The following is a 72,089-nucleotide window of genomic DNA, read 5'->3' on the forward strand; positions in this document are numbered from 1 at the left end:
TCTACTCCGTCCATTGTATGTGTCCCACAAAATTAGAGGTCCAAACCAAGTTTTCAGGTGGGTCCAAGCTTCTTGTGGACCCCAGCAATCATTTTTCCAAGTTTTAACGGAAAATACTAGCATTCTTAATGCCACGGCTCGCCAGATGATTGGATTGGTCTCATTTTTCGGCTCAACACCTAAGATGATGCAAGGGTTGGGATGGACGGTTTAGATCATGCATAAACATCAGGTGGGGCCTACTTGAACTCCAATCCCCAACCCATTAAGGGTAGCTTGCTAGTACATCCATATCAGTTCACACTTCAGGTTAGCTACTTGCAGCTACGTGTAGCGTCTAGAGACGCTGGACAACGTGGATGCTCATAGACATCATGGTGGTTCCCACGTGGACGTGGCCCACCATGTTGGTACACACACACACACACATATATATATATATATATATGTTCTTGGATGGCCCACACCATCACCATTCATGTGGTGGTATGCCAAACCACATGGAATCAAATGCTGGGGTCCACATGCAGTTTGGATCCACCTAAAACTCGATTTGGACCCTTAAATTGGTGGGACACACACAATGAATGGGTTGGATTTGTGAACTACATCACGGTGGACACCAGGACTATGTAACCATACCAAAAGTTTGGTTGACAAATAAACATTGCAGTGGCTCTGTCCACGTGACCTCTCAACAGGATGGATGAAAAATGAATGTTACAGTGGGCCCTTGCTCACGTGACCCTATCAACAAGTTGGGTGGCAGATAAACATTACGGTGGGCCCCAGGTTGGATAGAAAATAAACATTTTAGTGGGCCCTAGGTCCTTGTGACCTCATCAGCAGGTTGGGTGGAAAATAAACATTATGGTGGGCCCCACTTATGTATTAAGTCCACACCTTTCATCAGTGTGGACCTCCACCATGAAGTATATGATTTATCTATGCCTCCCATCCCTATGGGACCTACCGTGATGCATGAGTTTCATCCAAATTGTCCAACCATTTTGGAGATTATTTTAAGGCCATGTGTTGAGGCCCATCTTAGTGTAATTGTGGGCCATCCATTAAGGCCCACTTTGATTTGTGTAAGGCCATTTATTGAGGCCCATCTTAATGTATTTGTAGCCGCCCACTAAGGCCCACTTGAGATATATGAGTCCATGGTTTGAGGCCCATTTGATGTATTGAAGGCCCATGGGTCGAGGCCCAATGGGTTGTACATGAGGTCCATTGCAACGTGATGCTACCATGGTTCATATGTTGACTATTGTAGTGGGCTACGCCTTGGGAGAATGATGGTTTGACGTCTACATTAAATGGATAATGTTGGTTAAATGTTCGTATTATAACTCTCCCTAAGGCCCACTGATAGGCCCATACTTGTAGTAAGTAGGCCATCTAAGCCCATCTCCTTCATACACAGAGCCCATCTCTTTATACATGTTTAATATAGATCATACGCATCATATGTATGCCTGATATGAGGAGTGACCGATCATAACATATGCCTTCAGGCGGACTGTTTATGGGCTCCCTGATAGGCGGAGTTGCCCCATATAAGTGCATGGTACACGCAGGACTGTTGCATGACTGGTAGTGTGACTCATGCATTTGCATTTGTGTGATTATAGTTACTATATGCCCTAGCGACATCAGGACCATAGCCTCCACAGACACATCATGGATGACAGGATTAGATATTGAAAATATTTGGTTCTAGCATATGGCCGCCATAAATGTCCCTGGGTGAAAATTCTTAAACCCGATAGTACCAGAGGATGACTCCAACGTTGAGACCGAGTGGATACACGAGCGCGCGAGGGCCGTAACCAGGAGCCGTGTCTCCCACTATGTCGTGGTCTGTTGAAAAGGGGTGTGACCTTACCCGCTTGAGTGAGGGGTAATTTCTAGGTTGAGTTTGACCACTTGAGGAATCGGTCCGCTATCGACGAGCCGGCCCCGAGAGGCGGCGAATAGTGAGGTCTCTTCCACTCTCTCGGTTATGCATTCGGATAGGGGCGAAGTTGGTGTAGAGTGTACTTGACCCTGATGATTCCTATTGAGAACCGCACTTATTTGATGCTCTAGTGAGGAGCGTATTGATATGTGGATGAGGATTTACATGCTTGACTTGCATTCGCATCGCATGGCCTTGATATGGCCGATCACATTCATGTTTTGCACCGTATGGCCTTAGACCGTATTCTAGCTCGTACCGTTTCGTATGTCTTTGCGGTCCTCCCGGTTGAATTCGACGACTCGCATATCGTGAGCAGCGTCTGCGCGATCTTGAGCGATCTTGTCGGTCTGAGTCGGCTCGACCCGAGACTTATATCATTGCAACAGCGCCGTTGCCGCGGTTCTGATGCCGCGTATTACGCGCCGAACCGGTACCCAGGCCAGGAGATGTGGGCCAGCGTTCAGTTTAAGGAAAAATGTCGTGCATTGCAATCCTTGGAAAATTCATCACATCAATCACTTCAATTGTCAAAGTACACCCATTAATCTATCCCATCCCTAAGTACAAAAGCAACCCTTAAAAGTCAACTTTATCCCTTACCCAAGTACACCCTTACATCCCTCTCTCCCATCACCCCTCTCTCCCTCTCATTTCCTCTCTCTATTTTCAAACAACACCCCATGGAGCACCCAAAGTCCATGGCTCCATGAGAGGAGCTAGTGTGGCCCACCTTTCTAACTCTCATCTCCACCCTCTGAAATCAATCTCGACCGTTGAATCGCACCCTTTGGATCTCTAGGATGCATTGATAGAGGAAGAAAGTCCAAGAAGAAGGCCGATTGGTGGGTGCTTCTCTCTCTCTCTCCCTCTCTTTTTCATTTGTTTTGTGTGTGAAGATGTGATTGTGTGGCCCATCTAATGGGTTGTGAGATGTCCAAACCGTTCATCAAATGGACCTTACTTTGATGTGTATATTACCCACATTATCCAACCATTTGGGTGGCCCACCTGGACAGCATGTCTGTGGGTGAGGCCCACCTTAAATGTATGTTTTTGAGCAATCGGACGCTGGACGCTGCAACTGTGTAGTGTGAACTGACAGTGGGTGTATTAACGTCCAAAAGTTTAAAAAAAAGAAAAAAAAAAAGAGGGCTTTGGGTGGACCGCTCATGCAAGCCCCACCTTGACATATGTTTCTAATCCAAGCCATCCATTATGTTCCCCAGCTCATTTTAGGTGTTGAGCCGAAACATGGAGCCAATTTCACTTTCTGGCAGGCCATAGCATGGAAAACGATGGTTTTCACCGTTAAAATATAGTCTAAGGTTTTTGTACTCCAAAATATATCGAATACTGGGCTTGTTTAGCTTGTCTTGAGCCGTAGCGACCAATGGTTGGGTCAGATTCCCCTGATGCGGGCCCCACATATGAAAAACCTCAGAAAAATACATTTTCAATAAAATAAAATAAAACAGGATGCAAGGGGCAGCCTTTGCTGCTGGCAGGCCTCAGGACACGCACGCACAGGCGTCCTGCGCTGGACGTGAACGAGCAGGGACGTGGGTCCTTGCTGTGGGCCCCACCATGATGTCTGTCGTATCATTAACACCGTGCATTTGGGTGGGCCCTTAGGGCAATGGACCACCCCGAAAATCAGCTTTATACGTGGTTCATGTGGCCCACATCATTGGAAATAGCGGGACTGAACGTCAGCCATTGAAACCCTGTTTGGGTATTATGGAAGTTTTGGATTAATATGAAATTTGTTTCTCCTTTTCATCCAGGCCCGTCTGATCTTATTAACAGGTTGGATTGCAAATAGACACTACGGTGGGCCCCACGTGAAACCCACCATGGGTTATATGTTTTATACACACCGTCCACAGCTGTGGACGGTGGAGCCTAAACTGATGTATGTGTTTTATTTACACCATCCAGCAGCTACTGGACGGTGGGGCCCCACCTTGGCCTAGGTGTTTTATCTGCACCGTCCACCCTTGGACGGTGGGACCACCCCACGTGTGGGGTTGATGTGTGTGTGCGCGCGCGCGCGCGTGTGTGTATATATATTAGTCTATATATTATATATAGATTTTTGTAATATATTATATAATATATACATGATGGGGGGCCTTCATGGGACCCACCATAATGCATGTGTTGTATCTAAGCTGTCCATCCATTTTGAAAGCTCATTTCATGGCGTGAGCTAAAGAATGAGTTAGATCCATAGCACATGTGGACCCCGCCCTTGATGCATGTGTTGCATCCAAACCGTCCAACCATTTAGCAAGCTTGTCTTCACAGGCTTGAGACTAAAAATAAGTCAGATCTAAAGTTCAAATGGACCCCACCATTTAAGGTAGTAGACAATGACGTCCATCGTTCAAAATTTCTAAGGGCCATGGGAGTTTCCTATTAAGCTGATATTTGTTCCAGTTCATCTATCATTACGTTAAATTTAAGAACATTGGATAGGAAGCCTTAGGAACTTAAATGGTGGAAATCATTATCACCACTTTTATTGGGGTGTAGCCCATTGACATACATAGGGCCCATTGGTGTGGCCATTTGATGTATGTATGACCATGTGAGGAGGCCCACTTTAATGTATTTTGTGGTCCATTCAAGGTGCCCAACTTGACGCATGCACTCCATATTCACATCGTCCAGCAGCTACTGGACGGTGGAGCCTTCCTTACTATATGTTATTATATGTGTTGAATAAGCATACCGTCCATATGCAGTGTGGGCCAGTATGATGTATTCATTTATCCTCACCGCCCAATTTCTGGCCGTGGGATGTGGAACCCGTGTGACATATGTATTTCGTTCCATGCAGTCCATCTGTGTGAGGCTCACCTTGATGCATCCGTTGTACATATGGATCCCACGTGATATATATGTTTTTATATCCATACTGTCCAACTATTTAGATGGGATGCATTATGATGTATTTTTATCCACGCCATCCAGGGCAAGTACTCCCATTATGATATATATCAGGGCCCATGAGTTGAGGCCCATTGAGATGTATTCAAAGCCCATTTGGTAAGGCCCATTGTAATGTATTTGGAACCCATGAGCAGAGCCCACCTCATATGTTCCACCCTAACCGTCCAGGTCATATAGGGCTAGCCTTGATGTATGTTTTATTCACGCCGTCCGTGGGATGTGTGACCCACTAGATGTATGCATTCTATAGCCACACTAACCATCTGGTGGGACCCATCTGCTGCATGTGCCGAGTCTACCTATTGTGCATTTGTGCGGCCCATTGATGTAACCCACTTGATGTGCATGAGCCCCATTAGTTTGGCCTATTGATGCAAGGCCCGTTATGATATGTTAAAGGCCTATGGTTGAGGGCCATTAGGATGTGTTTATGGCCCATTTGGTAAGGCCCATAGAGATGTATTTTCGGCCCATGGGCCGAGGCCCATTGCGACGTATTTCCGGCCCGTATGTCGTGTCCCATTATGACATATTTCCAGCCCAGTTATCGAGGCCTGACTTGATGTGTATAAGGCCCATTAGTGCTGCTCATTGATGCGGCCCTCTTGTTGGATTGACGCCCATTGATACGGCCCAATGATGCGACCCACCGTGATGTGCATATTAGGCTAATGGTGCGGCCCAATGTGTCGACCCACCGTGATGTGTAGGCCCACGTGCTGCATGTGTAAGGGCCACCTGTGAGGCCTATGATTAAGGCCCAATGCGATGCATGTGTAGCCGCTACGTTGCGTATGAATTCCTTATGTAGGCCACTCCCTGGAAGCAATTTGCTTAGATGTCTACATTGATGGGCAATGATGGTTAGATGTCCTCATTGTAACCTTCCCTTAGGCCTTGTTAGGCCCATTCTCTTCGTGGGATAACCTAAATAAGTGGGCCCCATTCGTCATAGACAGATGGCTCCGTGCTATCGGATTGATATAACCACGGCCGAGAGCCGATCTTTACATTATTGTTGATTAGTTGTCCATCTATGGACCCCACCTTGTTTATACATGTTGATTATTGGTACCAATTATCGAGGCTGATCCCGAGTGTCGATTTCGAGTATTAAGGCCGAATATTGAGGTCGATTGTTGAGGCCCAATGGGATATATATGCGGCCCATGTTTAAGGACCGTTGTGATGTGCATTCAGGCCATGTTTAAGGCCTAATATGATGTATATGAGGCCTATGCGATGAGGCCCATTGGGATGCATTTGAGGACCAGGCTATGGAGCCCATTATGATGTATGTTAGGCCCATGAGAAAGGCCCATTGTGGTGTATTCATGGACCATGATGCATGGCCATTCGATGTATTCGAGATCCATGTGTAGGGCCCACATGTCATGTATTTGAGGCCCATGAGCAGGGCCCGCCTGTTGTGTATATGTGTCCCTTGAGTAATGCCCAATGTGTTGTAAATCGGGCCTTTGTGTGAGACCGTGAGCCCATTATATGTTTGGCTCTATGTGGGCCATTCCTTGGGGGCAATGTTGGTTAAATATCCACATTGTCGAGGTTGATTGTCGATGCCGGTTGTTGATACCAGTTATGAGTATGTGACAGCATAACATCATGATACATGCCCATACGCATCATCTGCATGTTTGTTATGAGATGTGGTTGATCATTGCATATGTCATTGAGCATGTTGTTATGAGACTCCCTGATAGGTGGAGGTTATCTCACATGTGCACGCGGTATGTGCAGGATTGATGCATGACTGGATCGTATGACTCATGCATCTCACATTATGATTACTGTATGCCCTAGCGACATCAGGACCGTAGCCTCTACAGGCATATCGTGGATGGCCAAATAGGACATCAAAAATATTTGGTTCTAGCATATGGACGCCATAGATGTCCCTGGGTGAAAATTCCTAAACCTCCGTAGCTAGGAGACGCCCAACGTCGAGATCGAGTGGATACATGAGCGCCGAGTGCCGAATACCAGGAGGTCGCGTCTCCCACTATGTCGTGGTCGGTTGGGAGGGGGTGTGGCCTTACCCCCCCGAGGGTAGGGGGCAATACTAGGCTGAGTTTAACCAGCTCGTGAATGGGTCCGCTATCGACGTGCCGGATAGGTATTGATAGACTATTGGCCAGGTGGATAGTGAGGTTTCTTACGCTAACTTGGACTGTGCGGCTAGGAGAGCGGCAGTGCCATTTGGAGTGTATTAAACCCTGGTGAACATCCTAGAGATGAACTGTACTGATATGTGGATTTAGTGAGTAGGAGTTACATACTCATTCATGCATTCATTCATTCACTATCCACTCGGGTTGGTGGTGCGCAACTATTTGTTACATGTGTCTTCGCAATGGCCAAGATTTCGGTTGGGGCGCGCAACTAACCTGAGACCAGGAGTTTACCACATTGAGTCTGACTATCCAAATTTAGGTATGAGACTGGTTTGGATAGAAGTCCCTTGTGATGGACCCCATAGCCTACGATACTACGTACTATCATCCCGACCTCACACTCCGGCATGGTCATTCCATTCACACCGCATATGACATTTTGGGTTACTGCATTTCTGCATTTATATGGTCTAGATACGGCTGACGTTATTCATGAACTAATCAGGAATTGTTAATTGCATAATTGTTCTATATTGCTTACTCTGTTATCTTATAATTTATGATCTTGTCGGTATTTCTTCTTTGATAATTCATGATCCTGTCAATCTTTCTGTTTATTCCAATAATGTATGATTTATGGATTACCAGTATTTTCGGCATTGTATGATGATGGCATTGTATTGAATACTTAACACTTATCCTGTGCACACACCTACACCACCCTCAAAGCTTTTTATAAGCTTATGCACGATAGATGCGTTCAGATGATGATAGGTTGCAGCAGTGTTGAGCTTAAAGCGTGCAGCGGTCTTCTGGAGCTTGACTTTTGATTGATGTATTTTCCATTCAGCATTGTACTCAAATGATTATATTAGTGGATATGTGATGATGATGTTGCCTTTATGATTTGGGTATACGTGTGGTTATGCTTATTACGAGTTAAATGTATATATAAAAAAATCCTCCTTATAGGATCCTAGGATCGAAATCTGGCGTATGAACGCTAGGAGTCGAGAATGGGGTATTACGGAGGCTGTCGGCACCAGATTCGGCGATCGGGATTCCTGTGAATCTGATTTCCGGGTTTGGGGCGTGACAAGTATGGCCTTAGCATGGCCGATTACATACATGTGTTCATCGGCATGATTCCGCATCTCTCCGACCTTGCATCCCGAGCACGCTCATATGCACACACACTTACACCACCCTCTAAGTTTTCTATAAGCTTATGCACGATTGATGCGTGCAGGTGACGCCAGGACCGCAGCTGAGTAGGAGCAGGAGTGTGCCGTAGAGCTACTAGAGCTTTTGACTTTCGATATTGTATTTCCCTTCAGACGCCTTGTACTCAAAGTTTTTGATCATAGTGGATTTTGTGATGGTGTTCTTGTGGTTATTGTTCGTGGGTTATGCTTTTGTTATCCTCATTACGAATCAAATGATATTAGAAATTCTCCTTTTGGGATCCCAGGATTGGAACCTGGTAAATGGGCACCGGGAGTCAAGAATGGGGTACTACGGAGACTGTCGGCGCCAGGTTCGGCGATCGGGAATTTTGGGAGCCCGGTTTCCGAGTTCTTAATGCCACGACTCGCCAGATGATTGGATCAGTCTCATTTTTTAGCTCAACGCCTAAGATGATGCAAGGGTTGGGATGGACGGTTTGGATCATGCATAAACATCAAGGTGGGGCCTACTTGAACTCCCATCCCCAAACCCATTATGGGTAGCTTGCTAGTACATCCATATCAGTTCACACTTCACGTTAGCTACTTGCAGCGTGTAGCGTCCAGAGACGCTGGACGGCGTGGATGCTCACAGACATCATGGTGGGTCCCACGTGGACGTGGCCCACCATGTTGGTACACACACACACACACATATATATAATATGGGATCTCCTAAATGTGGTGGGCCACCCCATCTAATGGATGAAATAGGTAATTTGGTGGGCCCACTACATACTAGGATGAGAAAAAGAGAAAGAGAGAGAAATCCACGGTGCAACAGAGGGACCCCGCCACTATGGACCCTCATTGATACATCACATACATCACAACGGGTCCCACCAACATGTGGACCATAAAAAAAGATTTAACGGTGGATAACCCACCTCTAAGCCTCCTCCTTGCTCCCTTGGCCTCAAATGCTCCTTGCCTTCAACTTTTGATGGAGGTTGATGGGGTTTGGATGGTTAAGATGGAAGATGAGAAGGTGTAGATGGAAGATGAAAAAGGTGGACCACACTTGGGAGGGAGAGGGAAGCTTGGACGTGTAAGAGTTTGGGTTGCTTTGGAGATTGTTTGAGTAAATGAGAGAAAGAGAATATTAAGAGTGATGGATGGAGTGGTGGGTGTAATTAATGAGGTGTGAGTTAGTTTGAAAAATGGGTAAAAGAGGGATGATTTAGTTTGAAATTTTTTTAAAAGAAGGAATGGTGAGGGAGAGAGAGGTTTGACTTGTGGGAAAAAGGAGAAGTGGGGTGGTTGTACTTGGATAAGGATGCATTTATGGTTGATTGATGAGACTTATTGTACAGATTCCCGCGAGATTCGCAACGCGCGGTGTTTCTTCGAAATAAACGCAGACTGACATCTTCTAGCCTGGGTATGGGGTCGGTGCCAATCCTCTCAAACGCTAGTTCTCTCTTTCTCTGTCAATTGTCATGGCCCCCAAGAAATCTTTCAGTTCATCTTCTTCTTCAACATCTCCTCTCCTTTCTTTGATGGAGCCACTTCGATCTTCTTCCTGCATAAAGGTAATCTTCACATATGAGCCTGAAATTTCTTATTAAGTTCTCTTTTTAGGCCATCTCTGAATCTTTTCGATATATCTTCACATTTTTCTGCCAACGAGAAGGAAACCTTCTTAACTAGCTCTGATTCTATTTATTGGAAGTACTAGCATCCCGATAGGACTCCCGAACTATAGCTCAATCCTCCTAATAATTGGCTCAAATGGTATAAACCAGCACGCAGGAGTAAATAGAAAGGAATTACAACTATTGACTATCAATAAGTCACCCCAATATGAACGAAGAGACGGACTGGACTATTCCTAGAAAACTAAGGTTTCTACAACTACCGAGTGATGGAAAGAACTAAACTAAATGTCCCGTAAGACTGGATAAGCAGCGTTGCGCTAGATTGATTGTTTGTATTGGATTTGGTTGATCGATCATGGATCATTCTCTCTGTGCTTTCCTCTATTATTAATAGAATTCATAATGAAGTTGTGAGACTAATCATTGCTTATGTGGCGCTCTCACACGTTGTCAACTATAATATAGCGGTTACCTTCATTTAATTGTGTTTGCCTTTTGCCTAATGTGTTCTTATCTCGGTAAACATCTTCCTCACATCTGCCAGTGGTAATGCAGCCATAATGGTTGCGAAATCTTATCTCCAAGTCACATATACTGGACGTCTCTTCCAGGATTTGCTCAGCAATAAATTATCTCCAGTATATTTATCACACCACATAAAAATAATATACTTGACACATGACTATATATTTATGTCGTCCATATAGGACTGTCATATATTGTACAAACAGACTCTAGTACAAAATGCCCATAAGCTAACCGTACCATAATTGTATGCATGGTTAAAAGACCTGGGTACTCGACCCTACTCGTTCTGGCCTGAGGTCAAGTAGGGGATGAATTGACCTGGATTCACCCGGGTCAGGGGGTTGAGGATCAAAGTCTGAGCAAGCCTGGGTCGGCTTGGACGGTCTGACTCATTCGAGTTGACTTCCTGAGCCAACTGGATGTAGGTTTATCTTCAATAACCCAAATTAATTACTTATCTAGTTGGGTTTCCCTATGACTCAGGACGCCAAAAAAAAAAAACCTATTAGATTGAATACTCCAATCTTTTGAACATACAGAGGCTTAAATACTGACCGTCCATTTTCAAAGCAGAAGAGTTCAACTATTGCAGGGTTGAAATAATCCAATTGAGACCACCTATTTGTGTCCGTCCATCATACAGAGTAAGAAACATGGTATTAACGGGTTGAGTCACTGATATTGCTGGCTTTAAGATTATTGCAATAATGTGGGGTGTATTTCATCTAGGTCTATGTACTTTATGAATAGATTGGATGACAAATAAAAATCACGATGGACCCTTAGAAAAGTTTCAACGGTGAGAATCATTATTGTTATGGGAAGATCCGAGCCCTTCAACTCCGAGGTCCGACGTCATGCTAATCGAATTGGATACATAAGAGTAAAACAAGACCGATCTGAAGGATGATGCTCGGCTCGGCCTCAACAGAACTTTAGCACTGAAATTGTCAGTTCGGAGTAATCCAAGACCAAGATAGTCGGTACGAAGATCGTATCAGAATCCATTTTTGAGATCTTGGACCACTCCACTACTGCCCGATCAAAGACTAATCGTTCGAACATTCACGTCTGTGTTATTCGCTGCGAAGAAACTCAACCCGACGGGTCAAGTCCATTGCCCACCTCGGAGCTCGGAGGGGAGATCCTCGGAATACCTGATAGACATATAAGGCCAAGTCCGCCATAGGGCCAGGCCGGAGCTTGGCTTAGACTCAGGACACAGTCCCCGCTTAATAACCAACAGTGAAAACCCATGTGCATGCTAGTCTAGGGCCGAAGCTCAGAGTCAGGGCCTCTTTGGCCAGAAGTCCCGAGCCGAGGCCAAGGTGGGACGTGGACGCTCCATGTGCTAAACTAAGAAACTACCTTAAGCAAACATGACCGATTGTTTCACCCGCAGATATGCAGGATACGCTACATGATCTTTGGTTTATGGATAATATCTCCATGATCACAGTATCCCACTGATTGAGTGAATCTTCCCTATGACTCAGGACGCCAAAAAAAAAAAACCTATTAGATTGAATACTCCAATCTTTTGAACATACAGAGGCTTAAATACTGACCGTCCATTTTCAAAGCAGAAGAGTTCAACTATTGCAGGGTTGAAATAATCCAATTGAGACCACCTATTTGTGTCCGTCCATCATACAGAGTAAGAAACATGGTATTAACGGGTTGAGTCACTGATATTGCTGGCTTTAAGATTATTGCAATAATGTGGGGTGTATTTCTTTCGTAGTGTTCTTAATAACTCATTCCATTCCATCACATCATACAAGCCTCTATTGCACCTTTCTATTATTGGTGAATTCATATTTTGGAGTGTGTTCCGCACAGGAACGCACTTCGTAACTTCTGCCATCCATGTTATAAAGCCTCTGCTAAAATCGTCCACCTTGGCAAAATGTAGGAGAACCTCATTTCATCTCATTCTCATTTTGGGATGCATTTAAACAGAAATCATGGGCTGCTAAATTCAAGCATTGTAGGGGTATTTTTAAGTTGCAAAAAAAAAAAAAAAAAAGAAAAAAAAACAAAACAAAACAAAAAAAGGTGGTTTGATAAAAAGGTTTTCTATCATAAATGGCAATGTACGGTTATTTTTCTACATCCGAGCTATAGCCAATGCAATGATCCAAATTAATTAGTGAATGTCACCGTATTGAAAGTTCTAACTTTCCATTATCATTATCTTATCTTCGTAGGTACGGAAGGTTCATTATGAGAAGTAATTATTGCAAAAAAAAAATAAAAAATAAAAAGGTTTGATATCAAAAGACCTTTTGGCCAATTTGACTTCCCGTCTCCCTTCAATTGAGTGCACTTTACCTCAGCATCTATAATGATAACGCATCAATCTAGCCCATATATTTTGGTAACTAATATGGATTGATGACACTCAAAGAATCATCAAAATTGTAAGATCCTATAGATAGCTAACAAACTAACCTGTTCATATTCAGAGAAAACAAGTTAAAGATCAAAGGATTGAGATATTCCATCAGGCCCACTTTATAATGATATATGCAGTAGCAGCTACAGTTGTAGCAAACCTAAAAACTATACTCTAGTTAGTGGACCGAAATCCTCTGCGACACATGTCTTCTTCCCTCTTTGGGCTTATCATGTCTTATGTGTGAAATCTACTACATCCATTAGTTGAATTCCTTGACATACTTAAACCTTGAGCAAAAAATCAGCCAGATCCATAACTTAGATGGGCCATACTACATGGAATAATGGGATGGAATGCTAGCCAAAGGATTCAAACCTGTTCACCACAATGCAGGGAAGATGCAAAAAAGAGCCCGATTCAAACCTAAAGCCGATTGGGAACTTAGATGTTTTAGACGGGGTTCCAACCCAGGGTTCGGTGGTAAGCTGATATCATGAGTTCAAGTGCCCATGTTACGTGGGTTAAAAAAGAAATGTTTTAGATGCAGTTTTAGACTGTTCTCATGGGTGCGGTGGATATGAGTTATAATATTGGGGCTGATCTTTCTGTGCACGCAATGAAATAAAGAGTAATAAACCTGATGGTGGGCCCATAGAGGTTGTGCCTAAAATAGGTGCTGTCTGCTATTTTAGACCCTCGTTGGGTGGGCATCTAACCGACCAAAGGAGAGAAAGGACAAAAAACAAATGACACGAAGGCGAGTTATAAGGATATACTCAAGAAGCGTGTATGCAACCATTAAATGGATTGCGTGGTATGCTACACACCACTGACCTTGGTGGTGTGTTGACGTCACCAAGTTCCGTGGGGCCACTATGATGTATGTTTTATATCCAAACCGTCCGTCCATTTTTTGAGAATGTTTTAAGGCTTCGGCACAAAAATGAGATATACCCAAGGCTCAAGTGGACCACATTAAAGAAATGGGGATTGGACGTCTACCACTCAAACCTTCTTGGGGTGTCATAGAAATTTTGGATCAATCTGATTTTTTCCGTTCATTCAGGACTTTGTCACCTTATGAACAGTTTGAATGAAAAATAAACATCTTGGTGGGCCTTAAGAATGTCAATGGTGGGAATCATTATCCCACTGCCTTTTCTGGTGTGGTCTATTTGAGATTTTTATACAACTCATTTTTGGGCTTATGCAATAAAATGATCTCTTCAAGTGGATGGACCGTTTGGATATAACACAAACATCATGGTAGGGCCCACAGAACTTGGTGACGTCAACACACCAATGAGGTCGGTGGTGTCTGGAACAGCACGCAATCCGCTTCCCTACAACCACTTGAGGAAGTTCCTGTGGTCGGAAGCTATGTGGGTCCACAGAGATGCCTTTGTCAAATCCACCACGTTCAAAAGTTTCTCAAGAACAATAGGACAGGAATCCAATGATCTGGAAGATCCAAAACTCAGGTGGGCCACACCATAGAGGATTGAAATCCCACCATTGGAAACTTTGTGGGGGTCACAGAAGTTTTGTATCAGTATGATTTTTTTTTCCTACAGTTTCTCCTGAAGGTTTCTACAGTGGAACTTTCCGTTATCACTGTTTCTGTGGTATGACCCACCTGAGATTTGGCTCTGCATGATTTCTTTTACTTGTGTCCTATCATGATCTTGAGAAACTAATGGACGGAGTGGATTTGTCTCAGGCATCTCTGTAGGCCCCACATAGCTAGCAGAGGTCCCATTAAAAAAGCATGGGTTTCTTAATAGAGAAGGAAGTCGAATGGGATGAGTAGGATAGAACACAACACATGTAAATAAAGTTAGTTGAATGTGGGACGAGTGGAGCTAAAATGAGTTGAGCCATGCATTGAAGGCCTAAGCCCAAGCACAAGGCAGAGATCCAAAGCTGGGTGGGGCTCGTTGGGCCGTCCCTTCAATCACGACCCTTTAAAAGTGATTTAAATGAAAGAGGAATGCGTGTTTGGAAAGTATATATAGTCCTCCATTGGCGTAGAAGCCACTCATCCTCTCCACCTTTCCTTCCCGTCGCTTAAGGTTAGTAAAATTGAGAAAGAGACGGGAAAATCTCTCTCTCTCTCTCTCTCTCTCTCACTCTCTCTCTCTCTCATTGCTCTACGCATTAAAATGGAGGTGTTCTTTTGCCATTTTGTCTACAAACTTTAGTTAAAGGTTTGGAGTGTAGTATCTTCCTTTGAGTTGCTTTTGCTTTTCTCTTTGTCCAAAGCTTCGAAGGCGAATATGTGAAGTAGGGGTGTGGGAGAGAGTCTCCATTACTAAGAAGCAACATCCTCCCATGAAGAAGGTCTGAGGGACAGACAGACAGACGAGAGAGAGAGAGAGAGAGAGAGAGAGAGAGAGAGAGAGAGAGATGGAGAAGTTCATGGGTCTGGGTCATCTGTTCGTGACTATCTTTCTCTACCACATTGCGGCATTCATGGTCATTCCAGCCATAACTGATGTGAGCATGGGCGCCCTTTGCCCTGGCACTGACCAGTGTTCTCTTGCCATCTACCTCAATGGTTTCCAACAAGTGGTAAGCATGCTCTCTCTCTCTCTCTCTCTCTCTCTCTACTAGCCGACATTTTAGAGGGTTCCATGCACATAAGCACTTGGACTCTTTGGCATCCACATCACGTATCTGGACCGTCCACTAGGTCCATTTCACCCTTCACAGCCTACCTCGTAAAAATCATACTGATGGGATGATCCAAACCATCCATACCATTTACAGGCTGCCTTGAAAAAAATCACACTAATGGATAATCCAAACCATCCAATCAGTGGAATGAAAGTCTAAAATAAAAATTCAATGCATAAGATAGGCCAGATACGGATATTTTGGGAATTCCATTATTCTTTTTTTTTTTTAATAACACAGCAGTGGAAAAAGAAAGAATCGATTGAACTAAGATGGACTGTCCAACTTGGTGATGCGATTGCCAATGAATCCGAATGGAACAATATCCATGCAAAGGTTTCGTGCACTTAGCCCGGTAGAATATTTCTCAATTTTAAATTGGAGAAATGCCTCCGAGTAAGGGAGCATCGTAAGTTATATTGCTACTGGTTGTATTGGGAAACTTACACAGTCCAATCCCTTGATCTACACCGTTCATTAGCTCCACAGCACATTTCATAATGTACCATTTAAATATCACACTCATCTGACATTAATTAACTATTTGGTCAGTGGTCTTTGATATGAACAGTCAAGATCATCTAGACAAAATAGTCACGTAATGAGAATCAGCCCCATCAGAACCGTCCAATAGTCACACACTATTTTTTCCTTCTATGGCCCACCTAATGAGTAGATGGGTCTTATTTTTTCACAAGTTGATCTACATGGTGGGGCCGATCTATTGGACGGCTTGGATGTCACACGTATACGACATGTTCTCCACTGGGCGGATGGTAACTTAGCGTCCAATGGATTGGATTTGAGCAGTTGTCATTTTAAAATTCATGAAATGAGATGGACGTTTAACGACTAAAGATAGTTGTCTATGATATCTGACACGCATGCATGATGTATGATGTATGTTAGAGATTCACATGAAAAGGTGGGATGTCATCTTTGGACCCTGTACGTATGTTTCTCTTCCTATAATACAGCTCGGCCGTGATTGTGGAGTTGGCATGTCACCCATCCCTTTACTTGGATGGATGATGTATTAATCTGGACCGTCCATTCACGATGACTCATCTTTCAAAAGTCACATCTAAACTTTTTTTTTTTTTTTTCACATTTTCCCATCTTTCTTGTTTTCCACATCGTCCTTTTCAATGCCATTGATTTATTGGCTATGATCATCCTATTGGTGTATTTTAGATCATTTTCCACACATTATTGAAGAATATGAAGGATGGTAACCTTGCAAAGCGTAGAGAGTATTTTATTTTATTTTTAAAAATAAGCAAGATTTTTTAGTTTTATTAAATTTTAAAAAAAAGAAGTAAATAATGTAGAATTTTTTATTTTTTATTTTAAAATAACTAAAAATATTATTAACTCAATGAGTAATTGGTTGGAAAATTACAAGAAATTAACAGAAAAAAGAAAAGCCCACACCCAAGCCAAAGATGTAGAGATGGATTAAACGTAGTTCAATTTTAAACTAAACGTAGTCTAGTTCTACCACCTCCAACATATCATTTTTCATTTTCATTAGCCACTAGTTTGAGTTACCTAGCTCAGGCTTAGATAAGTCAAATCCCGAATAGCGGCAATATTGAGAATAGAGAGCGACTTGTCTGGTTGCCTTTCGCTCAGCCCAGTTAGTCCGAGTCACTGAGTTAATAAAAACCCTTTTTGACAGTATAAGGTACAGTTATCAGTGAATTGTGAATTGCCTCCCACCATGGACAAACCCAGGTGTGTGCCCACACACACATAAAAAAGATTCCTCCTTGTGCTAATAGTTAAGAAGAAAAATATGACAATTGTCCACTTTTAAAGAAGATGTCCAGATTTTGGTGGACAAGATTTCCTAATCTGGATGGATTTTAGTTATGGTCCATAGTCAAATCATGGAGAGATGCAAAAGAAGAATAGGTTCGATTAGCGAAGCATAAGCCCCACCTGACCCGGCATATGGTCCAAAAGGCCTCGAATAGCTCGTCCATATTTCATGTAGTTTTCAATAAAGCAAAAGGAGTATTCCCCTAAACGGACTTTTTGTTGAGAATATCATGTGCATTCGAACATACACTGATTACCATGTATTCCAACCATGTGGTGCCTACTTTTGTGTGTGAGTATCACCCAAACCTGTCCATTAGATATGCCCCTTAGCCTAGGTGGGCCACACCAAAGGGAGCAAGCAATGGGGGAAATTGGGGAGAGTGAGCCACACCATAGAAATATTCAAATGGGGGCAATTGGGTCCACTTTTTTTTAAAAAAAAATTTATTTTATTTTATACACATGCGCACACACCCCCACACACTCACGCTAGCGGAATTTCACCACCTATGGGTACTCGAACCCTTGGGGGCAATTGGGTCCACTTTTTCGTGTATATGTCATCAAATCCAGTCATTAGGTTTGCCCCACCAGGATGAAGAATGGACACACCAAAACTGAGATGGACGCACCAAAAGCTCAAATGAGTTGTGATAGTGTATACAAGTGTGATCCTGTGAATTATCACACAACTAGTGGCCATCTATAAGCATTTCAAAAGACCATTTTCACATCCATGTTAAGATTTCTATAGTTGGTGAGAGAAACATGTAAGGTCGGCCCATGGCCACGGCTCATTTTAATTTCTTCAGCTAAAAATCACCCAAGTGGAACCCAAATATGCTAAAATCGGCTAAGGGTCAAATCCAATCCTAGCCCTCACTTTCTCCACTCAATGCGGCCATTGGTTGCTTCTATCTTCGACATAACGGCCTTCCAAATATGCCCTGGGATGTGGGGTACACCAATTTCTCGGTTTTTGGATAGTTTATTATATGCCACATCACATGTGGACTTGTGGGGCCCACAAATTGCTCCCCCACGTATATTTTAACGAAGGACCACCACCAGCAGGTTTCGTCAGTTAGACGTACGCCTGGTGGTTTCAACTTTTTATTTTTTATTTAAGTGGAGGTCCCTTTGTACGATTTTGCTCTCTTAATAAAGAGAAGCCCAGCCGACATGGCTTCTGCGCTGAGAGTGAAAAAGAAAAGAAGAAAAAGAAAGAGAAAAAGGAAAAGGAAAAGGAAAAAAGAAATTAACACCGTCTAATGAACCTAGTTGATATGAAAACCTTATTTTTCTATAACCATCCGTTTTCAAGCCGATCATTAGGATCGTTTAATTAATTGAAGTGATTATTTACAATTATAACCAAGCAGTGATAGGACCCAATACCTTGTTTATTGGACTTGTTTCCCTGCATAAAAAAATTTGATGGTCTGCTTTATAGGTTATTGATCCAATAGTTAGAATTGTCCACTTTGAGCGACGAAAACTTCGGCAGGTTCTAATGGGATAGTTCAACGGTAAGTCAAAAGCCCGAAAACTCAACTTGACTTAATTCCAGCTGGATTGGGTCAACTCATATACTGGACTTGACTCAACTCAACTCGATATTATAAGAATATTTGAGTTGGTAGAGTTAGTTGACTTGATTCTAGTCGCACTAAGCCTACTGAGTTAGTGAACCAATTCAAAGAGTTTGGATGAGTATTGTCCGAGTCAAGCTTGAAGTGAGTTTCATGGTTAATCGGGTCAAAATCTCATCGAGTTAAGTTGACTTCGCTAAGTTTCGAGTTGAGTCGCCGAATGGTAGAACTATGAGCCAGCTGCCTGCTTTGGCTTATAAAGTTAATGGCTAGCTAGGCAGAAGTATTTCCATTGTTTTTGTTAATAATATGCTATTTTTACTCAATAATCAACAAGAACATGCCTTTTGAGGAAATGTTCTGACCTGGCTGGTGTTGAATGGAAGCTGGATCATATTGCATACTAAAAGGGCTTATTCTCAAGCTTGGATTGAGCCTTAATATAAAATTTCATGGATCCTTGAGTCTTTATTACAGGCCTAAGGTGGACCCCTATCGAGTCACACATCAAAACTCAATGGGCTTACTTTTCTACCTAATGGTCCTGAACCTGGATGGCTCATGGTTCGTGGCTTAAAAATCATGCAATTTGGATGATCCTTGAATCCAATTGGTAGCTGAAAGTGAAGGCTAGGATTTGCCCAACCATCTTGGCTTTGAGGCCATGGATCATTCATGGTAGGGCCACAAGGTGGATGGTCCTGATCCACCATATAAGGAAGATGATCTGGTGTGAAGTTCCAATGTGGAAAGATCTCCACGGATTAATTAATCACATCACGGACAGTGATGGGTGGAAGCCATTTTGATATTTGATCAAGTGGGGCCCACCTTACAATTAATAAACTTTGGCTACGGTTGTTTGACACTGCATAATTGGAACCCATGGCACTGATTAATGCAGGTCACAGGAATAGGTACTCTTGTGGTTACACCTTTGATTGGGAATCTGTCGGACGAGTATGGGAGGAAGGCGTTGCTCACACTCCCAATGGCTCTCACCATCGTTCCTCTCGGTATTCCTCCTTACCATTATTAATTGATGATGGTTGCTAACATGCACACATGTGCTTAGGTTCCTAAACAGAGCTTTATTGCACTTAGATTCTCTTTGCATTTCAATTCTTTTCTGTAGATAATTTTAATCATTTCAGATGATACTTCAATCCCAAGATTCTAAAAATAGTAATATACAATGCTAGAATGAGAACATGTACAGGAGCTCATGTTTAAGTAATATAAACCATTAATATAAGTACAATGCCATAGAGTAGTTGGTTGCATTGTATATCCATGCCGTTCATCCGTTCTTCAAAATTATTTTAGTTCATGTTTAAAAAATGAAGCAGATACAATTCTTAGGTGGACCACATCACAGGAAACAGTGCTCATTGAATGCTCACCGTTAAAAACTTCCTAGGTTTACTGCAATGTTTATTTGCCATCCAACCTGTTGATAAGGCCGCACGGACCTGGATGGAGGGAAAACACAAATAGCAGCTTGATTCAAAACTTTTGTAGCCCCAAAGAAGCTTTTTTAGTGATAGGAATTCAATACCCACGGTGTTGTCCACTTGAGATCTATACCTGCTTCATTTTTTAGTCATGCCTTAAAATCAGCCTGCAAGACAGATGTTTGAAGAGGGTCTGCCTGGGCCAGGCCCATTGCCGGACGTTGATTGGGTACTACCCTGGCAAGGGCCTACCTAGAGAGGGATGGTCCTGGCAGGGGTTCTGTGGGGTCCCCCCTTGTTGTACGTGTTTTATCCATACCGTCCATCCGTTCTGAAAAATCATTTTAAGGCAGCATTTCTGTGGGGCCCACCTGTGGTGTGGTCCACTTAAGCATTTGATCAGCCTCCTTTTTGAGTCATGCCTTGTGTCAAAAACACATATATCACCGTGGGCCCTCACAGCCCCTGACGGGACTGTCGGTCCTAGTTAGGTCGTGGTGGGGTAGTACCACATGCGCGCCTGGCTTAGTCGGAATTAGTATCCACCGTTTAGACAATGTCAATAACCGTGGGCCCAACCTATTTATCCATATTGATTTGATATTTGAGAGTATTGCCCATTCTCATGATTAGGGCGTCCTGTCGACGGTTTGAATCTTCCACACGCGTAGACAGGAAGGCTTGTCTTTTCTGACATGCGAGCCATGCGGTAGTCATTTTTTACGACAAGCAAGGAAGGGTAGGTTTTTCTGACATGTCAGCTATGGAGTGGAAACTAAACCAACGCAGTTTTTAGTAGCATCAAATGCACTTCAAGTTTTCTGACATATCTACAAAATAATATTCTTTTCTTTCCGTTTTTCTTTTCTTTTAAATAATAGAATTATTATTTATGCTTTAACTTAACTTAAAAATCTAAAAAATTTATGTGAATTTTAGTTATTGGATGGCCTAATGCGTCTCTCTCTCTCTCTCTCTATATATATATATATATATATCCGAGTTGCACACTAGTTGGCATGAACTGTTTTGAGAACTCATCACAAGTGATGTGGCTCTAAAATTTGAACGATCCATGTAAAGCAAAACCTCATGAAACATCCCAAGTTCAATTTTTTACCTTGATCCAAAACTTTAGTAGGCTATGAAAAATGAAAACAGTTTCCTCTATTGATTTTCATTTACCATCCAACCTATTGATTAGGTCACAAAGACTTGGATGAAGGAAAAATCCAAATATCAGTTTGATCCAGAACTTACATTGGCCCAAAGAATATTTTAATGGCGGGCTTTCTGGCACGGTCCACTTAAGATTTGTATCTGACTCGTTTTTTGGATAATGTCATACATTCAGCTAGAAAAATAGATGGACAGCTTGGATTAAACACATACATCATTGTTGGGCCGACGAGCACTAACCAGCTGTTAAATGGCTTGGTCGTAACACAACATGTAATCCACGGCATGACAACGTCCCAACTAATACTAGGTCAGTTGGAGGTGGGCCCACTTTGATATGTACATAAAATCCACTCCAACCATAATGGGTCAAGATGAAAATCTAAGCCTATTGGTCCAACATCAACCACATCTATAATTTTAATGGGCCACGTGAGTGGAAACCGTGTAGGGGACACCCACCATCAAAATCACTTCACTTGGTGTGATCGACATACATCACATATGGGTCTAATGTTTGGTCTCCATGCATTTACCTTTACAAGGCAATTAATGGATGGAATGGATTTTACATAAACATCATGGTGGGCCCTGTAAAAATTCAAAGGTAGGCTTCTCCTCTCCCAATGTTTTTTGTTTTATGGCCTAGTAAATCACAAATCAACCATAGTTTTTGCACCTACGGTTCAATTGATATAACAGACTGAATTGTTAGAGTGGATCACAGAACACATCTGGTGAGGCTCACTTACAGCATGACCGGTGGTAATTTGGTGCGCAAAAGGTATCCTGCCGTATGATGCGCAGGAGACCATTACCCTCCATATATATATATATATATATATATATATATATATATATATATATATATATATATATATATATATATATAAGAGAGAGAGAGAGAGAGAGTGAGAGAGATGTTTCATTAATTTTTCCCTCAATATGAACTGTCTATACCACGCGTCATCGAATAAAACCCTATGGCCCAACTCTCACCCTGAATGAAAACTTTGGTGGACCATGGTCCTTTGATTTCTCATCTCTCTTTGCTATGGCTCACTAGAGTTTTAGATCACAGTGAAAGTTGGGCCTGGGAGTTCCAAGGGGTACGACATCAAAGTTGGATTTTGTGCTCATATAATATGATATGAGTTCTCAAAAAGTTCTCATGACACTTGGTGTGCTGTTAATCTCTCTCTCTCTCTCTCTCTCTCTCTCTCTCTCTCTCTCTCTCTCTATATATATATATATATATATGAATTTTTAATTGAGATTTTTACCACAAAATGCCTCCGATTGGATTTTACTAAATAGTACCTCCAGGAACCAACATTCATGGATAAGGCTTTTCAGTCCAACTGATACAGACCAACATGAATCATAAGATGGGTTAATCCATACAAATTAATATATATCACTCAAAACATCCAAACTCAAGGGTAGCCCATCTGATTATTTGATCAGCCTGAATTTTTGTATTGCGATAACCATGATGGGTTGCATATATTGGATGGCTTGGATGTAATGTACATATCACATGGAATTGACAAGTCTCGACTTTAACTACTTAATAATAATAATTAAAAAAAACCTTAGATGAGAGTATTTTTGTAATTTCCTCTCCCAAAAAGAACCTTCTTATAATTTCTAATCGTTCAAGTTTTAGTTTGTAAAATATTGATTCTCGAGGAATTTTGCAGTAAACATCCCGTTATAATTTATCAGTTGATAGTTTCTGAAACATACACATGATGCAGCACCCCTTGAAACCCCCAAGCCCAACTTTTACCCTGATCCATAGCTCAAGTGGTAGACTGAGTGAAGACACGCACGAGGTCTTGGTATCAATTCGCTAGTGGGGGTGGCTAACAGTGGAGTGTGTAGTGACATTGGGGTGCATGTGTACTAACAAGCTAACTCAAAAAAAAAAAAATTATATAGTTAGAAAACTTGAAAACTATCAATCTCTAATTGGGTCCTTCAAATCGAATGAGACTAAAATTGTCTCCATCGACTTGGCATCATAATATAAGAAGTGTAAATAATTATTTAAAATCATCACACACACACACATAGAAAGGCATAGCTTGTGCTTGTGAAATGCTAGTGAGAAGATTCCGCTCCTAAACTACTGATGGAGGTTCCATTCTCATCAGTTGGATTTTTTATTTTTTATTTTTTTTAAATTACTTAAAGGCCAACGAGGCAGCTGATACTGTTCAAATCATGCCTAGTTGTATCGCGTTTCTAGTCTACTCAGCTAGAAATCTCATTGAACACCCTGACCCATAACTAAAGTGGTAGGCTGAGTGAAAGATACCTCATTTCAACACTGAGGTCGGTATCGATTCCCTAGCGGGGGTCGCTAACACTGAAGTGTGCTAACAGTGAAGTGTGAACTGACAGTGGGTGTACTAACAAGCTAACAAAAAAAAACAACAACAAAAAAAAAGAACAAATAAAAGAGCTAGAAATCTCACTGAGGGAGTTAGAGTTGACTCAGCCGAGTTTTGAGTCAGGTCAGCAAGTTTTAGAAAATGTTCTTAAATGACAAATGACAAACCGTAAACAGACATATTGTTGTAGAGTACATAAGTCACCCCAACCAACTCACCTCCACGCCAAGATATTGCTTAACCTGAAGATGATAGTGCACTTGCTAAAGTTCCAAGCAAGATAAAAACAAGTTGTTGATAGCTTTTACAAAAAATACAGATGAATTCTCAATTTCTCCCTTATAATCAAATTTTCCAATATTTTAAATTCAAACTTAGATTAGAATATATATATATAAATCCAATCTTTTATTTTAAATTTGAGCTTAGATTACTATTATATGGAATCGTGGAAATTGAAAGGAACAAAAATGCAACTAGTTTCTCGGTGTTAAAGTCCCATTTTCTTAAAGATTTGTGCGGTGGTGATGAAAGATCCTAAAATGGCTACAATCCAATCCTTAGAAAAGAGGCAGCCATTAACAAGATCCAATACATAGAAAACTCTATCAGACAAAAGAATTAGAGAATTAATACTAGTTGTTTTGGTGAGAAATCCTCCTACTGGTGATCTATTGCCAAACGGTGTCATCCGATTTCTAATCACTAACCTTCATTCGCCTGATCTTTTACCTAAATCCGATCCAAATCATATCCAATATATGATACTGGTATCCAAACCAACAAAACCTAAACCTAATCCTTTAATTGTATTTCCACATGGGTGCAATGTGGATTACACCTGAAAATAGACTGCAAGACCACTTTACTACATCAGATGACCGTGTCCAATTAAGGGCCCGTAAAGTGGACAGCGAGACTAGTTTACTCCCATCGCCGGCCTTTAATTGGATGGCATTGTTCACCTTACCGTAGTCATTTTTGGGGCCATGTTCAATCCACAATAAATCCCTCTAGTCCTAAGTTGTGATTATAGATGTCCCACCAGGATCTTTATAGGGATTTTCACCCAAAAAGGTTGTTGGGGACCTTTCTCTTACCCGGGAGTCAGAGTTTCAACACGAGGTCAAGGGTTCGTGTACCCACCAGTGGTGGTTGTTGGGGACCGTGGAAGCACCCGAAGATGAATCAAGTAAAGTATACCAATCGCACAACCAAGTTCAAATACAAATAAACCGAATTTTATATGAAAAAAATCTTACGAGAAAAAACCACGACACAAAGTGACAGTGATGCACTATGAAAATAGATAATTAAAAGAAATAAAGATTACCCGAGTCGAACAAGTGTCGAATTTCCTAAAGTTATGCCCTTGAAATCCTTAAGAACGAATTTAGAAAACCTAAAATACCTCTTTATGCTACTCAAATTTCAATTACACTCATATATGTAGCTTTTATAAGAATCACAATCGAAATAAAAAACAAATCCCCCACTTACGCAATTTTATATGCGCAAGCGATGACACATTCTATGGGACTTCAATGGCATCAACAAACTGTTGATGGCATCAAACTCCTTCGATGACACCGAAAAAACACCAAAACAATCCAGCAAGAAAACATGAATTTTCTTTATTTTTATTTTTATTTTATTTTTTGTTATGGCATCGAGCACTTGTTCAATGGCATCGATCAGTCTATGTATAACATCAACAGATTTTGTTGCTCACATATTTAAGACGTTAACAACAAAAGTAAGAAGAACTGTGCTGAACTATTGATCTTTTAGTAAATATATAAGAAGCCCGTAAAACAAACACACTGCAACCATTTCCTTGTCAAGTTTTGCACCATTAATGATAAAAAAATCTTTTATTGGTTTCTTCCAAGAATTTGACTACTTGTGTGATCAGGGCCATCCATTCAGGTGGGCACACCTTGAAGATGGCCCACACATGGATGAAAATAGTAGATGATTGGGGAAAAAAAGAAAATAGAAAAGACCAAAGGTACATATTCAGCCTACATATGTTGACCAACTTTTTAAGCTCAAAGGTTCATGGTGAGCCCCACTAGATGAATTGTCCAGATAACACCTTGTATCATGTTCTATGATTGTTTTGTGTGCTGTCAAATCTTCTAATACGTTGTGTGGAGTTTCAATGGGTCCCAGTCGGAATGTTAGCCTTGTTGAATTCGACTCAGCCAAAACTTGACTCGACAGTAGACTCAGAACACTCAAATCAGTTTTGTGGATGCTCTCACAAATTATTATCAGTTTTTTCTTTTAATTTTCCAGTAATGTTTAATATATAAAAGGCATCAATAATACACAAGTAATGCCAACCTGTGCTGAGTTGAATCAAAATTTTCAAGTATTTCTACTGAGTCAAGTTTTTCTCAAGTCTTGAATGAGTTGTGACGTTTCTTTTTTTCGGAGCTGCGGTGAATTGGCATCAGTCAGAGACCCTTTTTCTTGAGCTTTTAAACTGATGGTGTGGGCCAATTTTTTGTGTTGGGAATCTGGAAATTAGTAAAGAAGTGCTAGTGGATCCTCCTATACCTAGTCCCCTCAGTCGCCGGGTGGCTATGTTCTCAATTGGTGAAGCCTTAGATGCAAGAACGAACTCCCGCTCGGGCTTCTCCTCACCGGGGAGCCCTTTGCTCAGTGGCCTTCCTTTTGTGTCATTCTCTGTCTCCCTAACCTTTTTAGATACTGAGATTCTCATCTAATCAGGTTCTCAAGGCAATGGCCATATGTGGTCATCTTCTGGTCAATAGCATGGTGGGCCCAAGGGGGTTGCCAAAATATTTAACCCCTTTTTAAGTAGAAAGAACTTTCGGTTATTTTATGTGCCCGGCAATCTTATCCGCACCAATGCACCGGTCCCATCAAAACTCCATAAGCTTCACAGGCCACATAGTTGTGACTTGCTTTTTGTGGATGCTTCTTTCATAGTGCGTTGCCCAAAATATCAGGTCGATCTAGTTGATAAGTGGACCCCATACATACATTTGAGTTCTGCGTGGAGAGGATTAGGTGCGTCTCGGCCTCACCCATGATGGTGTGGCACTTACTGTGGGGCCCATCTTGATGTATGTATTCTATATCCACACTGTTCATCTGTTGTTCCAGATCATTTTAGGGTATGAGCTCAAAAATGAAACAAATCCAATTCTCAAGTGGACCATACCATAGGAAAAAGTGGTGATTGACCATTAATGGATCACAAAAGTTTTGAATCAAACCTATGTTTTAATCTTTCATCTAGGTTTACGTGACCTTATCAACAGGTTGGATGGAAACTTAATAAAAAAAAAAAAAACAACTTATGATGGGCCTTAGGAATTTTTTAATGGTAGGATGTTCAATCACCAATGTTCCTATAGTCTGATCCACTTGAGGTTGGGATCTTCTTCATTTTTGGCTACATGTATAAAATACATACATCAAGATGGGCCCATCCTAAGGTTCGCAGCATCTTGTGTGAGGTTGGGGCTTCACCTAAAGTTCATGGTGAGTATTCACATAACCAACGAGCATTATATTTTATGGCTGAACCTAGCTTGTCTCAACCTGATTCACACTTCAATGACCTTGATCCAATCCCTTCCCGTTTAAAGGTCCATTTTGGATGCAACTACCATAGAAAGGGGCTTTTGAAAAAGGGGTTTCTTGCCTACATTATTAGCCAACTAGCCCTATCCTATTAGTTGTAGTCAATTGAGCTTTCTAACCCCTACTTTGTCAAGTCCAGATTAGGCAAAGGTTTGCAGAAGTGCTTTCAAATGCAAAATGTCAATTGTGAATACTCATGATGTAGAGTAGGTTGCAAACACTTTCATGTCCAAGATGGCCTAGAGAAGGCCTAATCTGAGGGGGAAGTGATCAGGATTGTCAAAACCAAAAAACAGGCATATCTCGTAAATTGGAATGAGTTATTCAACATCCCATGTATGATTTTGGGGCAGGAGAAGCTACTTTAGCCATCCAACCTCATTATGCCAGGTTGCATACGCTGGATTTGTGAGATTCCATCAGATCGATGGTCGAAGGTCCATTTTAATTTTGTTTTTACTATTTATAGTAAGTTTTAGTTCGATCATAACTCTTGATCCTTTGAGCTTTAAGAGTCATGGCCAATATGAAAAGGGCTTGGAAAAATTAGGAGAATAACGTGGTTAAGCCAAATTGGACACTTATTATTTTTGGGCAAAAACCATGAAGTCTAGTAGAAATTATAATAATCAAGTTTACTATTTATAGTAATTCGTGTTTATTTTTGGGAGTTTGAGTTGGAGTTTGATTATGAAACTTCTTCCTAGTTTGGTATTACTATTTAAAGGATTGTAAATTCGTTTTTATCATATATTAATCTAATTTTGAATTTATTAAACTTATTTTTATTTTCCTATTTTCACTTGTGAATTGGAGGAATTTTTATGAGTAGTCAAGATAAACTCCGTAGATTTGGAGTAATTATCCCCTGAGGAAGATGATGATTAACCTCATCATGTCCATCCCATGTGTCAACTCACCATGTGCATTTTCAGCTTTCGTGGAGAAATTGTGTAGAGACATTCTTGGCTCAGGCTCAAGCATAAACCTTGCATTATTTTGTTCTGATTGGACTCATTCCAGCTCTATCAGTTTGCTGAATCCATTCTGCTAGCACACCTACATTCTAGTTGGTCATTTCTTATGAACACATAACCCTTTTTGATTAGGGTCATCACGTCCTCCAATACCTAGCCAGTCTCTATCTAGGTTTCCAGGTAGTGATAGGATCAAATGACAACATTTACATGGTTGAGGCACTTGATGGATGGATTATATTGCACACACATGTGCCACCTTGACACATGCATGGTGCCTAAACCGGCTACCTTAACTGGACCAAAATTTTAACAGGTTCCTAAAGGAAATACAAAAACCCAAAACCTGTGGATCAAGGAATTGGCTAGGATCCATCGGGCACCGTTTGACAACCCTATTTTTGATAAAGAACGCAATCCTCTGCATTCCACAAACAGGTTTTTCCTATTTTCTTGCATTGTGATTGGTTCATTTCATTATTGATGTTGCCAGCAGTGCTGCATGCATAATGTTAATGTGATGATGTGGCCCAATCACATTACAACAACTGGGTTTTTCTTATTTGCGGCAATGAGATGATTGGATTCTTTAATGAATGGACCTACCTAATCTTTAGCCAATGCTTTTATGCAATGAATGGCATGGATCTGACAACTGTTTGTATGCTTGGACAAGTGTCAACAATTGCCCATTTCATACAAATAAATGATCATAATAAGAAAATAGAAAACTTTTGGAAACTTTTTCTATTTACATGAGAGCTATGCAAAAAGTGAAACCACTAAAGGAGATATCTGGCTTTAAAAAATAAACAAACTGATCCACTCATCAATGGGCCACACTTGAACTTTAACTAAGGTCATCAATTGTCCATTGATTTCAATACAGTGAGTTATTGGCTATTAATTACTAGGTATGGTCCACATATTGCACAGTCAAGATAAATTGCACATTTGACATGTCTGCGCGAAGAATGTGAAGATCACCTCTCTCATATAATACCACAGCACATATTTATAAATGATATTTGGATACTGATTTAATACATGATTGCAGCTATATTAGCCTACGGCCGGACAAAGTACTATTTCTATGCATACTACGTGGTAAGGACTTTCACAGACATGGTGTGCCAGGGCAGTGTTATGTGTCTCACTCTTGCTTATGTGGTAAATTAACTCAATCCCTTGCTCTTTAATTTCATCTTATTTTCTTATACTTTCTTCACAAAATTACATAGTAAGGACTGTTCATATAGAGGGTCCACCATAGGTAGGCCAGTGGGGTCAGATTGACTCGAAGACTATAAACTGACTCAACTTGATATATGATATTTAATTATTATTATTATTAAATTAATATTAAAAATAGTATATAAAGAGAAATGTTTCAGTTTTCTTGCAGCTAAGTTATAGTGCTCCTAGTTGCATTTAGCTGTATTGGGACACTTAGAATATTCAATCCATTGATCTAAATTGTTCACTAGGTCTAACACACATTTCTTGGGCAACTATGTGAGTATTACAATAATCTAATAGATATTAACCATTGGATCAATGATCTTTAATATAGATGGTCAATATCATTTACACAAAAATAGGTTTATTTCACAATGATCCATCTATTTGTTAGTAGGGATGTCAATGGGCCGGGATGGGCCAATGGGATTTTGAACCTGGCTCGAGCTGGAGTATCAGGTCCTCAGCCGCAGGCCTGATTTGGGCTTAAATGAATGGCCTGTTTCGCAATTGGGCTTACATCTCCAAAAGCTCGTCAGGCTCGTACGTTAACCATTTCGAAATTTAAAATTTAAATAAAAAAAATTTCTCTTTTCAAAAATTCTGCCCTCTTTCCCAATTTTAAAATTAAAAATTAAAAATAAAATCATCTCATTTCTCTCCGTTGAAATGGAACCTAAAACGTATTCCTCTTCCCTCTCTCTGTTGAAATGGGACCTATAACCCATCACACACACACTCTCTCTCTCTCTCTCTCTCTCTCTCTCTCTCTCTCTGCTGAGGTGGGAAGAGGAAGGATAGAGCTGAAGCGGATGAGAAACACCGGGTGAATTTCGCCAAATGCCGAAACGGGCTTTTGAAGAAGGTCTATGACGTCTCCGTTCTCTGCGATGCTGAGGTGGTTCTCATTATCTTCTCCAATAGAGGAAAGCCCTACAAGTTTTGCAGCAGTTCCAGGTAAACAAATTTCACAACACGCCTAAAAAAAGGGGAAAAAAATATGACTTTTCTAGCTTTTGCTTCTTTCTCTCTTCCGTTCTGACTGTTCCTAGCATATCTGTGATTAAAAAACGTCTTAGAAATGGTTTTCCACAGTAAATGGAGCTGAGATCTTAGGATATCTCTCTCTCTCTCTCTCTCTCTCTCTCTCTCTCTCTCTCTCTCTCTGAGAGCCTCTTTTCATAGGTTAGTTTCAAAAACTAGCCGAAGACCATCCCCTCTCTCTGAATGATGAAAAAACTAGCCAAACACTTTCCGATTGAGCTTTCAGATTTCCAGAAAAAATCACTTTCTTTAAAAGTTCCTTCTCTCTCTCTCTCTCTCTCTCTCTCTCTGTGATTAGGCGGGTTCGGGCACGGGCTCTACTAATTTGGCACGTCACAGGCCCGGGCCAGGTTTGGGCATATGTTGAAGAAGATGGGCCGTGCTTGGACAGATGTTGGCCCGGCCTTAGCCTGGCCTGTTGACAGTACTGTTTGTTAGAGACCATCATGGATTGCTTATGATTCTAAAGAATCACTTATGAAAATAAGGCCACAACAACGATGGATTGGATAAACAGATTAGTGCGGAGCTGGGTATCGAGTCGAGTTGGACCAAGTTAGGGCTGACCCAACCTGACCCAGTTTTGAAATAGTCCTGACCCAAATTCGACCCAACTCGGTACTAAGTCCAGCATGCCTGACCCAATCAAGCCTGTGGCTGTGGACCTGATACTCCAGCTCGAGCCTAGCATGGCATGAGCCAGGCTCGGAATCCCGTTGGGCCAGCCTGGCCCATTGACAGTCCTATTTGCAAGGTAGCCTTAGAAATGTGTTCTGTACTTAATGGTCAATTCCGACCAATCAATTGGACTGTCAAATTAAATTGATGCAGCTAGGAGCGCCATAACTTATATTGCTCGGAGAGCAATGAAGCATCTCTATGAGTGATATAACACAGAAAAGCTATGAGCAACATGGTAGGTGCTTTGTTGGTAAAGAGCACTGCTCTCTTCTTTGAAGAGGTTCAGGATTTGAATCTAGATACCCCTTTTTGTTTTTAAAATAACTCTCTCACGAGGTGACTAGTTTGCGTCACGTGAGGTTGAACGAGTCATTGAGTCAACTCAACAAGTTTTTCTATGTCACTCCTAGTTCCGAGTGCATAGTGACTCAGGTAAGCCAAGTTTGTGATTTTTAGAACTATTGTTGAAAATATCACTCATTAAAGACCAGATTCTAAAAGTTGTTTCTAACTCCCGTCGTATTATCAATGGTTTGGATCTATGATCAATGAGACTTTTGGATGTGGGTCATATTTGGTAGGACCTTCTAGATGAACAATCTGGTTCATCTTGTGGCGGGCAGAAGCGGTAAGTCTCGATAAGCAGACTTTGCTGGAAAATCGTTCCATTGTTAATATGCTTTGAAGTAAACAAGCCTTGTAGTTGCAGGGAGAATTCATTGTTATGTAGTGGTACAATTTGCTTATGAAGGGGAAACTTTTATTTTTGTGAGATTAGTAAATGAGAACTCTAGTTAAGAATCAACTGAGTTATCGAAATCTCAAATAAGTTTTCATGGGACTCAATGAATCAGTCAAACACCCAATGCTTACAGATCAAGGTGTTCCGTAACGGTAACGGTGGCCGTAACGGCCACCACTGTTACCTTTATGATACGGGACATAATGGTTGTTACGGCCCCGCAACGGCCGTTACGATCTCTTTTTTTTTTTAAAAAAAAAATTATTGAAAAAACCTCCGAAAAACTTATATTTGCCCCATAATGTTAAAAAGTATGAAAAATCTGTATATATCCCGTAATAGACCATTACAGGGCTATTATGACCTTTATAGGGGATGTAACGTGCTGTTAACGACAATTACATGTCATTTTTTTTCCATAACGGCCATTACGACCCCATAATGTGTAACGGTTGCCACCGTTACCTTTACGTGACAGCCTTTACGGCACACCATGTTATAGATAGTGTTTTCTTTTGACTTCTCATGATTTCTTTTTCTTGATTAGTTTCCTTTTTCTCTGTGGAAAAATGCTTACATACAATGTTGTATGTAAACTTCACCATTAGGGCATCCATCACCTGGGTACCATCTTAGATTGTCCATGTCTCATAATCAACTCTAAAAAGACAAGCCCCATCATCCACTTTCGTAGAAAAATAAAGCCTTTTTAAATCATCAATTTAGAATATATATTTCAAATTAATAGTGATGTGCATATTTTTAGAATATGTGGTATCATATATGTTTCCTCTATAAAAGCACAAACATGCATCTAACAGAAGAGAGCATACAAATATCCTCTGTTGAAGAACATACTTGTATCCACCATGAAAAATACATGGATACAACTAATAGATTAACATCATCCATGTATTATAATTATTCAATGTATTAGACATTTTGCAAAGATTTACTCGAGGCCTATATGTACCTTAAACCATAACCCGTTTGCGAGACAAATAAGCTTGTCTCCTCATTTTCTTTTAAAAAATTTTTGTTCAAATTCTTCTTACATCTTGAACAAGTTTTAAAAATGGTAATCTATCTTTTTGATAGTGCAAACTAGCAATAAATTCTCTTTGAATATTAAGACCAAAAATAGACTATGCAAGGACCTGAACTCAATGGGACAATAATTAGGCCATTCCGCTGAATAGTTTGGTCATAAATTTGGAGTAGATGGACAACTGATGGTTTGGCTCAATATCAGGGTTGGAAAAATCAATATTTTAACCAGTGTTCGAAATATCGGTATTGCGTTATGTATCGCGCCCTTGGGATACGAATACGTATCCCAATATCGCATGGGATATATCGGTTGTATCACGTAATGTATTGCTGTTGTTGAAAACATGGGGAAACATTAGAAATTGGTCAATTTTTTCAACGAAATTTCAATGATTGTTAAAAAAGACATCAATACACACTTACAAATCAAAATATTACAAAAAACAAGTGCACATAATTGGTTTTCTTTGTATGAGGTCCTAATCTATGTGTTGTTTAATTGAATTGATGCAAGTATATTCATATAATTTATAAATGTAAAAAGACGTGTGGAAACACAAGCAATACATTCAAAAGAAAAAGAAGAATTACTAGATTAGGTTACATACATGTTTGATTTTTTGTTTGGACACAGATTGCAACCGATTCGCGAGAAATTGAGAATTTTTTTATTTCTTTTTCAATTTTCCTCAACTCGGTCCTTCTCCTCTAAATCTTAAAATCGAAGCTCATAATCTATGATTTTTCATGCAAAACATAAAAAATCATGAATTTGTAACAATTTAACACTGATTTAACATGATTTACAAAAAAAAAAAAAAAAGGATAAAAAAAACTCACCGGATCGAACATGTGGGATATATCCCCCTACTTGTGTGTTTCATATTGCACAGATGGGATACAAGATATATCGGCCAATATCTTCGATATTTAAAACAATGATTTTAACTAGGCTCTACTCAACTAGTTCAAAAATTGAGCCTGAACCAGCCCTAAGCCCGCCCCCTACAGGGCCTACTCTACATACACGTGTGACCCATTTAGTGCGTGGATCATCTTTATTTTCAAGATGGGCGATATTCATTGTGGGGCCTATGGTATTTATGGTACTGTTGTCCTATAAAAACTGCATGTTTGTGGAAAAGATGTCATCGTACCACAACTTATGCTACCTTGCCTGTATGTGGTCTATTCTCAAAAAGCACACGAGAGAAGTCCCTTTTTCAAATAAAGAAGTTACTTGATACTCCAATAGTGTGTAATGTTTGGTAGAAAGGAACTCAAAAATTGTAAACAGATTAAATTATGGATCTCATTATAGTAAAGTCATGTTTCCAAAATTAAAATATTTAAGTGATTCCAACATCTAATTCTTGGACCCTTGTTTGATGAAATATGACGATTTGGTTTTCTCATTTTAAACTTCCAATACATACCCCAAACAAATGGATCAAAATGAATTTTGGGTCTATTGCATCAAGTGGACAGGTTGGATTGCACTCAAACCTTATCATGGCCCACATAGCTCAAACATTTGGTACTTGTCATACATCCAAACTCATGTGAGCATTCCTACTTTTTGAAAGATCGGAGAAACATATAGGAGAGAGAAGAAGAAGAGGAAAGAAAAGAAAGAATCCATCATCTTATTCAAAAGTTACTAGAGTTGCATAGCTACAAACATTCGACAAGTTGAGAGGTAGGACAAAGAGTTGAACCCTAGTCAAAAGAGGGCATGACTTTTTTTTTTTTTTCTTCTTATCAAACTAGCCATATTCAGAGTTTTTATCAGAATTCAGCTATGTCGATAATGTCTTATTAAGGGGTGCAAAAGCTAGTGTGAAAATAATGTTATCTTGATATCAATTGTTATCAACAGTCCATTAGTAGGCTGAACGTTAAACAGTCTATGTCCAGTACTATTCCAATGTGAACAGTAACATGGCACACACCAAATGTGCTTCAAGAGTCACCTAAGGCCTATATGTACCTCAAAACTTAGCCCATTTGCCCAAAAAAAACATATTCTCCTTATTCCCTCTAAGAATTTTATGTTTGAGTTCTCACTGCATCTTGAACAAAGTTTAAAGATGATAGTCAATCTTTCTAGTAATGCAAACCAGCGATATTTGGCATTAAGACCATATAAAGACTTTATGAGAAATGAGATTTGTCACTTTATGTCCCTGTGATTTTTGACAATTTGGGTTGTAGCACTAGGTTCATTTATTAATTTGCGTCACTAAAAAATTGTGGATTGTAGGGCTGGAATCATATACTAATTTTGTACAACTTGAAAATGATAGAGATTCTGCAACAGCGCACATGTTCAGATAGTCCAAAATTGCTAACCCAACTGTTGTTGGAGCATAACCTAACAATTGTTTAACTATCGGATTTTCCACTCGAATTTAGATCATCACAAGGTTTCATGTAACTATCTTTTAGATAGCCATTAAATTTCATAGTTACATTGCTTAATCAACGTCATTCTAGAGATACTCTCCATTTACAATGGGACCCATAATTTAGATGGTCTGGATGACTACACATCAATGCCACATTTAGAATTATAAGTCACCACCATTTTTTTTTTAATTGCTCAAAAATAACAACGAGTCTTTAACATGTAAACCATGGATGTATGCATACGGATCCACCATACTGACACAATATGGAACAGTGTCCTTAAGATCCAAATACATACACAAATGGACCCCATGGTTATGTGATCCAATCTGTTGATCTTATGGGCCCTATGGTGATGGACCACGTTCTGAAAATCTCCCAACTTTGAAGATCTTAGATTTCCAATTTGTTGCCTTTTAAAGTTGAAAGTAGATTGTTGTCACTTGTTATACTTTTCCCTACCCCCCAATCTGTGATCCATCGACAAAAGGTTTAAGATAGTTCCATTCGAAATATTTTTGGGGCATATACCATGTACAACAGGGCCCATCAGTTCAACAGTCTGGGTCAACTTACGATGGGCCAAACTTGCTCTAAGTTAGAACTATAAAGATCATATAATTCTTGGGGAGTAATTTGATACTCTAGCATAGTACAATGTTGGATCCACAGGCACTCAAAAATTGTACACATGGCAACTCAAATTAAGCTAACTAAATTGTGAAACCCACTATCACTAAATCAGTCCTAAAAATCAGAATAGTTAAACAATTGTAACCTCTTATTCGTGGACATATGTTTGTTGAAACGGAGTTATTGGATTTTCCTTTTAACCATCCAATAAATATCTACCAATTCCATAGTCAGATAATCAAATAAGCATAATTTTCCATTCATGATACATGTAAACTAATAAACTAAGAGGTAAAACTTTTATAAATCTGTTTGACTTGTGTACCTCATGGAATGGTTAAGTGCATGTGTATCATCCATCACACTGAATAAAAGTATCCAAGTTTTTCTCACAACTCTTGCCTCCTAAACATGATTTAAATCTCATTGAAAATTCACAGGCAGATAAAATTTCAGAGAGCCAACGCACATCAGCCTTTGGATTGCTGTCAGGCATCTCCTCTGCTGCATTTGTCTTCGGAACTGTAACTGCCCGTTTCCTTCCCACCCATTCTACTTTCCAGGTCTCTCTCTCTCTCTCTCTCTCTCTCTCTCTCTCTCTCTCTCTCTCTCTCTCTCTCTCTCTCTCTCTCTCTCAGTTCTCACTTTTATCCTTTGTTTCTTCTAGGTAGCTGCAGCCATAGCTTCGATTGCAGCTATTTACATGAGATCTTTTTTGTCGGACCCAAACAACCACAGCAACATCGAGGATGGAACTTCTTGTTCTCAATCGTCTATGAAAAAGCGGTTGAGAGTGCTCCCAGGCAGCCATTCATTGCAGAAAAAGAAAATCTTCAGCAGAATTCTGCCAGTGGAAGATGTGACCTACTTGTTGCAGACTAGGTAAGTGTATCTCTCTTGTTAATTTTTCTTTTGTTGATTGCATTTCCATTTCATAGATGTTCGATTCACTTTTCCATTTCATAGATGTTCGATTCACTTACTATTTTTTTTTTTTTTCCTTTTCTTTTGTTGATTGCAGACTAGGTTAGTGTATCTCTCTTGTTAATTTTTCTTTTGTTGGTTGCATTTCCATTTCATAGATGTTTGATTCACTTACTATTTTATGTTTCTTTTCTTTTATCTTTGTATCTTGATATCTGGTCTATATTGATGTATATAATTAAGGCCCTTCATGTTCAGGAAGGCAAGATTATTGGACCTTGATGCATCTGAATGTGTATGCTTTCCTGATTTGCCATGGTTATGTGATGTCAACCCTTTATTTAATACAGTCATGCATAGATTGGGGATGCCCTAAAGTTCTTCCAGATTGGAAGATCCTAGCTATCTAATTTCTGTATATTTTCTGGATTTTTGCTTTAAACTTTTCTAGGAATCACACTATAGAACGATCAAAACTAATGAGTAGACCATCACACTATAGAACAATCAAAACTAATGAGTAGACCATGGATCTTTGAAGCAAAGACTAAGCCAACAAACAACATTTCAGGGAGTAAGTTTGGTGTCGTGATAAGAAGATCAACAATTGAAGCTATTATCTTGCTTAAACGATTGATGGAGATTTATAGAGATACGATGAAATGTACATGGAATATAGAGAGAGATTTCATGTGGCCAGTGGGTTTCTAGGAGATAAGGGGTCACTGAAGAGATACCAACATCATCAAAGAAATGTACAAAGGTTTGCTTAGGAGAGTGAGAATGGCTTCTGAGGTGGATTAGATCCCTATTCTAGAAAACTAGAGAATGCAAACACTTATTTAGATGCTTATAGTAATGCTCTAAAAGAATAGAGCTTTAAAAGTTAGCATAACCAAGATAATGTTTGGAATGGAACTATAGTAAGAACATTTACATAGGTGAAGTTTCTAAAATTAATGGCTACCATATTCCATAGAGTTGTTGGATTTCACCTCAACAAAATTCTTATAATAGCAAAAAAGCATGTACAAGAGCGAAAGAGGTGATAAACATAAAATTAAGAACAGGAGATGGCCCAAATACATAAAAAATTTAGTTTCATGCATGCATTGGTTGTACAAATATTGAATGCTTAATAACTAACTTAGCATTTGCGTTTGGCATGAGATATGTTTTCTAATATTGACTTGTGACGTAGTTCCAAATTGATTCTTTAATTTGACTAATATGGATTTGCCTTACAACTAAATTTGAATTTACATTATTTTCATTAGGCTATTGTTGATATGAAGAATGTATTTCTTGTAGCAGAATATTTTTAGGATAAATTATTCATATATCATTTTCTTATTATAAATTATTCATATTACAGTTTATAGTTGTCACTTGTAATTTATATATTTGTAAGTTAGATAATTAGTTACTCATTTGAGGATTTCTATAGGGCCATACATTAATAGACTAAAATTCAGTTTCTTGTTTATGATATAACTAAATTATTGAGAATATCATCTTGTGATTTTAACTTTGATGTCTAAGAAATCCTGTCTGGATTCCAAAATTGAAAATTTGAGATTTCCTTTCTTTGTATTTGCATATCAATTTATAGATAGTGTTAATCCCTAACAATACTTGTAGATCTTTTTTTTCTTTAAATTTGTAATATGTTAAAGAATTGGAACGTAATACGAAAACCAAATTTTCATCTAGAATGCATGGTTCATTTTGTTATTCATAATTGGTATTTTACCCACTTGTTGTCAAATATTTAAAATTACTAGGTATTTAATGAATTGTTAACCTTTTCCAAAGTCTTTTACATTACTTTATACTATCACAGATGTTTTCATTTCATTATATAAAATCATCATGCAGTGTGACATTTTCACAAGCGGCCATCGTTGCATTCTTCAATAATCTTGGGGAGAGTGGCTTTCAAGCTTCGTTACTGGTAACTTCTCTTTGCAAGAATGAAATGTTGAATCTTATAACCACATTATGCCTAGACGAAGATGTTTCTTCATTAAAATATTTTCCTTAAAATTTGTTATTCTTATAATACTTGTTAATTCATAATTATTCCATATTATATCTTTAAAACGTCCTAATACAAAGTCTACTTTCTTTCCTTTTTTTTTTTTTTTTTCAATGACTATCTAACTACATATCTTATGATTGAAATATTTGTTGGCATTTTTTATTGTTTGCCAATAAGAGTAAAATCCTTAACATAGCTTGAGTTTGACATCTTCCTTGTTCATTGTAGTCTTCCTCTTACTGTTGATAATCCAATGATTTGTTCTACAAGATGTCTTGTGTTGGTATGGTGGAGTCCACACATTAGTACTTTATGTCCTTACATTTCTGTAGTCTAGGTATTGTAGATGAGCATTCAGAATTTTATGTTTTGTGCATTCTTTTCTTATCTTCTATCTGAAGTTTATAGGTTTTGAAATCAAGAAATTCTTAAATGAATTTTTCTTGACTAAAATAATAGATAAATTGTGGGATATTGATTTTTGATTAACAATATGTTGTCTAATACTTCAAAATAAGAGGAAAGATTAAAATTCTCATTTTTATTGACATTGTTACTAACACCGATAATTTTTATATGGATAATTATATAGAGTGCCCAACATTGAAGTATATAACTACATTAATTTTGGATATCATACCAAGTTTTGTGTAAAGAAAATACTGCACGTATCAGGTCAAGTTTAGGAATTGAACAATGAGTATTTTATTTTCTACACAGGTCAAAGTTTATTGTTCTTCAGAGGTTTATTTATGATATGGATAAATTCATAGTAGATGAAGTAATCAGATTTGTTAGTTCAATGTCTTCATGTTGATTTGAATGAATTAGTGTATCCATGGAGGTCAATCTCTACTTGATAGGTGAGAGAATAACAAACTGCAAATTCAATTTAAGCAGGAAACTTTTATGATGAGAAATTTATTATATGAATTAATATTATAAACTTTCCTTTTAGAAATAACAAGAGAGTTGATTCTTTCCTTAAATTATGTATTGTGACCTTCGGGGCACTAAGCTTGTTGCTCCTCTACTTTGGGTTTCGCTTCTACGACATTTCATTGACAATTTTTGTCAATATCCTTTGAAGCATACATTGGATTTTTTTTATTTTTTATTTTTTCCTTGTTTTATAAGCTTTCGTCTCAGATGTCTAAGGACCAGCCCTAGTTAGCTCTACTTTTGGATTTAAATATTTTGTCACCTTTTATTGATGATTATTCATGCGTGACTTGGGTTTATCTCTTGAAATCTAGGAGTGAAGTGTTTTATGTGTTTAAAGTGTTTTATCATAAAGTGTGCTCAGTTTCAATGTTCAATCAAAACCCTCCATTGGGGGGGGGGGGGGGAGGGAATCCTTCTTGCAAGAGCATAGTATTTTGTCTCGAACGTTATGTGTTTGCACATCCATATCCTTCATAACTCGGTTTTCCATGAGCGCACCAAGTGCATTGAGGTTGATTGTCATTTTATTCAGGAGAAAGTTGCTTCTAAGGAAATCATCACCCATTTTGTTCGATCCGGGGATCAACTTGTTGATGTTCTTATAAAGTCTTTAAGTGGAGATGCTTTTCATCGTGTTCATGACAAGTTGGGCATGATCAACATCTATGCTCCACCAACTTGAGGGGGAGTCTAGAGAGTGTTAGTGTATAGTGTGTGTGTGTGCGAGAGAGAGAGAGAGAGAGAGAGAGAGAGAGAGAGAGAGAGAAGGGTGTGCAAAATACTTTCATGGTTGGCAACTCTTTCTCACATTATCCGATGTTGTGCCCCACTCTAGTTTTAAACCTTGACTTTAGCCAGATGTCCTAACATGAGTAGGCGTGCAATAGATATACAGAGAATGTCACAAAGTAATCACAATGGGCCCCCTTGGATCTCTGTTGCATGAGCTCCTTAGTATGCAGGTTACACAGTGAAAATGGCTACTCTCACAAATGGATTAAAATGTCAAAAAAATGCCCTCGGTTGAAGGGCCAGACACTTCCCAAGTGAATGTCACAAAGTAATCACAATGGCCCCCCACGGATCTTTGTTGCACGAGCTCCTTAGTATGTGAAAATGGCTACTCGCACAAATGGATTAAAATGTTAAAAAATGCCCTCAGTTGAAGGGCCAGACACTTCTCCTTTTCCTTTTAAGATCGAAAGTTTATGCCCCTCCAACTAATTGCGGGGGCAAATTTGCCAAACACTACTCGGTGGGTTGTATATAGTGGAGATATTCACACTACAAGGGATTGTTTGGATGGCATGGCTCTAAGTTTTTAAATTGTAAGTGACTTTCACCTGACATACAAGGAAGTGACTTCTCACCCCAGCCCCATGAAGTTTCCTGGTAGTTTTTCCAACAAGTGACTTATTAGTCGTGACTTACAGGGTGAATTTCCTCCCCCAAATACCACCTATAAGTGACTTCCCACTTGTAGAACTCAGTAGAACTTATTGGGATCCAAACAACCCCTAAAGGAAAGGAAATATAAATAAAGACATTTTCCAAATATATTAGGAACTCAACATTTGAAACTATAAGTTTTTCTTCATTATCTTTGAAGATTGCAATCTTAGGCATGAACCATTGAAAATACTCTAACAAACGAGTAAACTATTCAATATGTGCTTGTACTTAGAAATTAGTACTAACTCAGTTGCATGCACTGCCTCCTCAAAATTGAACTCTCAATCGATCCCTGATGTATAATGAAAATTATGTTCATCTCTTTTGAATGCAGTTCTATCTAAAAGCACAGTTTCACTTTAACAAAGATCAGTTTGCAGATTTATTGCTAATAGTCGGAGTTGCCGGGGCCATCTCACAGGTTTGTTTCATATGTCACTGTGCTCCAAATGCTTTCTATTAGTAGCTTCTTAGGCATACCTTTCTTCTTTTTTTCTTCTTTTTTTTCCCTTCTTTTCTATATCTTTGAAGCATCATGTGCAACTTGAAATTGAATTTTTCGTGTAGTTGCTTCTCATGCCCCTGCTAGCACCTACTTTAGGAGAGGAGAAGTTGCTTCGGATAGGGCTCTTGGCATGCTGTGGACATGTAACTACCTTGCCTTTATTTTTTGCCACATTGTTGAATTTTCAGTAATAGTGTCTTCTATGCAATAAGACAGAATTATCAGTCCTAGAGTAATTGACTAGTGATTTGGAATGCTGCAGATGTTTCTTTATGCCTTATCGTGGTCCTCCTGGGTACTACTCTCTGCAACTAAGCTGATGACTTTTTACTCTTATTTTCCATCAGATCTTGCATGAGCTTCTTTGCAGTCAAATTTTCTCTATGGTTCATTGATTTAATGGATATTTTCACATTTGTTCTTTCCAATTCAATTTACATAGCTCTCTTTCAATTATGGTTATGTTTTCCTAAATTTCTATTTGTATTTGGTAGCCATGTTCTTAATCTTTACAAGTAGAACCAAATTCGAAGTGCACAGGTTTCCTGTAGGTGCATAAATGTTCTGGCATGCTAATCAATTTTTTCAATTGCCAATGATATTTAATTTTATAATGTGATTATAATCCTGATTCAAATGTAGAGTGCATTCACTGAGCACTCACCTGCCCTTATGCTATTTTATTTAGTTCACTGCATAGATTTGTCTACTGGTAAACAATTCCATCACTTTGCATTGTTAGCATTAATTCTATAGGACTAATTATTTGTAAATGGTGTACTGATTTACCTACGGATCAATAGAGGTATCATTTATAAAAGAGATGATATTTTTTTTTGCCTTTTTTTCTGGCTGTGTGCTCACAACTGCAGGCCGAATAAATAGGATTTAAAGCAGAAAAAGTAGCATTAAGTAGAAAATGTATTGCAAGAAAACGCATAAAAGATCTATATTTTCTCATTAATGTGAACCATGTAAAATGAAATTTACAGGGAGAATAATAGTTTCTATATGTTAACCACAATATAAATGTCCTAAAGCTGTGAAATACATTCACCTGTTAGACTATGGGCAGAAGAAAACAATAACCAGCAATTGACTTTGAATTCCTCTATTCCCAACCGATGTGGCAACCACCCATCACATAAACAAAAGGTTCCTTTTAAACAGAAACATGCAAGACGTGACGTTATGATTTATTTTATTTTATTTTGTAATGTTCATAGCACCATCTTTTCTAACATTTTTATTGACTTGCAGGTTCCTTATGCTGCTTCTTCATTATCAATTATGGTTTGCTTAATCTCCCCATGTGTAAGTATTTATTTCTCCTCGGTCCTGTTCTATTGGTTTGAGCATACTTCCTCAAGATGCAGTTTCATGTATGCAGATGAGGAGCATTGTATCCAAACAAGTTGGGCCAGATGAGCAGGTAGTTTCTCTGCCAGTGGAGTCAGAATTTTCAGTTGATAATGCACTCGTTATTGACTCTGTTGAATTTTTTAACTACCATTGCTGCCTTTTGTTTTCTTTTTTCACTCCAAAATTTGTTTCAAAACATTATCTAGCAGCAGCTGAGAGGGTCCTCTGCAAAGATACATAACTATGCACTTGGAGAGTTAATTGATATCAATAAATCATTTGCCTGGATGAAACTCCTTTCATAATTATATAATGAATTGGTGATATTTCTATATTTATAACTTGTTGCACGACCCTTCTACCCAGATGCCAGTCTGACTTTGAATCATGTTTCAGACTAACCTTACTCACGCTTGGTAGTTTATACTTGGTAATATTTTGAAATAGATGCATTCCTGTTCCACAACTGAAATTTGATGTTACTTCCCTTCATGTTTCATCATGCAACTATAATTTGTAGTTATCTTTTAGGCATACTTCCACACTGGAATGTTATGATTTGGTGCTAGAAAATAAACAAATTGTTGGGAGCTAGTTCGGTAGCAAGCAAATAAATTTTTAATCATGATGGCAAATATGGTTTGATAGTCAATAAAGTTTCCAAATCATCCCTGTAGCATATCAATGCCCCATTCCATAACAGATCCAAATCATTGCAGGGGAAGGCTCAAGGGTGCATTTCAGGCATATGTTCCTTTGCAAACATCATGTCTCCTTTTGCATTCACTCCGCTCACAGGTAACTGGTTCATTTGATTAAAACATCGCTTGTCCAGAAATATTGTTTTGTAGCTAATGTTGTCACATTCTTCCAGCTCTCTTCCTATCACAGAAAGCACCGTTTTATTTTCCTGGCTTCAGTATCATGTGCGCCGGATTAGTGTCGGTGAGCATTTATATATATGGTTTTGGTTAAGTATAATCAAGGACCCCATCTCAAGTAGGTTATTCTTCCTTGCAGATGATAGCCTTATTGCAAGGTATCATGATGAGGGCAGGTCCTCCAATTTCAAGCAAACAAGTCAACAGTAGCAACTATGTTCCGGCCTAGTTTTCAAAAATCCAAATGCTTGACCTTCGTATTTCTAATGGGCACAACCATATCCATCCAAAACTTCACATACATTGAAGAAGGCTAAAATGCAGAGGTAGCAGCATCCTTCTTGATTCAAATGGTCACGACAAGCCCAAGCATATTCGTGGATGCTTCCATATCAAGTAGCTTATTGTGAACCACCCATACCATAATGTTGAATTGTAGCCAATTCAGGTTTTCTCAGGCTTCGATCATCGGTTGAAGAATGCACACTGAAGGGAGAACAAGCACGTTTCTACAACAAGAACACGCAATGAAAGCAAGCGGGCAACATATAACTTATATACTATTTTGGCTCAAAAAATCCCTTTAGTTATGTAGCAAACTGGGCTTTGCCTGCCTTAAGCATTGTTTCAATTAGTTCATGAGTTTGGCAAAAGAGCATCAACATTGGATTTCTTAGGATTGTATAAATATAATTCAATTTTTCATTATACAACTGTATGCTAAGGATGCATGTTTCTTAGAGAGAGCGAGTTGGTAATATTATTTTGACCTTTTTACCTAACTTGGGGAGGTAAGGAAACTGCAATGAAGATTTATATGATTTTATACTGTAGGATACACATTATTCAATGATTTTAACTGTTGACCTAATGAGCTTTGATTCACCATGCCCAAAATCTCCATATTGAAAATTCCTAGCCATCAATTCTCCTGGCCTTTACTCATTTAATTGTAGAACATTGTTGTATTTTCTTTTGTAACCACCTATTTTCAGGTTTATCCATCCCACATGTAGGACTTCTCCATTGAGAATATTTTTATCCATGGTCCATCAATGGTATGGATCTATTTGAAAATTTCACAACATAATTAATTTTGGTTTTTTTTTTGTTTTTTTTTTTGAAGATGTTGCCACCAATTTCGTTTTTGAAATATTCAATGATTATAGGTTATCTGTTTTTGGCTTACAATGAAAAATCCCAGGAATATAAGATACCTTTATTTTCTAGATCTTCCTCCAAAAGTTCCTAAAATGGGTTATAAACTTTAGTCTCATATTGGAAATGGTTGGCAGAGGAAACACCCATATAAAAGCTTGCATGTGTGTTTGTGCAGTCATGGTTTTGATTGATTATCAACTCACATGATGGTTCCTAACTGTTAAGAGGTGTTCAGTACCCACAATGTGCATTCAAAGGTTGTAAATGAATCTTAAAAAGAAAATGAAAAGTAGATGCAACGGAAAATTTCCGGACAAGACTGGTTGTTAAAGCTTTAACAAAAAAGATGGGCTTCTTTCATAGGCACCCATAGCAATACTATCCATTATATGGATTTTTATCAACTTGGGGTCTGTATATAACTTAAAATTCTACAAATGGGTGTAGAAAACACTTTTATGAGTGAAGATCTAAAAGAAGAAATTTACAAAATACAACCTGAGCGTTTAGTATAGTGCTTGAAGAAGAACATGAATGTTGCTATGGTGCTATACAAGGCTCCATGCTACTCATTCAATCACCAACTCAAATGTGCCGTGTAAAAAAAAAAAAAAAACCTTAGGATGGTGTGTTCTACCTACTAACAGACCTATATAAAACCCTTGGCTACCAGCATTCCACATATCATCACAAGCAGAGCAGGCTAAGGCAAGTGAACTTGGAAGTGGATTGCATAGTGTGTTGATGTCACCAACTTATGTGGACCGACAGATAATTTTAAGGCATGAGCTCAAAAATGAGGCAGATTCAAGCATCAAGCGGATTACACCACAGAAAGCAGTGGGGATGGAACACCTACCATTGATAATTTCCTGGGGGCACAAGTTTTGGATCAAGCTGATATTTGCTTTTTTCCCTTCATCCAGGATTGTGTGACCTTATGAACAGATTGGATGGCAAATAAACGTAATGGTGGGCCCTTTTATTGTCTTTCTCATCTTTTATCAATTTTACTATGCCCAATTTAGTAAGTGAAACTTTTGGTCTAAATTGACAATGACTATATTGCCCTTGTGCCAATGAGTTTGAGTGACACCATGTGGATTACTTGTGGTGATTGTGCATGAATAAAGTTGAAATGAATTGTCTTGAATATGTTTTTTGGTTTTGACTAATATACGACCTCTCTCACTTGATGTACTGACAAGCAATGGTATCCAAATCTATTATCATTGTTCTTGTGAAATGAGAGAAATTCAACAGGAACAACTTTGATAATTAGTGTAGGTCTATTAAGATTCTACTACATGGATAAAATGGTGTACACACTAAAAATCATTACAAGAAAACCAAAGATAAAGAATGAGAATTTTTCGATAAGTAGAACAGTTAAAAATATTCTTCGGAGCTCTATGCATAAATAATTAATTTCCTCATATGAAATCACAATAGTATTAAAAAAATGGGATGCCCTAGTCAAATCAAATGTTAAAAATCTTATATGTTGAATTCAAAAAAAAAAAAAAAAAAAATGTAAATGGATTTTGATGGATACAAAATACCAATTAGAGGCGCCATTACTGACCGCATTAGGAAAATGGAACAGATGGTGACAAATCTGTGAATTGTCGGTTGTCCTAATTGAAAATCAGAAAATTATAAGTATGTTCTTATCTCCACTGGACTCTTGAGGCTACATTAAGGATATCTTAAATCACAATAAGGTAATCAAGACCTTTAAGGACCTTGGTTCATTATCTAGAACACAAGGTTGAGTTTGGAAATAATATGGTTTTTGTTGCTGAAAGCTAGAACAGGTATATTTGATTATCTAGAACACAATTTCTCCCATTAGTTCATTATCTAGAACACAAGTTCTCCCATAAGTTAATTCAATGCACTCATTCTTTTACATTTCTATCATATTAACCTCGTTGCTTACAATGAACACATCATTACCAATCATATCCACCTTAAAATCGATTGTACTCACCTTAATACCAACCCCTGAAACCTCCACAATCTTGTGACATAAATGCTGAATTTGTGCAACCAAAGAAGTATAATAAGAAAAGACTCAATAGGCATGGCCATTGGGCTAGGAACTGCGCTAAGTGTAAAATGACAATCTTTCCTTTATCAATTAATTATGTTTGAATTGATAGCTGATATAAATTTTAATAAATAGATTATGGATTTAGGAGAAATGAATTATGTGATAAGAGACTGAAGGTTTTGTGGATTTACACATTATCACACTCAGGAGTGATGTTTTCTCCCAGAATGAGAATAATAAAAAATATATATATATAATCTCTATCACATGTCTAGTTAAAAAGAATTTCGATGTAAGATTTTATAAAAATAAGGTCTCAGAAAGAAAAAGCAATGTAATACTTGGATGAATTATCAGGAAACCTCTTTAAGCTAGATGTGGTAAATAATTTCTCATCAATGCCAAGTAGCTCGTTATTTATTCAGTATAACTAATGTTACTATTATATTAAGTAGCATATGTTGAATTACAACATATAGGAAGAGAACGAATGATAAGGTTAGCACGTGATAGATTTCTAAACACATTAACTAGGATAGATTGGTCCTTTGTAATATCATGTCAAAAATAACCATGAATCAATTTCCAAAGGCAATAAGATCATAAGAACTTTTACAAATTATGCATAGTGATATATGTGGATTATTGAATGAACAAGCACAAAATGGTCTTCAGTTTTTTATAATTTTTATTGATAATTACTCAATGTACGATCAACATATTTAATTCTTCAAAAATCTAAAGCACTTGATTATTTTCATAAATACAGACTAGAAGTATTATTATTATTATTTTTAAAAAGTTAGACAAGGAGATCAAATTATTGAGGATAAACAGAGGTTGAAAATACATTTAAGATATTTTCAAGTCCTATTGTGAGAATGTTGGCATTGTTCAATAAAATACTACTCTCTACACCCCTTAGCAAATGATGTAGCTAAAAGAATAAATAAAACTTTATTAGATATGGTTAAATATATAATAGCTCAAATAAATTTGTAAACTATTTTTTGGGGAGATTCATTGTTTATAATTTTGTATGTATTAAAGAGAGTTCTCTCAAAATCAGTTCTCAAAATACCATATCAATTACAGACTGGCAGGAGACTGTTATTAGGAGATTTACATTTATGAAGTTTATTGCGATATGTATTAATTCCTACTCTGAACAGAAGTAAGCAAGACAAAAAAATAATAATAATAAAAATAATTAAGAATAGATTTGTTCAGTATTCCATCCATTTCAAACATTATGTAGTAGTGTATACCATGGCAGATAAGTTGAAATTATCCTGAGACATAATATTTGTGGTGGGAAAGTAACTTAGTAGAAAGAAGGTAATGATAAATATAGAACTTTATGAGATATTGAAAATAATTCAATAAACTAAGAGTAATAATTTAACTAGGTAATTAAAGTATTCCCACGATTTTTGGAGATAGTGAAAGCACATCATTCAGTGTTCTAAAGCTACAACGAAGTTTACAAGGAAAATTTTCTAAGATACTTATTAAAATAAAATGTTAATTTTATATTTATATTATGCAGTAGATGAGGATGAACCTAATTTGTATCAACACGCACTAACATTGTCACAAACATCTTATATTGAGAAGATCTTGGAGTAATTCAAAATACACAATTTTGGTCTAGTGGAAAGTTCAATTGATAAATACTCTAAATTGTGTAGAAATATGTGTCACAAGTCTGATATCGAGATACAATCTATCATTTATGCCTTATGCTAGTGTAACAAGTAGTGTTATATATGTGATGTTATGTACTAGGCTTAATATATGTTTCGTTGTGGGTCTCATGAGTCAATATCAAAATAACCCCAGTCAAGGACATTAGCAATCAATTAAGAGGATTTTTTGATATATTTGAGTTACAAATGACTATATGTTTTTTAGGCCAGAGTTAATGGTATGAGTTTATCCTGATATTTCTTAGGGAGACGACAAGATGAAAGCACACTACTGAAAGAATCAAAGGCTACAGATAAAAGCCATAGCTAATGACATATGGTCGTAGCCATTGGTACCGTAGCCATTACTATTAAAACAAGGGCTACAAAATAAATCCGTAGCTATAAGACCAATGGCTATAGATATAATTCATAACTATATTTTTTGTACCCAAACATAGCAACAGATACAGACTAGATTTGTATCTATTTCATTTTTTTAAAAAAAAATAATAATCTAGAGAGTTGATTGGCATTTTGTATACTACTAAACCTGATGATAAAAATCATGGTCTGAGATGAGTTTATAATGACCCATGCAAGACCTTGCCTAATCCATTTGTAAGTTGTGTGCAACTTAACAAGTTTGAATGCTAAAACAATCAATATATCCAAAACTTAAATGTTCAAATTTGTTTACCTAAATATGAGATGTATTTTAAGAAAGATGGATCCACTTACACAATCACATATGTCACTACAAGATTCTCAGAAAGAATAAGAAGAAATGAAACTCCAACGTATAAGCTAAGGCTGTAATCATAATGGATAACATACGATGTTGATCAATAATCTTAGAGATGATAGAGCACTTACATGATTTCTAGAAATATTATCATTCAAGCCTTATATAGAAAGACAACACATACTATTATAAACTGTTGAATAGAACAAACACTCGTGAACACCCCTACCTATCTCTATTTAAAACAAACACAAATTGAATTCAAAACAAAACAAAAAAGAAATAATGAATGACATTAAAGAAGAAAATGCAGAAGACTCACCAATTAAAGCCTTCACAGCAATACTCAGGCTCCCATCCATCTCCAGAGCAAAAAGCCTCAAAGACCATGAAAGCAGAGATTAAATGTGATTTATGTTATATATGTTGGGGGTCGTTGCACAAAACCTTAAGATCTAACCTCCCAAAAACACCAGAATTATGGGATAATAAAGCAATGAAATAAATCAAAGTACAAACCAAACGACACAAGAGATTTTTACGTGAAAAACCTTAAAAGAGGTAAAAACCACGGGACTTCGTCCAGAGCAACAATTCACTATGAAGTAGAACGTTACAACCGATCACAAGCACACACCGCTTGGATCAAACCTTCTTCACTCACGCAGGAGTGGATGAACAATAAGAGAATAAAGAAAACGGAAAGATCTCACCGATCATGAGGACATAAAAGTGCTGAGACGTCGACTGCGAAGTAGATCACCTCTACAAGCAGAATCTCCCTTTCACAAGCCTCCCCTCTCTCTTTTCTCTCTCTCTCTCTCTCTCTCTCTCTCTCTCTCGCCTTTGATAACCCCAAAACCCTTTAGAGAACCCCCAGATAGCTTTAGGAAACCCTCTTTAATTACCCTAAAATAACTCTAGGACCCCTATTTAATAGTTTAGGCAACTCCCTTCCGCACCTCTTGCGAAACCGCCTCCAATTTATGCAGTCCGCACCAAATTCGGACTGAATCTGCGTAACCTCGACTAGTCGAGCAGGGTCCTCAACCGGTCGAGCCTGACCCTCGATTGGTTGAGAACCATGGAATTTCAAAACCAAAAACTCACTGGACTTTGAGTTGAGCACCACTCGACCGATCGAGTGGCACACTCGACTAGTCAAGCAGCTCACTCGACCGGTCGAGCAACTCGGACTGAGGAGGAAAAATCTTATCAAATCTCTTCCTTTCCGATTCAGGAAGAATTCACCTTCTTTAAGCCAGTCAGGTTTCTACAAACCTCAAACTTGCCCTTGAGTAATGCCTTGGTCATCATGTCTGATCCATTATCGTCCGTGTGGACCTTCTCAAACTGTAACACCATTTGTTCCAAAGTATCCCTCATCCAGTGATACCGAATCTCTATGTGCTTCAACTTGGAGTGTTGACTTGGATTCTTGCTCAAGTGTGTAACACTTTGACTATTGTAATAGACCACGTGTTGCTCCTGCTTCAGGTTAAGTTCTTGTAGGAACCTCTTCATCCAAAGTATCTCTTTATATGCCTCTGTGACCGTAATGTACTCGGCCTTTATCGTCGACAATGCTATGACCTTTTGTAGCTTGCTCTGCCAAGAGACCGCTCCCCCTGCAAACGTGAACATGAACCCCGATGTAGACTTCCTGGAGTCTATGTTGCCTGTCATATCATAGTTGTGATTTTTATGAAAGGATTCCATCTCCTCTTATTTAGCTTTCAACCACTCCCCCTTATGCTCGTTGGCTAGGGCCTTAGAATAATCTTGTCTCTCCCTCATCAGTGAGCATAATGTACTCATACGGCGAGTATCTCTTGGACAGATGTCTGTCTCTAGATGACCTCCTCACCTGTAGCTCAACAGGTGGATCAAGTGGGGGCTGCTCCCCTGGTCCATCTTCTGTAGGAACTTCCTCATCCTCTGCACTTTGCTGTACTCCCTCGTCATCAGGCACCACGGGAGGAATAACCGGATCCATATCCTCTAGCTCTCTGGAACTAGGCTGCGTATTTTCTGGCTTACAAATGTCTTCAATACATTGATCTTCAAAGAAAACCACATCTCTGCTCCTGACGAGCTTCTTCTCAGTCAAATCCCACAATCTGTAGCCAAACTTTTTATCACCATACCCCAAGAACACACATTGCCTGATCTTAATATCGAGCTTGGACCTCTTATCCTCTAGTACGTGAACGAATACCCTCCATCCAAACACCCTGAGATGACTGTATGATGGATCTTGTCCAGTCCACACCTTCTCAGGTACTTCTCCATTCAACGGGGCTAATGAAGACTTGTTTATCAAATACACTGCCGGGTGCATTGTTTCTCAGCAGAACGTCTTGGGCAACTTCGCATGGGATAACATGCATCTGATTCTCTATACAATAGTGCGATTCATTTGCTCAGCCAGACCATTATGCTGGGGGGTCTTAGGAACCGTCTGTTCATGCCATATACCCAGGGACTTACAATACTCATGAAAGTCACCGATGTATTCACCACCATTGTCAGTGTGGATGCACTTCAATGATCTACCAGTCTCTCTCTCTCGATCATAGCATGAAGCAATTTAAACACACCAAAGACCTCATCCTTGAATTTTCAAGCATAAGCCCAAACCCTCCTAGATGCATCATATATAAAAGTGACAAAATACAATGCCCCACCTAAGATTTTTGTCCTTATAGGACCACAAACATCAGAATAAACCAAATATAATATATGCGCTTTATTAACATGAGAAGCAGATTTAACAAATGAAACTCCATGTTGTTGTCCTGATAAACAATCAATATAGGTTTTGAGAGGTATACCTGTCACGTCTGAAAGGAGCCACTTCTTTACTAGTAGCTAAAACCCTTTTTCACTCATGTGACTTAGACGCCTGTGCCACATGTCAGTAGCTGAATCTTTTGCTGCGTTCAACCCACCCTTATACATACTAACACTTGCCTTGTAAAGAGTGCAATACTTCTTTCCTCTGGCCGTGATCAATGAACTCTTGATGAGCTTCCAACGCCCACCAACAAATCGGCTTTTATAGCCATCATCATCCAACCTTTCTGTCAACATCAAGTTGAGGTGAAGGTCTGGAATGTGCCTCACATCCTTGAGAACTAATGTGCAGCCCACATTGGTCTTCACACAAATATCACCGACCCTTACGATATTCGATATGTCAGAATTACCTATCTTCACGGTCCCAAAGTCACCTAACTTATAGCTTGTGAAGAAATCCTTACATGGAGTCGCATGAAATGAGGCTCTTGAGTCTATCACCCAGTTGGTGTCCTGACTTGTAGCGGTGAGACAAATATCATGATTTGCTGAAAGAATAACTAAAACGTCACCATTTGAAGCGACTGCAGTGGAGTCTGATTCATCTTCCTTCTCATTTCCTTTTCCTTTCTTATAATTCTTCTTCTTACGACATTCATGCTTGTAGTGACCCTTCTTGTTACAATTCCAACATTCAACATCCTTCCTAGTACTGGACTTGCCTCTTGATTTATCTCGGGCCTTCTCGCCTTTTCAGTTCTTTCCTCTCCCCCGTTCTTGTGTCACAACTGCCTCTTGTTGAGTAAACCCCTGAGACTTCCTCTTTGTCTCCTCATTGAAGAGACAACTAGTTACTTGTTCTATGGATATCTTTCCATCTGGCACGGAGTTACTTAGAGGCACCACCAATGTCTCCCAACTATCAGGCAATGAGCTAAGCAATGGTAAAGCCTATAGCTCATCATCCAGGACCATCTTCATAGCGGAGAGTTGGTTCAATATGTTGCTAACCTCATTCATGTGCTCAGCCACAAAACCACTATCATGCCCCAAACCCGGAAATCGGACTCACATGAATCCCGATCTCCGAATCCAGTGCTGACAGCCTCCGTAGTACCTCATTCTCGACTCCCAGCGTGCATGCACTAGATTCCGATCCTGGGATTCTACAAGGAGGATTTTCCAACATACATTTATCTCGTAAGAAGCATAACCACAAGTATACCCAAATTATAAGAACAACGTCATCATCACATATCCACTAATATAAACTTTGAATACAATGCTGAAAGGGAAATAATTATGTCAAAAATCAAAGCTCCAGAAGACAGCTGCACTCTTCAAGCTCAAAGTTACCGCAACCTAAAGCTACTTGCACGCATCTATCGTACATAAGCTTATAAAAAGCTTAGAGAGTGGTGTAAGTGTGTGCATAAGGTAAGTGTCAAGTATACAATACAATGCCATAAATCATACAATATCGGATAAGCAAAAATACTAACAAGATCATGAATCATATGATATCAGAGTAAGCGGAAATATACTGGTAAGTCTATGAGCATCATCAGCTGTACCAAGGCTACGCGATGCAAGACATGAATGCTAACGACCATATCAATGCAGAAACATGACAACCTAAAATGCTAAATGCTGCGGATGCAATGCAATATGCAGTGCGAATGAAATGACCAAGCTGGAGTGAAGTCGAGATGATAATACTAGTATTACGGGCTATGGGGTCCACCACAAAGGACTTTTATCCAAACCAGTCCCTTACCTAAATTTGGATAGTTAGACTCAATGTGGTAAACTCCTGATCTCAGGTTAGTCACGTGCCCGAATTGAAATCCTGACCATTGCGAAGGTATACGTAACAAATAGATGCGCACTACCAGCTCGAGTGGATAGTAAATGAATAAATAAATGCGTATGCAACTCCTGCTTAATAACTCTACATATCAGTACGGTTCATCTCTAGGATCATCACCGAGGTCTATTACACTCTATGCCAGTTTGCCGCTCCTATCCGAGCGCACAACTGGGTAAGTAGAAGAGACTTCACTATCCACCTGCCAATATCAGGCTCGGCTCGTCAATAGCAAACTCATTCCTCAAGCTGGTCAAACTCAACCTAGATATTGCCCCCTCGCTCAGGCAGGTAAAGTCACACCCCTTCCCAACCAACCACGACACAGTGGGAGACGCAGCCTCCTGGTATTCGGCACTCAGGCGCTCATGTATCCACTCGGTCTCGACGTTGGGGCGTCCTCTGGTACCAAGAGGGTTTAAGAATTTTCACTTAGGGCCATCTATGGCAGCCTGACGCTAGAACAGATTTTCGGTGTCCCATCTGGCCATCCACGATATGCCCGTGGAGGCTACAGCCCTGATGTCGCTAGGGCGTACAATAATCATAACTCATAATGTAAGATGCATGAGTCATACAATCCAGTCACGCATCAATCTTGCGCACACCATGCGCTCATATGAGACAATCTTCGCCTATCAGGGAGTCTCATAATAACCTGCCCAATGACATATGCAATGGTCAACCATATCTTATAATAAACATGTAGATGATGTGTATGGGCATGTATCATGATGCTATGTTGTCACATACTCATAATCAATATTGATAGTCGGTACCGATAATCAACATCGATAATCGGCCTCGACAATCAGAATCGGCCTCAACAATCAGAATCAGCCTCGATAATCGGAATTGGCCTCGATAATTGGAATCGGCCTCAACAATCGGAATTGGCCTCGATAATCGGCCTAACAAAGGGCCTAAGGGAAGGTTATAATGAGGACTTTCAACCATCATTGCCGATAAATGTGGACATTTAACCAACATTGCTCCCAAGGAGTGGACCATACAAGGGATTCATATACAATGTAACGGGCCATACATACATCAAGTCGGGCCTCATCACATGGACTTAATATGCATCACAATGGGCCGCTCACATGGGCCTAATATACATCACAACGGGCCACTCACACGGGTCTAATATGCATCGCACTGGGCCTCACCACCTGGGCCTTGTATACATCAAGTCGGGCCTCATCATATTGGCCGCAAATATATCACAATGGGCCACATCCCATGGGCCTCAAATTCATCACAATGGGCCATAACCCATGGGCCTCAATACATCATAATAGGCCATAAATACGTCACATCGGGCCTTACGGATGGGCCGCAAGTAAATCTCAATGGGGCTCATGCCTGGGCTCTAATTACATTACATCGAACATCATCAAATGGGCCACATATGCATCAAGGTAGGCTCCATGATCTGGACGGTCTGGGTGACCCAGATGGCTGGACGGTTTGGATATAACACGTACCTCAAGGTAGGCCACACGTCCAAGGGGCGGACGACAGAGATATATAATACATGCATTAATGGTAGGCCTCACATGGCACCATCCAGTGATGAATGGTGTAAATATAGAATAAATATATCAAGGTGGACCGCATTGCATAAGATAGACAGCGTGGATAACAAATACATCACAGTGGAGCCCACGGCACTGTCCAAACATTATCTATGTAAATCAGCACTGTCCAAACATTGGACATGTAAATCAGCACTATCCAAACATTGTCCAGCACCATCCAGCATAATCTGGTCGGTGTGAATGAAATAAATATAACATGGTGATCCCATGCTGGCAAGACAGGTGGACGGCTGATAAAAATATATATAATGGTGGGGTCCCACATACGTGGCAGGTGGGCCTACACGTGATGGATAGCGTGGATGGAACACATACATCAAACAGGGCCCCACCATCCTGCTTATCTGGACGGCAGAGATAGAACATATACATCTGAAGTGGGTCCCACCGTCCTGTGGTGTGGACGGTGTGGATTACCACATAAATCTCAGCAGGCCCCACCATCCTATGCTGGTTCGGACGGTGGGGATGAATACATGCCTCAAGGTGGCACCACGTGAGTGGGCCACCAGATAAATATATCATATAGTGTGTGTGTGTGTATATATATATATATATATATATATATATATTACTATATATTACTATATAATATTATATTATATATTATTTATTACTCTGTTTTTTCTTTTTTTTTTATATCAGCAACGTCCAGATACCCACCGTCCAAGCAATGGATGGTGTGGGTTATACAATACATGTCTTCAAGGTGGTCCCATCCCACACGTGCAGCACGTGTGGGGTGGGCCCCACACAAACAGATATGGATGAACGGCGTGTATAAACACTTACAATATAGTGGGGTCCACACCACCGTCCAGTGGGTAGACGGAGTGGATATCGAATACGCGAATCAAGGTGGGTCTTATAGACGGCCTGGCCCACCAGAGATTTAGATCTGTCTCAATTGAATGGACGGTGTGGATTCACACCATTTGGATGGACGGTGTGGATACACACGTACCATCAAGGTGGGCCCGCCGGTCCAGCGAATGGACAGACGGCCAGCATAAAACACATATATCTTGGTTAGCCTCACAGCAGCACTGTCCAATGAAGGACGGTGAGGATACCAGATACATACATCGAAGTGGGTCCCACCACCACACGTGTCACACGTGTGGGGTGGGCGCCACATGGCTGCCCAATGGTGGAATGGAGATAACACATACCTCGTGATATACCCACGGAACTTGCTGCGTCAACACAGCAGCTATTGCTATTGGCCCACCGTCCAGGTGATGGACGGCTGGGATCAACAGATACATCATGGCGGCACCTACGTGCTGCACTCAGCAGGTTATCAAGGTAGGCCCCCACATCCCATGCATGGACGGGGTGGATAACATATAAACATCAAGGTGCGTCCCACATGGATGGGGTCCACCGTAAGATGGACGGTGTTGATAAAACCCATACATCAGTGGTCGGCCCTACCCAGCACGTCCAAATGGATGGCTGGATGGCATGGATATATCACAGTGGGCCACACAATCATTACGCTAACGAAGAGAGAGAGAGAGAGATCGGATGGTGGAGGGACCCCGCCACTATGGGCTCCTCTTTATCAAATGCATACATCAAGATGGGTCCCAAATCACGTGGACCCTACATTAAAATCAAATCTTATGAACACCCACCTTTGATCTCCTCTTCCTTCTTCTGCCTATAGCCTCTAATGCTCCAAGGTAACGATTCCGACGATTTAGATGGATTTTGGATGGTGGAGATGGGAGGTAGGAAGGTGGGCCACACCAGCTCCTCTCATGGAAGCTTAGACGATTGCTCTCATAGGCGTTGTTTGAAAATGGAAAGAGAGAGAGAGAGAGAGAGAGAGAGAGAGAGAGAGGTGATGGGAGAGAAATGATGAGAGAGAGGGATGGTGAGTGATGGAGTGATGTGTACTTGACATGTAAGGAAGAGAGTTGACTTTAGAGATGGGTGTTGGTACTTGGGGATGGGATGTTGTACTTGACATGTGAGGTAATTGATGGGACATTTCTCTTGGGATTTGTAACGCGTGACATTTTTCTTGAACTGAACGTAGGCCCACATCTTCTGGCCCGGGTATCGAATTGGTGTGCAAGACGTGACATTGGAACCGCGGGGACGATGCGGTCACTAGGGTACAAGTCTCGGGTCTAGCCGACTCTGAAGTATGGGAGGCGACTCAATGTAGTCTACCAAGGGACAAATAGACATCCACCATCCAGCAAACCACGAGTGTCTTACATAACGAAGTTCAGCCCATGACGAATAGATTGTTCTTAACGACCATCCAGCTACAAAGCCAACTGAGTAGGCAATCCAACTCTCATGCCCGACAACCTTCTTGCCACGAACAGACAATCATCCCCAAAGACCATCTAAATATGAACATATTGTTGTTAGTTATCTTTTTCCCTTTCTCTTTTCTTTCTTAGCCAAGTGTAATTAAAACTTTCTTATTTAATTGATCGGCTTCAACTCTATTTAATCTTTTTAATCATATTCTTTTATTATTAAATGGTGTGAAGTGAATCATGCATGCACTTGCTCATAAGTAAAGGCCTTATTTTAAAGGTAAAAAGAACTCATTAGAATAACGAATATTCTTCTTTGCAAATCCTTAATTTTATGCAATTGGTGACTGAGTAGTCAGGCCGATCTTCATAGATCTAATCTTAAGCCAATTATTTTACTTCTTAAGGTCATAAGGCGTTTGGTTTGTGTTGAGCCATTATTGGCTCTGGGACGCCTACCACACACATACAGACATACATAACATGTGCGACCGAATTTGAAGCAAACACATTCATAAAAAATTATGATCACTAGACTAAAGTGCTTCTCAAGATACGGTCAATCAAATGTAAGGCACACATAATAAACAATTTGAAAAGGGCAAGCCTAACAGTCCTGGAGTGGGGGGAGGGGAGGTGAATAGGACTATGCCAAATAAAAATAAACTTACTGAAATAATAAATAAATTAGAAAATAAACTCTCACTAGTATTGAAAAATTAATTCAAACTTAGTTCGTATGACAACCTATACCCAAAATAAAGTTTAGGCAGGACAACCTTATTTCACGAACAGTCGTAAGGATCAAAATCTCAAACCAAAGCAAGATCCAATAAAGTTATCTATTACAAGCATTCACCACATTTGCATAAATAAATTACAATCATTTACCACATATGCAATAATAAACATTCACGACAAACACCAAGAATTATAGTAGTTCATTGTGTACACCAACTGTTCTCAAATAGCCACATCTACTCTACTCCCAATAATCACAAACCACGTGATATTGGCTTTCACTATAAATAAGGTTTTCATAGGGTCACCTTAAAACCTGACATAGTTGTGATTTTAAAGGGCTTATCACAAACAAAAACCTTACACTGAGATTTTCTAGCTATCTCAGTTAAAACCAATACATGAGATTTTCTGGCTATCTCAAAGAAACCAAAATACAAAGAATAGAAATGTACTTATCTTTTCCTTGAAGTCGTTCTTGATGTAGCCTGTAGAACCGTTTTGCTTGAGGTAGAATGTTCAATGTCCAATAACACAAACAAGGGTTCTAGGTTCTAGATTGATTTTAAATTAATTCAAACCAAAGGCTAATTGTTTGAATTCCTCAGATATCAAAGAAGAGTGATTGCTCTCTTTTAAAAAATAAGATTCATGAAAAGAGATCAAAGAATTAAAACAAATGACTTTATAAACAAAATATTAAAATACCATGCAATAACTTTAACATAATGGAGACTTCTCTCTTTTTTGGTAAAGGCTTTTTCTAGCTTGGATGAGTAATTTCGGATTGAGAAAAGGCCTCTATTTATAGGCTAAAAAGTTGTTACTTCGACTCGTCTAAGATCTAACCAATTTTCAAATTTTGGGCACGATCGGATAAAATCATGCTTTGATTGGTTGAAGGCCCTGCTTGACTGGTCGAGGGCCCTATTCGACTGGTTGAGCATGGGTTTCGATTGGTCGAGGGTGCCAGATTTTATTTGCTGGACTTCGAGTCGAGCAACCCTCGACTGGTCGAAGATCCCTCTTGAAAGTACCAGAAATATCCATTTTTTGAATTTCAAACTTAGACTGGGAAGATTATCTTAGACTGGTGGAGTCATAGCTTAGACTAGTCGAACTAAGGCCTAGATTAGTCGAACTTAAGCCTAACTAAAGTAAAAAAACTCATACAAGTTTGTCTTTTAAAAGCACTTAAGTTTACGGTCTTTCTAGGGTTTGTTATACCTGAGAAGACTGGACATTGAAGTTTAAAGCTTTGTTCTTCTTCTTAAATCTTCAATAAAGCATAGTAGATCTTCTACTTGAAGTGCATTGAAGGTGGAGCTTGATCTTCTACTTGAAGTTTAGTAAAACTTGAACTCATTTTAGCTTGAACTTTCCAACTTCCTGACTTGTACTTAACCTTGAACTTTCTATCTTAATCCACATTAGACGGATTACAACACAAGTTGTTTTGTTTAAACGAAATTTGATAAACAACGGTGTGCTTTATATAATATAGCACTTACATAATTTATATCAATTAATTAACCTTTTTAGTGTAGTCCACTAGGCTATTCATTTTCCTAGCCATTGATTTGGATTATAAGGGCCGGTTTGATCTTTCAATTTCCTATGAAATACAAGGTATATGTGCCATCATTATGAATTTTTAGGTTTTTGTTTAATAAGGAATCAGATGATCCACTTTCTTAGCCATTGATCAAATGGTTAGACTCATTCAATTTGAACTGGTTCTTGAGACTTACGGTGGGTATACATTATAGACAATCCAAATCAATGATTATGTTTTACTTTTAATCAATATGACAATCCATTTTCTTGGAAAATGATTGAATGGTTAACATCACCTTATTAAAATGGTTCTTTAAAGTTGTTGTCAATCAAACATGGGCCTACATGATAAATAAAATAGATGAATGATCAAACATTTTCCAATAAAATAATTATGTACTGTCAAATTTTATGTCCATTGGTTGTATGGTAGAATCACCCTAACAAAGTCATTCAAAATAGATGATCCAGATGAATGATCAAACCTTTCATAACATAATTAATTTGGACAATCCATTTTCCAGGTCATAGATTGGATGGTTAGAATAGTCTGATCAAGGTGCTTCTAAAGTCCATTTTATTGGCAATTAATCAAATGGTTAAGATGAATCTTCTGATCACATGTATAATGTGCATCTAATGCTACTTCAATTTCAAGAAATTTGCATTTTGAATTGTACCTGCCAAACACATAGAGAATATATTGCAATTTGGTGATTTGATTGCCATATAGGCAAAGCGCAGTTTGCAATTAACTTTTAGTTGCAAAGTAGCTAAAGATTATTTGAAGCTCATAGCATTTAGTAAAATTGTGTCCAAACTAAAATATCCAAAGATTTAAACTGTTGAATGTCACTCAAACAGAGAGAGGATTACTGCAAGACTGGTGATCGCAATGGGGGAGTGCCCTTCCTGACCACAGGATCGATTTTGCTGTATTTTCTCATTCTCGTGTATTGCAATGGGGTTGCTAATCCTTTTTTATAGACTGTGATCCGTCATCGTAATGGCCGGATCAAGATGGCCCTCTCATTTGGGTAACACTAATCTCCTTAATCTCTATTTTTAACAGTTAAAAACTACTATTATTCTCTAAACTGCTTTGATAATATTAGTGCTAATATTAATCATAATACAACAGGAAAACTAATTAGAAGCTTGATTAACAAGTCGATGTGCAGACTACCTTGGATCTCCACCATGAATGGCCAGGATCAAGAGGGCCTCATGACCATTGATCCAACACAAATGTTGCCCAAGTCTTTTCCTACTGGCCCCAATCTGCTCCTTTCATTTTCCTTCCATCACATGCTAAAAAGTGATCCATTATAATGAATTAGCACAGGTAGGTACATGATGAAGTCGATCACCAGCTTCCTCAGGGAATAACTACAAATCCATGGAGCTCTATGGACTCCTCACAGAACTTCCTCAAATCCATGAGGGATAAAAGTAGAAATAATTCCTAATAAACTAATTCAAAATAATTTGATTGATGATATATAAAAAAATGAAATTACACCCCTTTATATAATCAGATCAAACCTAAGATGGAGTTTTAGACTTAAACTACAACTCAAACACCCTAAAAGCGTGAATCACTATAAATAGTAAACTTATTATTTATAGATGGCCTCCATTCCTACTAGACTTCATAGTTTTCAGCTAGTAAGTGTCCAATTTAGCCCAACCACGTTATTCTCCTAATTTTTCTAAGCCCTTTTCATGTTGGGAACAACTCCTACAACTCAAAGGATAAAAAGTTATACTCGAACTAAAACTTACTATTTATAGTTAAAATGAAACTAAATGGGACTTTTGACTGTTGATCTGATGGAATGTCGCAAATCCGACATGGGCAACCCAGCTTAGTGGATTGGTTGGCTTAAGTAGGTTCTCCTACCCCAAAATCAAATATAATATGCCAAAAAATTCATCCCGGTTTGCAAGATACAACTGATTTAAAGTTCTGATGGTCCGGATCATTTCCACCTCCGATCAGGCCTTCTCTGGTCCATCTTCGTCATGAAAGTGTCTGAGACCCACTCTACATCATGAATATAAACAATATCGTACACATAATAAAGATCAATTTCTCCACCAGTATTTGGGTTATTTAATACTATTTAAAGATGAGTTTTATTATGCATATCAGTGCAAGTAGACAGCATACAAGGACCTGCACTTAGAAGACCCGGCAACTCATACCTGCTGTCCAGTTTCGAGCCAGAATTAGGAGTCACCAGGGTTGGGGTTTGGTTATATGAGGTTTGAATGACTTGCAATAACGATATCATGCGGTGGAGACATGATCCAATGGTCTTTTGGAAGCCGCTATGAAGTGGACCATCTAGTCTGTCTTCCTGTGTTTTAATTTCCATTTATGCTTCTCATTTTAATGCATTAACTATGGATATGGTCCTTGATATAGAGAAAAAGCATAACAGCAGTCATATAGCAGAGCCCAATTAGTTGGGATGAGCTCATTGACTCACTTGGTAATGTAGATTTAGTGGGATTTGTGGGATTTCATATTTTTGGGTCGTTTCAAGGAAATATTTTAGGCATTTGAATTTCAGAGGAATTAAAATTCTTCAAAAGAACCTTTTTTGTGGGAATTTCTAGGGATTTGAATTTCAGGGATTTTAAGAGGAACCTTTTTTGGATTCCACAAGATTTAATATAATCCACAGTCAAATGAACCCTTAAGAAACCCACATGAATCAAAGTGGGGCCCATCTCCATGATGTTCTGTGTGCTTCATCAAAACATCAAGATTGCAACTCCATTCTATCTGCATTTCTAACCAGGAATGCCATACCTTTGTGAGAAATGCTACGGAAAAAAAAAAAATTGAAAAATGCATGTGCAATTGTAGGTTGTAACAGGATCATTGTGATTAGTCATTAGGAAATCACCAGATATGAAAGTAACATTCAAATTGTAATTAAATCCCTTTCAAATCCAACTTGAAATTAGAGTAATTGCAATTTAGAGATTAATCCAATGATACAAGTAGTAAAAATTGCAATAAGAATTTGATCATTACAACCTCATGGAACTAGTTGTTGCAATCTAAATTCCAAGGAGAAATGATCACACAGCCATTTCTTCTCTAGCCAAAGATGGGTGATGCAGGACAATTGACCACTTGCTTTAAAAGCTCGAACTGAGAGAACATGGTGAATCAATCCCTTTATCTCATAGATCGGGCCCCATATCTTATGGGTTAGGACCTCGGCCGAACTCCCCTCGTGGGCCCCACATCTTATGGGTTAGGACCTCGGCCGAACTCCCCTCGTGGGCCCCACATCACATGGGTACTGCCTCACATGAGTCACCCGCCTCATCAAGCTGCCCACCCTGAGTGTGCCCTTGCATCCCACAGGCAACTAGGGGTGTACACGAACCGAGCTAGCTCGGTCAACTCGCTCGACTCAGCTCGAAAAAGCTCGAATCGGCTTGATTCGAAGCTGAGTTCGATCTAAGTCGAGCTGGTTTTTAGAGCTTGAAAATGAGTTCGAGTCGAGTTCGAGCTAGCCCCAGCTTGACTCGACTCGACTCGGTTCGATATATAGCTCGACTCGGGTATTCTCTTATGGTGCTCACCAAGTGTTTGATGAAATGACTCAACAAAGTGTGAGCTGGTGGCAAGGAAGGTATGTTTCATCAAACAAATCCCTTTGTTTCTTGATTTTGATGTTGCTTACAAGGTGTTTAATGAAATACCTGTAAAACCGCTGCTGGTGTTTTACATTCAATGAGAATTTGATGGTGTAGTCCATATGTTTGGGAAAATGCTACATAGGCGAACTCGGCTCGAATTCGGCTTGAACTGGCCCGAGCTACTGACCGAACCGAGCGGAGTTGGTCAGTCAGGCTCGAGGACCGAACCTAGCCGAGTTTAAGCTAAGGTCAGCTAGTGGCCGAGCCAAGTCGAGCTGAGGCCAGCTCAACTCGATATACACCCCTATAGGCAACCCCACTACCTCACACTCTGATACCACTTTAATGCGGGACAATTAACCACTTGCTCTAAAAGCTCAAATTGATAGAGCATGGTGAACCAATCCATTTATCTTATAGCCAAGGCTCCACATCTCATGAGTTAGGACCTCCGCTGAACCCCCTCGTGGGCCCCATATCACATGAGTACTGCTTCACGCAAGCCACCCACCTCACGCGGATGGGGCTCACCTCACACGAGCGACCTGCCTCACATGAGTTGCCCACCTTGAGTGTGCCCTTGCATCCCACAGCCAACCCTACTCAAGCCCAGTATGAAAATCCCCGTGCATTAATGGGCCACACCATGATGGTCTCCTATGGTGGAAATCAGGGTAATCCACTCATCAAGCAGGACAATGTAAAAAATCAATGGACAGCCATTGCGTGACTCGGCGTACTGTCATCGCCAACCCAATGAGTTGATCTGCCTATTTTCATACCAGATGATCACCATGGCATTGCCCACCATCTGAAGGGATAAGATATTCATTGGTCCACTTTCTTAATGGTTGGGCATGATTAAATGGAAAGAAGAAATCAATACATGTATTTAAGCTCAAATTACAACACCCATAACTCAAATCTACATATACACTAGAAAAATGAGACAACCTTCCAACCACAAACTAAACTAATTAACTGTCACTTTCCCAGTCATGCCTGCACCCTGGTGAGGTGAACAGTAGAAGCTGTAAGTACCTTTTGCATCCAACGTTACAGAGTACACCTCACCGGGCCCGTTGAGGAGATCCTCCTCGCTCATCGATATCTTCGAAACATCGACACCTGAGGGCACCTCATCTTCATCGAACACCACGTTGTGAGGGAACCCCGCGTTGTTCTTGAAGACAATCTTCTCCCCAGCTGAGACGGAAAATTCATTGGGCAGGAAGGCCAGCGACCCGTCGCTCCCACCCAGCAACACCTCGATAGCGAGGGCGTTGCTGGCGAGCACAGCACTTGCGGCAGTGGCTACAACTGCAATTCCCACTTCTTTGAGTGAGGCTTTGATTGCCACCGTCGGGGCTGGGGAGGTGGCCAGCTTTGTGGGGGCCGCTGCTTTGGTGGATTGGCCTACCTTGAGGTTGGTGAATGAAGGGATGGTGATTGCAGCTGAGGTGATCATGGTGGCCATTTTGCTATTGTTTCTTGTAGGCTTGAGGATTAGAAGGAAATGAGAGACGAGAGGAAGAAAAGGGTGAGTGGGAATTTCAAGTGTAGGTGGATTGTTATTGGTGGAATGGAGATTGGATAATGAGTGGTTGACATTCAAGAAGGTGAGACATGGGTTATCTACTGGACTTTCATTTGATTGGCTGGAATTGATGATTCTGTCCAACGTGGAATTTGTGGGGGTTGATTTGAGATTGGGCATTGATAGTGGATGAAATACAAGGTATCAAAGGGACATACGTAGCCTTTGTAGTGATGTGTTTCGTTGTCTGCCATAGATGTAGAGTGCGAGAGAGCGTGGATTGGGTACACTAACCACACCAGCACCAAGACCTGGCTGGAGACGGGCGGTCATGTCAGGGCTCTGTGGCGCACACCGTGATGTATGTTATTTATCCATGCCATCCATCTATTTTGAAATATCATTTTAGCTCATGAACTCAAAAAGGAGGCAGATCTAAGGCACAAGTGGACCACACCACATGAAACAGTGGGGATTGAAATCTTGCAGTTGAAAACTTCCTAGGGCCCACCTTGATGTTTATTTGCTATCCAACCTGTTCATAAGTTCCCATGCATAGATAAATACAAGCTTGATCCAAAACTTCCGTAGCCCCTAAGAAGTTTTCAACTGTAGACTTTAAATCTCCACTGCTTCATGTGGTGTGGTCCACTTGAGCCTTCGATCTGTCTCTTTTTTGGGCTCACTCATTTAAATGACCTATCAAAATAGATGGACGGCGTGGATGACTCAAGGCCATGCTTGGATGCACCTATTCTAATGGAAAAGAAAATAAAAGGTAATGATTAGTACGTGGTTATTTCTTCATGCACGGTGAGAACATGAATCTTAGTTTTTGGTTCCTCGTTCGAGTAGCAAGTCTAAATTTCATATTTGCCAAAGATGGGTCACTTAGTTTCAGGTGCAAGTACTCAAACTGTAAAAAAGTGCAAAGATTGCTTTCCATAATCCTCTCTTTTCCTTGCCATCCAAACATCCCGAACCATTATACATTAATGAAAAACCTTTTCTATTTCCATTTATTGATGATAGCCAAACATGTCACACAAGATTTTCTTTCTTTTTACTAAAACTAAGAGAGTACCGCATGTGCAAGGCATGTGGAAAGAGGAGGGGAGAGAAAACAGAGAGGGATTGAGGGGAAAGGGTGCGCTTACACGAATTGCGGGCTACATTCGAAGAGAAAAGAGAAGGCATTCAACGCAGAATCCTTACTCAAGCCTCAGTGGTAGACTTACAAGAGTTTCAACATGAGGTCATGCGTTAGAGTACCCATTGTAGTGAAATCCCACATGTGACTCCGTGGGGTGTGTAAAAAAAAAGAAAGCACAAGAGGTCCACCGTGTGGATGTTACATAATCGCGATGATATAGCTAGGCTCACAAAACCTTTGATCAACATTCCCTTGTACCTCGTTAAATGAAAAATACACAGCTTTAGTGTATTTTGATAATGAAGAGTCTCTTCAGAAGAAATCACGATGGTAGTTAGCCTTAATTTCTCTGCCCATTTCAAGAAGTGGTTAGCCTTAATTTATCTGCCCATTTCAAGAAGCCTCGGTGGTTGAAGAGGAGTGGACATGGTTCATATCTGTTGAGAATAATTCAAACCTGATTGAACGTTGTTGTCCAATGGTCATAAGAACGTTTGAAGTTCCATTGTTTTCTCACTGTTTGTTGTAACTGAATTGAATGTGGTCAAGCCACATGTCAGTTGCTGATTAATTCTTTTAGCAAGAATCTCTCAAGTGTTAGTTTAGGTGTCTACATCATGTCTAATAAAACAGTCTATAGTGTAGATGTATAGAAAAATTCAACGTACTTTCCTATCCTACATTTTAAGAAAACAGTCTTTAATATTTTGTGTGCATTATTTGTGAAATGTGTGTTATTTGTGATCGAGTTACTGTTACTCCAACAAATTTGGTATCATAGCTTGGTTCTGCAGTAATCTGGAGCAAGGTAAAAGGTAATGGCTACCATAAGTAGCACGGTAAGTGTTAATCAAAATTTTATTCTCATTTTCAAAGGAGAAAATTATCCATTTTGGGCTATTAAAATGAGAACAATATTTATGTCTCACGATTTATGGGAATTAGTAGAGACAGGTTTTACAGAGTATAATGATCAAGAAGGAAGGGTAACTGCAGCTCAAAAAGCGGAGATGAAGGAAAATAGAAAAAAAAAAGAAGATGCAAAGGCCCTGTCATATATCTAGCAAGCACTGGATGACACAATATTCTCAAGAATAATGGGAGCTAAAACATCTAAAGAAGCATTTCAAGGGTCAAGTAAAGTAATCACTGTAAGATTACAATTTCTCCGTCATGAATTTGAAACCTTATTGATGAAAAATTCAGAATTGGTTCAAGAATTTTTCACTCGAGTTACCTCAATAGTAAATCAAGCTAGGTCTCTTGGTGAAGACCTATCTGAACAAAAAATTGTTGAAAAGGTGCTTCGGAGTCTTAATTCAAAATTTGATTCCATTATTCCTACAATAGAGGAATCTAAAGATCTAAGCACTTTGCCTTTAACTCAATTAATGGGATCTCTTCAAGCTTATGAAGAGAGGTTGTAAAAAGACATAGAAAATTCTGTTGAGCAGGCATTGCAGACAAAACTCACTTTAAAGGAAAGCTGGAGTGAAGGTACTGCAACTCACCTATTTAAAGAGGGTCATGGTGGTGAAGCTCGGTCAAACCAATCCTTTAAAAGGAAAAGAAAAGGCCACTACAACAACTCTAGAAACTCCAATCGAGGTAACCGTGAATTACCTATTCAATGTTATAAGTACAAAAAGAAAGGACATATTGAAAGAGACTGTAGGTATAAAAATAAGGATTCCAATGTGCCTCATTACTCAATTTGAAAAAAAAAAAATTGGGCATGCTGGAAAAGATTGTTTGTATAAGCCAAAAGATAGGGCAAATTTCCATGAAGAAAAACGTGATGATGAAAAAATTGATGAAGAAAGCCTGTTTCTTTCATGTTTTACTACATGTACTGAAAATGTTTGGTATCTAGATAGTGGTTGCAGAAACCATATGGCAGGTGATAAATCTTTATTTGTCGAGATGGATGAGACTATTAGGTCTCAAGTACGAATGGGAGGTGATAATCAAGTTTAAGTGAGAGGTAAGAGAAATATTTCCATAGACACCAAATCTGTTAAGAAGCTTATTCATGATGTTATATATGTTCCTGGCATTGCTCAAAATTTAATCAGCTTGGGACTATTGATGAAAAGAGGACTTTATGATATTTTTGTTGAAAATAAATGCATGATATTTAATAAGAAAAGCAAGGAATTAATAGTTTCAGTTGAAATGACTGATACTAAAATGTTTCCTCTTAAATTTTTTGATCTCACCATTAATGCTTTTAATGTTAAATCTAGTGATACCTCTAGGCTATGGCATAAACAATATGGGCATCTAAACTTTGGTGGGCTAAATTTACTGCATAAAAATACAATGGTTGTTGGTTTACCCATGGTGACAAATGATGGAAAGTTGTATGAAGCATGTGTATAAGGAAAACATCACAGAACTCCCTTTCAAGTGGGTAAATCTTGAAGGACAACTGAACCTTTGATGCTTGTACATGCTGATATCTGTGGTCCTATGAGTACATCCTCTTTTGGTGGATGTAGATATTTTTTATTATTTGTTGATGACTTTACTAGAATGTCATGAGTGTATTTTCTTGAAAAGAAGTCTGAAGCTCTTTCATTTTTCCTACAATTTCGGGCTTCTGTTGAAAAACAAAGTGGTGAATTTACATCCAAAAAATTCTTTATGATGTGTAAAAGTACAGGTATAAGCAGAGAACTCACGGCAAGCTTTACCCACAACAAAATTGTAAGACCCGTATCCTAGTCCATACTGTTCCATAGGCTTCCACGGTCCTCCCGGTCAAATTTCGGCGACCTGCGACGCGTAGGCAGCAGTTGTGCGTGATCCTGAGTAGTGTCCCGTATATCAGAGTCGGCTCGACTTGAGACTTGTATCATTGCGACCGCACCGTCGCCGTGGTTCTAACGCCGCGTCTTATGCACCGATTCGATACCCTGGCAGGAAGATGTGGGCCGGCATTTATTTCAAAGAAACACTGCGCGTTTGCAATTCCAAGAGAATCTATACAACATGTTAAATCAATCCCATCAATCACCTCATGTCAAGTACAAGAGCACCCATACTTACTTTCTCCACAAGTCAAGCAACTACCAAGTCAACCAACCTCTCACCTCACCCATCACTCTCTCTCTTTACATCCCATCTGTCCCTCTCTTTCCCTTCACATTTTCTAAGCAAAAAAAATCCAAGCAAGAGAGTGGACGTCCATGGTTTTCCAAGAGAGGAAGTGCATGTGTGTGGCCCACCTTCCCATTCCAAAACCCATCATCCTAGCCATTCAAACCTCATCTTCCACCATCAAAGTGAGACATAAGGAGGCCGGCTTTCCAACGGACCGAGAAGATCAAACGGTGGGTGCTTATTAGGATAGATTTTTCATGTTTGATGATGGACCAAGTGAGACCTACCGATTGATGGTATGGATCTCACTTTGGACCCTTGATGTGGCCGATAGACCACCTTGATCCTCATGATCATTCCGTGATGGGGCCATTCTCCATGGACCCCATCATCTAGACCTTACATTTGGTGGAGAAAGGATCTCCACCATTGATTTTCAGTTTGATAGGCCGACGTGTAATGGGACCCACTTGATATATGATTACTTGTAAGGGAGGGCTCATAGTGGCAGAGCCCTCCATCACACGTGTCCCGTCTCTCTCTCTCTCTTTCTCTTTTTCTTTTTATGTGATGATATGTCCATGTGGCCCACGTCCATGTGGCCCACCCAAATGGACCCCACCATAAAGCATATATTTGATCCAAGTGATTTGTATGTGGGGCCCACTTGTATATATATTGTTCCACACCACCCAACTATGTGGTGGCCCACCTGAGCAAGGCCCACCCTTTTACATGAGTTATGTTCAAATATATATATATATATATTAGCTTGATTCTCAAGCTTTGGAGAGGGCCGTCCATGTAGGCCCTACCTTGATGTATAAGTCCAATCCACGCTGCCCATCCCTTTCCTCAGACCATTTTAGGCGTTGAGATGAAAAATGAGGCCAATCTGATCTTCTAACGGGCCATAGAATGGAAAACAGCATTTCCTACCGTTAAAATACACTTTGAGGTTTCTACACTCCGAAAACCCATTCAATATTGGGCTTGTTTGGTCCGTCTCGGGCCATGGGAAGCAATGGGCAGGGTGAATTCGCTTGATGCAGGCCCCACATATGAAAAACCCCCGAAAATCAGGTTTTCTAAAAAAAATAAAAATAAAGGCAGCTACTGCTCCTGCGTTAGCAGCAGCAGACCGCTGCTAGCGTCAGCGTGAAATGGGCAGGGACCCACGGCCCCAGCCATGGGCCCCACCATGATGTTTGTTCATCATCTAACCGTTCATTTGGTGGGCCACCTCCTTAGGTGGGTCCCCTCCAAAAACCGGCCCGATCCGAAGCTCAGGTAGCCCACATCATACGAAACAGGGATGATTTAAGGCCTGCCATTGAAACCCGATTTTGGGTTCACAGAAGTTTTGGGCCAATACGAAATTTACTTTTCCTTTTCATCTAGGCACGTGTGACCACGGGTTCACAGAAGTTTTGGGCCAATACGAAATTTGTTTTTCCTTTTCATCTAGGCACGTGTGACCTCATCAATTGGTTGGATTGCAAATACACATTATGGTGGACCCCACGTGGGACCCACAGTGATGTATGTGTTTTATGCACACCATTCACTACCGTGGACGGTGGATACCACCCAGATGTATGTGTTTTATCAATGTCGTCCAGTTACCGGGCAGCTAGTGAACCCCACCATGATTTATGGGTTCTCTCCACACCGTCCATTCTTATGGGACCC

At 39.5% G+C, this 72,089-nt stretch overlaps 2 protein-coding genes across 3 annotated transcripts; one reads left to right on the forward strand and one right to left on the reverse strand.

Moving 5' to 3' along the window:
* Positions 1-15,000: 15,000 nt before the first annotated feature.
* On the forward strand, positions 15,001-45,181 carry LOC131243207 (uncharacterized). Of its 2 annotated transcripts, XM_058242379.1 has the most exons (14): positions 15,004-15,377; positions 19,806-19,917; positions 29,589-29,701; positions 36,770-36,892; positions 36,997-37,211; positions 39,132-39,207; positions 42,026-42,112; positions 42,259-42,339; positions 42,459-42,491; positions 43,457-43,510; positions 43,587-43,628; positions 44,278-44,356; positions 44,433-44,503; positions 44,579-45,181. In XM_058242379.1, exons 1-14 carry the CDS (start codon positions 15,213-15,215, stop codon positions 44,666-44,668), a joined length of 1,341 nt encoding a protein of 446 aa, XP_058098362.1. In that variant the 5' UTR covers positions 15,004-15,212; the 3' UTR covers positions 44,669-45,181. The 2 variants fall into 2 exon arrangements, with proteins under 2 accessions (XP_058098363.1, XP_058098362.1); XM_058242380.1 differs by lacking the exon at positions 42,459-42,491 and having other exon boundaries at positions 15,001-15,377.
* A 20,287-nt stretch (positions 45,182-65,468) lies between these two features.
* LOC131243208 (plastocyanin) lies at positions 65,469-66,164 on the reverse strand. Its single transcript, XM_058242381.1, has one exon. It carries the CDS (start codon positions 66,077-66,079, stop codon positions 65,576-65,578), a length of 504 nt encoding a protein of 167 aa, XP_058098364.1. The 5' UTR covers positions 66,080-66,164; the 3' UTR covers positions 65,469-65,575.
* Between the last annotated feature and the right edge of the window lie 5,925 nt (positions 66,165-72,089).

The sequence above is a fragment of the Magnolia sinica genome, chromosome 4, assembly GCF_029962835.1.
Source record: "Magnolia sinica isolate HGM2019 chromosome 4, MsV1, whole genome shotgun sequence".
In the NCBI taxonomy this organism is placed as follows: Eukaryota; Viridiplantae; Streptophyta; class Magnoliopsida; order Magnoliales; family Magnoliaceae; genus Magnolia; species Magnolia sinica.

Excerpts from the sequence above, each read along its gene's own strand:
- LOC131243207 (XM_058242379.1), top strand. The coding sequence starts at position 15,213 with ATGGAGAAGTTCATGGGTCTGGGTCATCTGTTCGTGACTATCTTTCTC. Across the intron at positions 29,702-36,769 it reads GTCTCACTCTTGCTTATGTG|GCAGATAAAATTTCAGAGAG; the intron begins GTAAATTAACTC and ends GAAAATTCACAG. Across the intron at positions 39,208-42,025 it reads GCTTTCAAGCTTCGTTACTG|TTCTATCTAAAAGCACAGTT; the intron begins GTAACTTCTCTT and ends TTTTGAATGCAG.
- LOC131243208 (XM_058242381.1), bottom strand. The coding sequence starts at position 66,079 with ATGGCCACCATGATCACCTCAGCTGCAATCACCATCCCTTCATTCACC.